Genomic DNA, 72,089 nt, shown 5'->3' on the forward strand with positions numbered 1-72,089 from the left:
AGCATTTTCACAATATACAAAAGGTGAAAAGGTCCAAATGTCATCACCAAGTGAGTAAAGAAGCAAAATGTAATATATCGCAACAACGAAATAGCATTTACCCATTAAAAGGATCAAAGTCCTAATAAATGACACAATATGATTAACCTCAATGGTACACTAAGAAAAAGAAGGTGTCAGAGACAGCATATTTTATAACACAATTTATTTGAAAAGCCCCACTAAAGAAATACTAACCCACAACACAGACTGAGAATACATAGGAATGGGAATGAGAATGGGGGTATATGAAATGAGGCAATGGATATATTCTAAAATTAGTTTGTGGTAATGACTGCATAAATCTGTAAATTGACTAACATCACTGAATTGTGTACTTTAACAAATAAACAAAGCTATCTTTTAGAACTGTGAAACCTTCTCAGCCCATTAAACCTGAGACTTTGTGCCTCAGGCCCCCATCTATTAGATGAGAAAATAGCCCTCATGACCTCCTTAGCACATTAGGTAAACAAGGCCTTATACCACCTGCTCTCCTCTGCATCCACTCACCAATTTACTAGCCTGAAAGCCAGCTTATCATTTAAAAGCCATCACGCTTCATGTGTTCACTGGCAGTGGACACACAAAACGTGTTTTTCTCGGCTTTCCCAATCTCAGTCCTCCTGGAAGAACTGATTACCTTTGCAATCACACATGCTTTTTCAGCACCGTGTATGTGCAGGCAAACAGATGAGCTGATCAAACTGTGCTTGCACACTTGGCCAAGCTCAGTGCTTCTCTACACTGGCTTTGTCCTTTTGACTTCTATAACTAAATGTCAGCAGCCTCTTTCCAATTTACTTAGTTTGTTTTTTGTTTTATTTTGCTTGAGATAGTGTCCAAGGCTGACCTCATTCATACTTACTGTGGAGCCAAGGATGAACTTGAACTTCTGATTCTCCTGCCTCCACCTCCCAACTTTTGGGATTATAAATATGCACCTCCATCTCCAGTTTATGCTGTGCAGGAGATTACAAGTAGGGTTTTCCTGCGTGATAGGCAAGCTCTCTACCAACTAAACTACGTCTCTGGACTCTCCGCTTTGAAACTTACAGTAGATTTTCCCCAGCCCTCTCTCCCTTCATCTTTCCATCTCTCCTAGTCACTATATCCTAGCTTGACAATACTTCTAATGTCTTATTGCATTTATCACAAAATTCAAGTCTTTTCCTTTCTGTCAACTAATCCTTCCTAGACTAATCTTTAGTGATGGAAATGAGAAGCTATCGCTGGGGCAGTAATCAGCAAAATAGTATTATTCCCTCTAGGTATTGATTTACTGGACTCTTTCTAGAGAAGATGTTTGGGAAATATTTCATCTCTTCTGTGATTTTGTCTTGCTTCTTAAAAAGAACGGGTACAGAATATTGAAGTTGATCTCAGGTCTGAGGTCATCCACTCTCATTGTTGATATATGTTTAATAGTACCGGGAAAAACCAATTATTGTTATGAAATACTTTAAGATTCTATCTTTTATCATAATCTCTGGCTAAAGTAAAGTTCTTTATACAACAAAAGTCTCCATTTGTTTCTTATAGATAATGTTACATCTTACTTCTCAATTCCAAGATAAACAAGCTATTGAATATAATGAAAATACAATATTAATAACACCAATTCATTGATATCTGAACAATATCTCTTATAGAAAAGATTTCTCTCTTCCTCACATACCTAAGTAGTTTTTTTTACTGCCAATATGGTGCTGCTGCTAGGCTTATTCTAAATTCCAGGCTCTGTCTGTTTCCCCAGTCACATCACCTAATCAGAATGAAAGCTCTAGCGCAGCAGAAGGCATAGGGAAGCTGGTATTAATGGAGAGTACCTGAACCGCAATATTCATTCTATTATGAGCAGCTGTACTATATAGTCTTAACGGCACAAAGTCTGTGCTACTACCAGGTATGAATCAGTTTGGGACAGTACCTAAAAACTTGAAATATGTGGTCTCTGTATTTTAGTGATGTAGTGAAGATGAGGTAGAACGTTTGAAACGGGGGTGGGGTAAGGTGGGAAAAAAAGGTCACTACAGACCTGAATGAATTATTTAAATTTTCTGATATTCAATATGTCATCTTTTTAAATGATTTATTTATTTTTATTTTATGTGCATTGGTGTATATCTGTGTGAAGGTATCAAATCCCCAGAACTGGAGTCACAGGCAGGTGTGAGCTACCTACCATGTGGGTGCTGGAAATTGAACCCAGGTCCTACTGGAAGAGCAACCACTGATCTTAACTGCTGAGCCATCTCTCCAGTCCATCAATTCTTCATCTATAAAAGACATATAAAGGTACCTACCTCACCAGATTGTTTGAATTAACTGACCTATGGTATTGGGAAGAATACAGCTTAGAGACTATAGAATAGGCTATGTTAATTAATATGTTTCTAAATTGGCATGCCTTTTACACACTCTCCAGCTCCACTCCTCAAAACCCCAATTTCTTTTCCTTCCTTTTCTCCTTCCTTCCTTCCTTTTCTTTCCCCTTTTCCTCCTTCTTCCTTTCTTCCTTCTTTCTTCCTTTCTTTCTTTTTCTTAAGACAGGGTTTCTCTGTGTAACTCTAGCTGTCCTGGAACTAGGTCTATAGACCAGGCTAGCCTTACTCAAAGCTTCTCCTGCCTTTGTCTTCGAAGTGCTGGGTTTAAAAGCATGTGCCACTACACCTGGCTTCAAACCCCCGATTGTAAACATGTTTATTCTTATTAATAAGAACCAACCAAAATGCACCACTGCCCCCAGCCTTTCCAAGCAACTTTAGGCATTGTAGCTGTTTGACTAAGAGTACAGGGCTTTGGGAGTAGGAAGAGATTCCAGATTTAAAACCTCCTCTGTCATTTACTAGCTCCATGACCTTGAACAAATTACTTGCTCTCTACGTCTCTAGATTTCCCTTGTGTGATATTTGAATCAACATGGTACACCCATCAAAGAGTTGTGGGGAAGAGTAAATGAGATATGCACACAGAGCACTTAGCACAGTCTGTGACACTTATCAAGTCCCCAAAGTACCATTCAGCAGGAGAAATTAATAGAAAGTTTCCTCTTTTGTAAAACGTTAATAAAAATGTTTGCCCTTAGGATTGAACAATCTCTTCGTAAGGGACTGACATATGTGTACCTTGAGATATTTTGGGCAAAGTCCTAAACTCGCTTTTATAGAATTTGCTTTCCCTCGACTGCCTGAATAGAGGTAAATATATCCCGCATTAATTAACAGGCACTAAAACGAGAACGTACGTCCCCTGAGTACTAGAGACTGACGTCCGAAGCGCAGTACGAAGATCACCACCCGCAGACCGGACCTCGAGAATTCCCTGGAGTTCACCTCTACCGGCCCCCTCCCCTTGGAGCCGCGCAAGCGTACACCGAATTTACTCCCTGGTCCCTCATGCCCCCGCCTCCAACCCCCGCTCTGTCTGCCCAATACGCAGGCGCGTCTCCTCAAGTGCTTTCCCTACCCCCTCCTCTTTCTCTTCAGTCAGTTCCCCCTCCTCTCCCAGCCGCTCCGCAGGTTCAAACTCTTCTCCCGGAGAGTGGCGGCAGTTGTGAGGTCACGTGATGAGCATCCTGCTGCCCAACATGGCGGAGTTCGACACCATCTCGGAACTGGAGGAGGAAGAAGAAGAAGCAGCAACGACGTCGTCGTCGCCGTCGTCGTCGTCGTCGTCGTCGGTATCTGGGCCCGATGAGGATGAGGACGATGAGGAGGAGGAAGAAGAGGAGGAGGAAGAAGAGGAGGAGGAGGAGGTGCCACCCCCGCCTCGGGTAGTGAGCGAGGAGCATCTGCGGAGATATGCCCCAGACCCTGTGTTGGTGCGCGGCGCCGGCCACATCACTGTGTAAGCTATTGGGGCCGGGGTCTTGCAGAGGTTGAGAATTGGCGGCAGACGAATGAGAAGGGCATCGAAGGGCCTGCAGAGTGGGAAGGGCTGACTAAGACATACTGTTAGCAAAGGACACCTGGTCTAAATAGAGAAGCCGCAGATTGAATAGGTGTAGTGCAAAAGAAATGGGGAGAGTGACATCGACCCTGAGAAAAGAGTGAGTGTAGGACATGGAGTTACGGGGTGGAAAGCTAGAGGCACTGGAGTAGGGGTGATCTGCTTGTACGTGTTCTGGCAAGTCAATAGTCTCTAAACTGCAGGATGTACTAGGCTTCTCTGCTGGCAAGTGAATAGCCTCTGGACTGCAGGATGTACTAGGCTTCTCTGCTGCCAAGATTGATGGCTAGTGGAAAACGGCGACTGCTGTGACATGTGACAAGGTCTGGGCTTGGATTCTTCAAAACAAAACTGTGATGCATTTTGTGAATAATATAAATATTCATCCACGCACATATTTATCCATCCATTCTTCCTATCCAACGCTTATATGAATGAATATCGTCATCCTTTCTCTGTTGAACGCACTACTCTGACGTTCTTGTAATATCACATCATTGGAGGTTCAGGTTGATAAGAATCTATGCAAAGTAGAACGAGCAATGGATAGAGGGTGAGAGATCTTGGTTGCTAATCTCAGTTTCCCTTCTTACTGGCCCTATGACCTTGGTCAGTTGATTCTTACTTCGGGTTTTGGGTTCTCCAAATGAAGGGTTTGAAGTACATGGTTTCTAAGCCCTTTGGCTCTGAAATAAATTAAGATGCCTACAGGGGATTTTGTTCCCCGAAACATTAACTATATAGGGAAATTGGCCTTTGATGAATTGAGGATGATTTCTCTAAAACTCATCCAAGGTGGCTTCTTTTAAATTGAAATTCTGTATCATATTTGAAAAAATAAAGTGTGCAAGGACTTCATATCATCTTGGTTACACAGTAAAAGAAGAAAAATTGATCTCTGGGCTTTGAAGAGTGGGTCCCAGTTTTTATTAGCTTGGATTATAAATACTTAGAATTTTGAATATGGTGTTGTGTTCATGCTCTTAACTATGGTGTCATTTACTGCATTTTCAAAATAGATTTGCCCCCTTTCATCATGTCTCACTATCTTTCATTTTGATCGTGGCTCACCTAGTCCCTTTGACTCAACTGAGTGCTTGCATGAAATCATTCAGTATGTATCAATTCCTCAGTCGTGTTATCGTTTAATTTTTAGCACATTAACTCTTTTGACTATAATGCACTCTTAAATCATTGAACGACTGTATTACCAAATATTTTTTCAGTTGTGGTGGGAGGCTTTGGGGAGACTTTTAGGCCTTATTTTTGATTAGGTCATTTTCAGACACTTTTTCTCAGCCCAGGGTTTTTGCAGATAGCCTGCAATGTTCAGGTGCCAACTTACTGCACTGCTTTACTTCCATTCCTTTTGTCACTAGGGTGACCATTATTCAAGCTAATTCTGGCACCCAGGGTTGTTTTTATGCAGATTATCTTACATGACCAAGCAGAGAAATGGTATTTTATACTGTGATCCATAATTTTATGTTCCACTTCCCCCCATTATTTTCTAAAATTAAGACAGTGCATACATAGCAAGGAAGCATAATTTAAGTTCTCTAAGACTTCCTCATGGCTCCATTCTACTCACCACACAACCAATTTCCTTTCTTCATTTAAAACAGAGCACTGAGATTTGCTGTGTCTAGCCTCTTGTACATGTAATTCCCTGCCAACACCCCCCCCCCCCACACACACAGTTTAAAAATTCTGGAATCACATGTAAAGAGATAATGCCGGTAGTATCTTGGTATTAATTGGAAAAAAGTCTGAAAAGCATAAGCCAGTACTTAAGTCCTAGAGATGAATATAGTTTGGAAAATTGTTTGGTTTTGTTGTATACATTTTCTTATTTAGAAGAACATTTGATGCTAAGTATCTAACATTTTAGAAAAAGGCTGTTTAAAAGGTCTGCTAGAAGCCAGGCATGGTGCTTTATGCCTGTGATTCCATCACTTGGGAGACTAAGAAGAGTGCCATGAGTTCAAGGCCAATCTGGGGTCATATAATGAACTCCAGACCAACTGGGCTACAGAGTGAGACCCTGTCTTTAATAAATTTTTGGTTGGGATCTGAGACATGAACCGTCCATATGTCGAGTAAAGTCTATAAGAACAATTTTAATCTAATACATCTAAAATGTCAAATTTTGTTTCCATTTTTCTGATGTAGACATGTGTAGATTGCTCTAAACTATGTTTTATTGGGGGTGCGAGTGTGGTGAACTCAAACTAGGGCACTGTGCATCGAGGCAAGTGCTGTGTCACTGAGGTACACTCCTGGCCCTATACCTATGTGAGGGAACTCTTTCTTTCCTTTGTTCTTTCTTTTTCTTTTTTTCTTCCCCTTTTTTGAGACAGTGTTTCTCTGTGTAACAACTCTGACTGTCCTGGAACTTGCTTTGTTGACTGGCCTTGAACTCAGAGATCCATCTGCCTTTGCCTTCTGAGAGTACTGAGATTAAAGGCATGTGCCGCCGCCACCCAATTGAATGAACTATTTCTTATTCTCTTGTACCCTGACTTTATGCTCTATTCGATCTTCATCTGTAGAAGATTTTGTTTCTATTGAAAGTTGAAACCTTGAGAGTTGTCACCATCAACTGGCCTTTTCTAAAAAGGGGGAGTATTTTGTAGCTTTTCACCATGAGTAAGAGATACATATTTAAGATGATAGTTATATTTAACCTGATTCTAACTCAGTATATCTTAAACTCAACATTTTCCCTCCCCAAATGGCTATTTGCCACATTTCTGTCAGTGACCCCAACATTCTACTTTCCCAGGGTAATATTTGAAATCTTTGAGCCATTTTGACTCTTCTCCTTGAATTGCCCTATGTCCGATTTTCCCAGAATTATGTCATCATGCATTTGGAAATTCGCTTAGATTTTTCATTTTCTCTATTCCTGTTTGGCACACTCTTGTTTGAGTGGCCATCATCTCCTTCTTGAGTTATAGCCATAATCTGCTGCCTCTCCTCATTTCGTTGTGCATGCCTGTGCCAAACTAATTTTCTTAAAATTCCATTCAATCGTGCCACTGTCCTGTTGTAAACCTGCATTGGATCTTTATTAGACCTTAGTGCTCCCAACATTAGAATTCAAGGAGTTCCTCTCATGTCTTCTTTTCTGCCATCCATACCCTTTTCTTCTAGTCTCCACCCAAGCAAAGTCTTTTACCATAAGGCAGCCCCTGGCTCCAATAGTGCCTCGCTTTGACCTCTCTAGATTCTAGAGTCCAGATTGCCCTGTAATATATTCAAACCCCAAACCTTCTGATATTCACATCCTCTTTAGCTGCTATCTAGTCTCTCTTCCTTCTCCACATTCCTTAAGAATACATACATACACTATATTTACTTCCTCTTATCTGTATTCTGCCACCTTAACTGTGAAGATTCTGACCTCAGTTGAGATCACCATGATCAGAGACTAGGAGTATAGTTTTGCAATAGAGTGCTTGCCTGGCATGTATTTTTTATTAGCAGTCTTCTTCCTGTCTTGTTTCTTAAATACCATTGATTGTATGCTTAGCCCTCTACTCTTACTGTCTACATATCTTAAATGGTCTCTTCTTGCTCCTTGTGGTCTCAGTTATCCAGTGTTTCTGTACCAAACTCTGCTTGGACACTTCCCTAGGCTAATTAACCCTCAAACATGCCTCTCATTGTTCTCTATTTTCCATCTCAGTTGACTGTACCTCCTTTTACTCATCACAGCATGCTATTTCATATCATCAATGTCTGTTTAACGTAGTGCTTCCATCTTAAATGCCAGCGTATACCTCCCTTTACCCTAGCTTTCCAAATGTCACCATTTCCTATAAGTCTTCTTTGCTCTTGCTAAATTGGAAGCACACCAGCAAGAACAATCTCTCATTCCCTATGAATCTTCAGTGCCTACCATAATACTTGTTTAAGTAGTCCAAAGAATTGTTCCAAGAAATTAAAATGTAGGGGCATTGAAACATTTAAAGAAAATTCAATCATTGATAACCACCAGCTTGGTCAACTTTGAACACATAATAGACTCTATATTTAATAAAGTCAATAAAATGGCTTCTGAGTAGTTCCCAAGTGCCTCTTTGTCTAATGCTGAAGAGTGCCACATCTTGGCTAATGCCTATCACTGATGAGTAATGAATAGATGCATTTGTGTAACCTCTATAGAACCATAGCTTCTTTTTGTTTGGTTGGTTTTAGTTTTTTGTTTGTTTTCGAGCTTGGAGCATCACCACTACCTGGCTGAGCCATAGTTCTTAACTTCATAGTTTGCTTATGAAACAGCAGCAGCCATTTCAGTATATTTGTGGCTACTAAGTGAAACCTTCAGGTTATTTGAAGTAAACACTCTTTTTATGTCCTCAGTGATAAAGAAAGAAAATGTGTAAGAAAGAAAACCCTGGTAGGTGAGAACAAGATAGCTATTCCTTGTTAGCCAAAATTATGAGAGTAGAGAGTCTGGTTTGCTTTTTGTGATGGATTCTCACTATATGGTTCAAGGTTGGCCTTGAGCTCACTATCCTCCTGCCTCATCCTGGGAGTGCAGGCAAATGATACCAGCTTCTTTATATTTTATAGTATAGATAAATAGTTGACCTTGAATACTCACAGATTTTCCATAAATCCAACCATTTTCAGTTCAAAAATACCTGAAAAAAAAATACCATCTATATTGAACATGTATGGAAATTCCCTTATCGTTATTCTGAATAACAATATAGTATAACAACCATTTGCATAGCAGTTGTATTAGCTATTACTGGGATGATTTAAAGAATACAAGAGCCCAGCACCCACGTGGTGGCTCCAAGCCCCCTGTAACTCTAGTCAGTTCCAGGGTATCCAGTACTCTTTTTCTGGCCTCCAAGAATACCACACACACAGGCTAGGCGGTGATGGTGCATGCCTTTAATCCCAGCACTTGGGAGGCAGAGGCAGGCGGATCTCTGAGTTCGAGGCCAGCCTGGTCTACAAGAGCTAGTTCTAGGACAGGCTCCAAAGCTACAGAGAAACCCTGCCTCAAAAAACCAAAAAACAACAACAAAAAAAAGAATACCACACATACGTAATTAAAAACTTAAAATTATGACTGCTAGCTATTTTTAGTCTCATGGGTATAGTTAGAATTCCACTTATATTTTTTATTACTTAATACATTTTTTTAATTTAGTTAACTTATTTATTGTATGTGCATTGGTATGAAGGTGGTCAGATCCTCTGAAATTGGAGTTACAGACAGTTGTGAATGCTGGGAACCCGGGTCCTCTGGAAGATTAGCTATTGCTTTTAACCACTGAGCCATCTCTCCAGCCCACTTAAAACAATTCTTAATTTAAATATATTCTGATCATATTCTTCCCCTCCCTCAAGGCTTTCCAGATTCTTTCAGCCTCCCTACCCACCTACGTTCTTTCTCAAAAAACAAACAAGAACCCAATAAAACAATTTTTAATTGCTCTCCTTAGATTTCTTTAACTACTAACTTGGACAAATAGTCAAAAAATTATTTTTCTAAGTGTGTAAAGTTTTATTTGGAACATACCCTTTCAGTTTAATGTTGTTTTAACTTACGAATTTTTTAAATCCATTACTTGGTTTTAACTGGCATATACATCATAAAGTTGTGCATATTCGGGACATGTTTTTAAATCTGAAGAGCAAAGAAAACTGCGTGGATTTATAACCTATTGGGAGAAAGGGTTAAATATGCTGAAGAGAATAGATTATGTTTTGTCTTTGTTTTTAAGGTTTGGATTAAGCAACAAATTTGATACGGAATTTCCCTCAGTTCTGACAGGGAAGGTAAGTGAGTTTGCTTTGAATTTTCCAATTCTAATGCACTGTGTTATGGCTTATTCAATGTCATGACAAATGCTTTGACTCACTGGTAATGAAGCCAAATAACAGGAGGCCTCCCTACTTGGAAGCTGTGTTCTCAGTGACTAAATGGTGTTACCATGACGACCAGCCTCTGGCCAGCTATTTTGTCTGTTGTTTCTTAATGTCAGCCATTGTTTATTTACCTGTTCAGCTTTTCCAGTGTCGCCTTTTTTGCCCAGCACAGGTAGCTGTAATTATTTTCATTTAGATCTATAATTTCCAATATTTCTCATTACCAGAATTATCTTTGTAACTGAGTCACTATTATTTTTAAAGTGTTGTGTGGCATGCATCATTTATTACAAATAAAAAGCATCACATTTTTGGTTAGTTTTTTTCCTTTAGATTGAGTTTTTAAAATTGGTCTCACAGCAATAAATAACTACCTTTCTATTTGCAGGTTTCTCTATATTCAATTGCATTCTTGTTCAAAATTCAGACTTCCCAGGATTCAAACCTATCATTATGGATTAATGTACAGCATGATGATTATTAATAATATTGTATTATATACTGAAAATTTACCAAATGAACAGATTCAGGTTCTCTAAAAGAAACGATAAATAAGTATGTAAGGAGATATGTTAATTTGCCTGACTGTAGTATTATTTCACTATATGTATGTATATTAAAATGTCGTGTTGAGCTGCTTGGTAGCACAGATCTGTAAACACAGCACTAGCATTCAAGAGGTCATGAATTCCAGGCCAATTAGAGCTTGTGTCAAAAAAGCCACCACCACTAACAACAACAACAACAAACCCACCAGCATATTGTATACTTGAAATGTTGCCCTTTTTTTTTTTTTTTTTTTTTTGATTTTTCGAGACAGGGTTTCTCTGTGTAGCTTTGGAGACTGGCCTGGAACTTGCTCTGGAGACCAGACTGGGCTCTAACTCACAGAGGAGATATGTCTGCCGCTGCCTCTGCCTCTGCCTCCTGAGTGCATGCACCACAGCCTGGCTGAACTATTGCCTTTTTTTAAAGTACTGTATTTGGGACAGTTCTCTTACAGGAATGGTAACTTTCAGTTTGGGGTAATGACTCAGTGGGCAAAAAGTCCTTGCTTTGCAAGCATGAGAACCTGAGTTCAGATCCCTAGTACCCACATAAAAGCAGGTACAATGGGGGACAATCTCCGGCCATTTAGTTTAGAAGAAATGATGAGTTCCGGGTTCAGTGGGAGATCCTGTCTCAAAATAAGGTGGAGAGTGAGAAAGCTTTAGAGACAACTCAAGTCCATCTCTGGTGTCTACACTTGCACAGGCAAGTGCATGCACGCAGGCACGAGCGCTCACACACACACACACACACACACACACACACACACACAGAGAGAGAGAGAGAGAGAGAGAGAGGAGAGAGAGAGAGAGAGAGAGAGAGAGAGAGGGATTGAGAGAGGGAGGGAGAGGGGAGGGGAGGAAAAATCTCTGGTATAAATGTTCGGCTTTGGTCTCTAGTATGTTCTACCTCCCACTCCTAATCACTCAGAATACTTCACCAAGGGCAGCAGCAGCAGCAGCTTAAACTTAGGTATGTTTTATAAACATTAGTAAGAAACATTTTCTCCAAATGTGTATAATTAAGCATGGAAATATCTCCTGAATAATAACATTGATATAAACATGATACTTTTAATATTAAAATTAAACATGTAAATCAAAACATCTCCAATAGAAAATTTCTTTACATTTCCCTTAAGGCTACTGCATGTGTTGTCTGGGAAATTACATAGAGCTTTAATACTAGCTTAATATGCTGGACAGTGACACATGCCTGTAATTCAAGCACTCAGGAGGTAGAAACAGGCAGAACTCTGTGAGTTCGAGCCCAGTCTGGTCTACATAACAAATTCTAACCAGCCAGGGATACATAATAAAACCCTGTCTCAAAAAAATTACTAGCTAAATTTTTTCTACATGTTTAAAATTAGAGACCTAGAAATTTCTAGAAAACTGTCAGTAAATATAGCTCCCAGGCATAAGCATTATCCATTTTTTAAATTAGCCAGTTTTATGTGCTGAAGTAATCTTTAGAATATCTTTTCACACCTCTTCATTCCTTTCCAAACTTTTTGGAATTAAAAATTCCATTGACCCATAAGATACCAAGATTTTTTAAATCAGAGTTGTAAGAATGGTAAGCTGCTTTTGGGATCCATTCATATAGCCTAGATAATCTGGAGGGAACTGTTCTTGAAAACATCCATTCTTTTTTTTCCAATCTGTCTTTTTCTTTTTTAGAAACAGGATTTTGTTATGTATCTCAAGCTGCCTGGAATTCATTATATAACCCAAGCTGATCTGAAGCTTGTAGCAATCCTCCTGCCTCAGCCCTCTGATGTTATGATTACAAGCATGAGCCACCATGCCTGACTAAAATAGCTATTCTTTTCAAGTGACTATTTTTATAGTACACATCATACTGATATATGGCTGTATGTTCAACTATGTGTTATTTGTATTGTTCACACTTTCCCATGTGTACATGGCTGTACATTGAGTAATGCAGAAATGTTAGTGCAGTGTTTTCTTAATGTGTGTTTGACAATGAGAAAAGCACTAAAAGTAATTCTGAAAGTCTGATGTTAGTTTCTTTCTTTGTTTGTTTGCTGAGAATCAAGCCCAGGGCCTTGCTCACACTAAGCATCCGTGCTACCACTGAGCTTCATCTCTAGTTCCTGAAGGTCTGATTTTTAAAGTTACATGTTTATGACATAAATACAAGTTTTATTTTCTTAATGAGATTTTTTTCTCCAGTAGGAACTATTTTACTTATACGGATTAGTGTGGATTATTAAACCATTTCTCTAATAAGTAGGGGAAGGACAAATAAGAATATGAAAAACTAAATTAAAAGGTCTTAATTCCCTACTTACTGCTCCTTGTGTAGATTGTCTTAAAATGGGTAAGTGTAATAATACCTGGCAGAAAAGAATTGCCCTTTAGAAAAATCAGGCTTCTGGCATGAGAAATATTCCAAGTAGCTGGCTTGAGGTCAAAAAATTGCAGCGAATTAGGAAAATCTAAAAGGCCATTTTGTAAATTCCACAACTCAGTATTAACTTTTTGCTTCTTTTGTGTTAATTCTTGTAAGTGCAGAAAAGATTGTTTTTCCCATTTCACTAAAGGTAAGTTCTCCTGTCGTGATAGGACAAGTCATGTAGGTATGTATGTGTATACACACAGAGATTCTGGTGAGAGCCTCCGGTTCTCAGCTTGAGAGGAGTGAAGGGCGTTATGGGGAGAACACTGTGCCGTGTTGGGAATGGTGAGCCATAAAAATTGCCCTTTTCTATTGTGGTCCTGTATGACAAGCGATTGCTATGCTTGTGGGCCTCACAATGAGGGAGGTGAATCAGTCCTGCTGGGCTTTGCTTGGATTTTCTTCTGAGTGTCCTACATCCTGTTATAAAATATTATGACCCTTTTCTCTACCTTCATGATGTTGTTTTCTTTTTTCTCTCCAAGCGAGTCAAAAGGAATGACATGTTTCTTTACAGCCTACTGTCCAGTTAGAAAGTCAGAGGCTCCCAGCCGACATTCAATACTAGAAATAGTTACAAGCGAATGAGTCAAACGGTACTAACTCGTAATCTGCAGTTAACTAAACATTTCTCTCCTTGTTCAAAGCTAAGAGTTAGTCAGTTCTCATTCCCTATCTCTGCTTTAGGACTTGTACTGTTACTCAAAAACAGGTTCAACCCCCCCAAAGCCAATCCTGGCATCTTTTGAAAGCCAAAATGCAGATTGTAGGTTGTTTGAGATTCTAGCATGTTTTTCTTTTCAATAGATTTGTTTTATGACCCAAAATTTGATTTCTCATCTTTAGCAAGTTGAACATTTGAGTTTTAATGTGTCTATAGTAAGAGAGTATCCTTTTGGAGAGGATTTGAAAGAAGGAAAATTGTCTAATTTAAGGAGTGTTGCTTACATTTTCAGAAACAAGTAATAATAGACAGCTTCCTAACAAACTATGCACACTGTGGCGTATAACTGATTTTATTTCCATGCTTCAAATTGAAAGCCAGCTTTCCCTTCCCTCAGCCTTCTACCACTGTTCTTCCCTGATAGAAAGAAACCTCTTTTTAGAGAGAGAGAGAGAGAGAGAGAGAGAGAGAGAGAGAGAGAGAGAGAGAGAGAGAGAGAGAATGGAAGGAAGGAAGGAAGGAAGGAAGGAAGGAATAAAGGTAAGATAGTAGGGAAAAGCTGTTCTCTAAGCCCTTCTAGGCAGTGAGGTAAGGGGTTGTGTTTTTCAGAAAATGTACAGTTGTCAGACCAGTAGCATTTAAATGCTTAAAGAACACAAATTAAGACTCCTCTTTTACCTGTAATCTCACCATGAAATATGGACAATAGCTCCATTTACTGAGTACCTAATATACGCTAGATATTGTGTTAAGTTTTACAGCTGTTACCTCATTTATTCTTAGTTTTCCTTACAGAAGGAAAAAGAATTGCAGCCTGTGCATAGGAGGAAGCAATGTTACACAGTTATAAGAGAGTAAGAATAAATGCCTAGGGGAGTGAAGGACTCTGGGATTGATTCTGTGTGTCCCTTAGCTCAGGTAGAAGGTGAAGGTGAAAACTCCTTTCAGATGGAAACTGTGTTTCTTTAACTAGTACCTGGTTACTCAGTGATTTCCTGCGCTGAGAAGGAAGTGAGATGTTGCTGTTTGGGACAGATAAATGTTTAGATAGTAACTAGTAACATCAAAGGACCACAGGTGGAGCACGTGGTAGAGCCTCTGCTTAGTGTGGGCTACCCCCCCCCCCAGTTCCCTCCCTGGTTCTGAGAAGAAGGGAGAAGAAAGAAACGGATGGGAGGAATAGCTCTGAAAAAATTCTAAAGCTGAAGAGCTTTGAAGTTTCCTTCAAAACGTGACATATTATCCTTTTATTTCTGATCGAAGGTCTAACAAATGGTGGGCTTTCTGACCAATCCCTTTGCCTTCAGAGGAGTCAGGCAACAGCTTTGCTTTCTGTATGTCTGAGACATGATTTACAGGCTTTCTTTTCAAACTACTCCGGCCAAGAAATTCTTTCTAAGGTGAAACTTGCATATCCGGTGACTCAGCAGGTAAGCGCACTGGCTGCCCTTCCAGAGCTCCTGCGGTCAATCTCCAGCAACCACATGGTGGCTCCCAACCATCCCTAATGAGATGTCTCCCTCTTCTAGCATGCAAGCATACATGCAGACAGAGCACTCACAAAATACGTAAATAAATATATTAAAAAGATAAAGCAAAGACTATCATTTTTACCTTGTACATGAGGAACCAGGATTCAGAAAAATAAAATGATTTTGTCTGTGATTTTCTCAGGCACAGCAAGAACTGGAAACCAAGTCTCCTGATTTGGCTTATTAATATTTTTTATTTCCATTATAAAGTATAATTCTGTAAATTTATTTCCATATTTGCCCTGCAGAAATGTCAGTTCATTGGGATTCTTGCTGCACAGTAGCTGTGACTGTTGTTTTTAACAGTGTAGATGGAGAATGAAGTCCATTTTTCCCGTGTAAACAAAGTTTTAAGCCCTACAATTTCAAAACTGGCCATTGTTAGCAAAAATAGCCATTTCATGGACTGAATAATTGACTTATGGGTGACACAAACAGTTCTAATAGAGCTTATCTACTCAATGTTTTAATTGTGATGGTGCTGAATTGGACCTTTATAGCATCTATCAATGTGTATGTTTGTGTGGAGTCTAAGACAACCCTGCCAAAAAAATTTAAAATGTGAAAAAGCGACTTGTCTAGTGCAGCCTCTTATGCGGAAGAGCGAAGCTTTTAGGTCTGTGATGTTACGCATTTTGTTTTACAGCAATTTATTTTTCTACCAACATTATAAGATTTGCTTTCACAACAAGATGCTGAACTCTTCCCCTTGAATTTACTGTCTGCCGACAATCTGAGTAATGCAGCATCATCTTGGGGATACAGAAACACGATTTCACCGAAAGCAGACTATTTTTAGTGTGCCTTTGACTCATGAAACTTGCAAGAGGAAATTTTGATGTAAATCTTAACTACATGGGTCGTGCTCATGCCTTTGAATTGCCTCTGTCATTGTTTACAGAGAAGCACAAGCAACTACTTGCAGGAACAGAGACTAATTAGAAATACTAAATTTGTGGAAAGACTCTTCAACCTTCAAAACTCAGAGTGGTTATGAATCTAATATGTGCTGAATACTGACAGACTGTTTTAAGCATAATTACCAGATATTATCTCTTGTTAATATATTTCACTGCAATCAGCAGCAAATTTAACTATTATAATTGCAGATTTGCCAGAAAGAAAATGTGTTAAGAATTTATTTCAAACTAATCAGGGCTCGACAGAGGTGCATACCTTTAATCCTAGCACTGGGGGGAGGCAGAGGCAGGTGGATCTCTGTAAGTTCAAGGCCAGCCTGGTCTACAGAGTGAGATCTAGAACAGCCATAGCTTCTATACAAAGAAACCCTCTCTCAAAAAAAAAATCAAAATAATTCAGGATTATTATGAATGCCTAATTTTTATTCTATCTCCTCTGGTCAGTAGTTTGGTTTTTGTTCTTGTCTTATGCTTCTAACCATAACTCAGCTTTCAGTCAGGGTGCCTGAAGACTGTGAGCACCATTGTCTTAACAAGAATGTTTGATGGGTTTCCCTTATTATCAGTTATGTTGCTTTCAGGGGATTATGGCCATTTCAGAGCATTGTAGATATTACATGAAGTTCTTCAAGCATGAAATTATATTGCTTCACTCCCTGATGCCTTCCATGAGTATATGATACAGATTTATGGCGAGAATATATTGAGACATTAAAGTATTTCTGATAAGATATTTTCTTTAGAATTGGGGGTAGTAGGAAGCTGTCCACAAACTCATAAAGTTAGTCCCCCTGTTTTAGGTGGCTCCAGAAGAATTCAAGACCAGCATTGGCCGTGTGAACTCATGTCTAAAAAAGGCTCTCCCAGTCAATGTGAAATGGCTGCTGTGTGGATGTCTCTGCTGCTGCTGCACCCTGGGGTGCAGCCTGTGGCCTGTTATTTGTCTCAACAAGAGAGTGAGTATAACCAGCCTATTGTATAACAATAAAAAGAGCTGCCATTTATTGGACACTTACTATGTGTTAGAACTGTTTCAATTTACTTTACATGATTTATTAAATTCCCATAACAATGCTGTCCTTATATTAAAACTCAAGAAACTCCAGGAAGGAAGTATAAGCCACTTGTTCAGCCTTTATCAATACTTTATCACTTAGTATGAGCTTCTACTACTTGAAATAAATGTAATCTAATTAAATGTACTCAAGTAAATGTGTATGAATTACTTTTTTAAAAAGAAAAGTCAAAGAAATGACTTAAATAATCTGAGCTAAGGTACCAGGAGAGCATCTTTGGCTTTTTGAAGCCAAACGAAAGAACCAGCAATCCTCAAAGGTTGAGAAAGCCCTTAGCTTTGAACATGTTACAGTAAAATTCCAAAATAACCTTTCTAGTTGTGTCCTGAATTTAGGATACTGCCTTAATTTTATCGTCTTTAAGATTATATTTAATGGGGCTGAAGAGATGGCTCAGTGGTTAAAAGCACTGACTGTTCTTCCAGAGAACCAGGGTTCAATTCCCAGCTCACAACTGTCAGTTCCAGGGGACTCAACACCCATGGCAAAACACCAATGCACATAAAATAAAAATAAATTTAAAATTTTTATATATTTAAAGATATAATTTTTAAATTTATTTTTATTTCAGGAATGTGGGAAGACCTCTTTGAAAAATCTGATTAATGGGCAGGGAATATAGCTCAATGGTAGAGTGCTTGTCTATCGGATGTGAGGCCCTAAGTTCAGTTCCCAGACATGGAAAAAAATGTGGTTAAAGGCCCTGGAGAGATGGTAAGAGCAAGAGTGAGGACCTGAGTTTAAATCCAGTACCCATGTCAAAAGCCAGGCATGGATGGAGGCAGAAGGCTCCTTGGGGCTTGCTGACCATCAGCCTACCTCTGGGTTAAACAAGAGGCTCTGTCTGAAGGAAATGGAAGGAGGTAGAGCAGGCCATCCTCGGGCCTCCACAAGTTCATACAGGCACATGCCTGTACATATGCACCATATGCCCGTATACACACAAATTCAATTATAATTAAATCCAAACACCCATTTTACCTAAAGTTCTTTCCCTAGTGTCTACTGATGTTTGTTTAAACTTGTAAATCACAATTGGTCCACTAAATCAGATATGGTATTATGAGTTGAAAATATTTCAAGAAATACTCATTTTATCTTGTGTTTTCTCTTAAGCTCTTTTATGATTGCTTCAAAAAGGCAGGTAATAAATAAAACGCTGTAAACTTTGACTTTTTCCCTTAACCTAGAACATTGTGCGTGGTAAGTAGGTGTTCTACCACTGAGTCAAAGCCCCAACCCTTGTTTTTATTTTGAAACATGGTCCCATTAAGTTACCCAGGCTATTTTTTTTTTTGAGACAGGATCTCAGTGTGTAGTCCTGGCTAACCTGGAACTCACTCACTATATAGTCCAGACTGATCCTGAACTCATGGAGATCTGTCTACATCTGCCTTTGCCTCCTGAGTGCTGGGATTAACGATTCACACTACCACACACCTGACCAGGGCTGATCTTAAACTCCTTCTGTAGCCCAGGCAGCCCTTGAGCTCCTGGTCTTTCTGCTTCAGCCTCCTTAGCATTATAGGCGTGTGTCACCAAATCAAGTTCCCCTATGACTTTTGGAATGGAAAAGTTAAACAGTTTACTGATTCCCTTGTGGTTATTAAAGCCACCAGTAGGTCAGAGCTTTGCTTTAAATAAATACAGTTTAAGTTGTTTGTCAAAGCAAGTATAGTATTTTCAACTGTCTATAAGTTTAAAAAAGCTGAGAGCAAAAAATTTTTAATTGTATTTTTTAGAAGTTGCAATCAATAACTTCTACCCCATTGTTTTAAAGCCTCAGTGTGAATTAATCCAAAAATTTCCTATCACATAAATATAGCCAGTCTTAATTACTAGAAACAAGGTTTTTGGTTTTAATGTTATCAAGAATGTTTTCCTCTGTGATTTATTTATGCTTTTGTCCATCTCAATACCTGTGCTGGAGGGCCTGAAACAAACATTTTTTTCCAACCATGTGTTTCTGCTATGAGTATTTCTAGTAGAATATTCAATAAAGGCTGAGATGGTACTGATTCCCTGATAATCCTTCTTTCTGCCATTGCTTTGGTTAAGTAAGAGTTTACACTGCGGCCAGCAGGATGGCTCAGCTAGTAAAGGTGACTGGTGCCAAGCCTGAGAACCTGAGTTTAATCTCTAGACCCACATGATAGAAGAGAGAACCAACTCCCACATGTTGTCTCTGACCTCCACATGCATATACTCTCTCTCTCTCTCTCTCTCTCTCACACACACACACACACACACACACACACACACACACACACACCTTACAATTTAAAAAATGATAATTTATGGGGCTTAAGAAATGGTTCAGAGTTCAGAAGAGTTTACTATTCTTCCAGATGATCCAAGTTCAAGTTTCAGACCCACATCAAGTGACTTGTAATCACCTATAATTCCAGCTCTAAGGGAAGCTTTTTTAAATATTTGTTTACTTATTTATTATGTATACAATACAATATTCTCTCTGTGTGTATGCCTGTAGGCCAGAAGAGGGCACCAGACCTCATTACATTGTGAGCCACCATGTGGTTGCTGGGAATTGAACTCAGGACCTTTGGAAGAGCAGACAATGCTCTTAACTGCTGAGCCATCTGTCCAGCCCCCTCTAAGGGGGGTTTTATTCTGGCCTGCATGGGCACCCTCGCAAATGTGGCACACATACATACACACATTTTAAAAAATACAAAATAAGTCTTTAGAAATGACAGTTTAGACTGGAGATAAAATTAGACTGCTTCCTCTGCATGCACAAAGCCCAAACGAAGTTGAATCCCCGGCACCACATAAACCAGGCATGGTAGCACATGTCTTATCCAGCACTTGAGGTGAAAACAGTAGGAGCAAGGTTCAAGGCTATTCTTGGCTGTGTAGTGCGTTTGAGGCCTACCTGGGCTATATGAGACCCTGTCTAAAGATTGTTTAGTGTAGATTTGTAAACCATTACCCCAAGAGCCAAACCACTCCTCTATATTCTTGAACATTTAGAAAAATTATCAGCATTTAAAAATACTAGGCCAGGCAGTGGTGGCTCACACCTCAGGAGGCAGAGGCAGGTAGATCTCTGAGTTTGAGGCCAATCTGGTCTGCAGAGTGAGTTCTAGGACAGCCAGGGCTATTACACAAACCCTGTCTCAAAAGAGTAAATTAGAAAACTGAAATCAGAGATACGGATCAGTGAGACAGCTCTTGCCTAGAGTTTGTCAAGTCCTGGATTCTACACCTGGCACCTCGTTCATTAATTTTTAAAAGAAAATTTGTGCTATACAGCCAGCTTCTCCTAAAAGCTGGAGATCTGAGAAGACTGGACATTACTGAGAGTTAACTGTAGCCACAAAGGTATGTAGGGCCAATGAGTTTCGACTTACCCCCTCTTACACATAGGTGTGGTGTGGGTCCAGTCAATTTCAACTTACCCCCCCTTACATGTAGGTATGTGGGTCCAGTCAGTTCTGACTTACCCCCCTCTTACACAAACTATGGAAGCAGCTACAGTTTAGTATTCAGCTTTGAGACTTGGTCATATCACCACCCCGACATGTGAAATTACTTTAAACCTTTCCCCTTTTTTACTCTGAGCCTTGACAAATTGAGAGGGCTATTTCAAAGGGAGGGTCTATTCTCATAAAACAAATATGATGGTGTTTTATGAGGTAGAACTTGTAATTACCATCATACTCGATTCTGTGTTTGTAGGGTTTTTAAAGTATTTAAATAAAGAGAGGATAAAACAAAAGCCCTACCTATACATCATGTCATATAGAAAAGGAATCAGGCTTTGTTGCAAGAGACAAATAGTTCTATCTGCAAGTTGGATTTAAGCATTTTACTTGTGTCTTTCAGAGTACATGTGTGCTCTTATGCAAAGAAGACATGAAGCTATTCTGTACAGTGCTATAACTTAGATGTACCCTGCCTTTGAACCTTTAGAGGGTGTTTTTTGTTTGTTTGTTGGGAGCACGTTGCCAATCCCAGGCTGGCCTTGAACTATGTAGGTGAGGATGGCCTTGAACTTCTGATCCTGTGTCCACCTCCTGAATGCTAAGATTATAGACTACTATAATATACTATAATATACTACTATGTAAACTAGGCCTAGTTTATATAGTGCTGGGAGTGGAACCAAGGGGTTTAAGTCCACGCCGGACAAGCACTATACCTACTAAGTTATATCCATAGCTCAAGCCACTACCTTTATCTTCTGCTGAACTTGAATCATTTGCCTATAGTCGTATATAAGAAAATAATTGTGTGGTTTTTTTGTGTGTTTTTCCTTTTTGTTTTGTTTTGCTTTTTTGAGACAGGATTTCTTTGTGTAACCCTGGCTGTCCTGGAACTCACTCTGTAGACCAGGCTGACCTCAAACAGAGGCAGCAACAGGCAGATCTCTGAGTCTGAGGCCAGCCTGGTCTACAGAGAGAGTTCCAGGACAGGCTCCAAAGCTACAGAGAAACCCTGTCTCAACCCCTCCCCCAAAAAGAAGATGATAAACTACATGGCTAGAGAGATGGCTCAGTGGTTAAGAGCACCCTGGCTGCTCTTCCAGAGGTCGAGTTCAATTCCCAGCAACCACATGGTGACTCATAACCCTCCATAATGAGATCTGGTGCCCTCTTCTGTTGTGCAGGCATACCTGCAGACAAAACACTGTGTACATAATAAATAAATACATAATAAATCTTTTTTGAAAAGATGAATCCTTTAGTTTTAGTATATTTACAAATAGTGCTTATGTAACCATACTGTACACTCTAACTTTAGAACATTTCCTTCACCTTTAAAAGGAAAGCTTGGGACCATTTGTAGTGACTTCAAATTTCTCTTCAGCCCCTTCCCCAATCCCAAGCAAGTGCAACCTACTTTGGCTCTTATATTTTCTTTATGTTACTTTACTTTTTTATATTTATATTTTCATAAATATTATTTTTTGTTTTTTTTTTAAGACAGGGTTTCTCTGTAGCTTTGGAGCCTGACCTGGAACTAGCTCTTGTAGACCAGGCTGGCCTTGAACTCACAGAGATTCACCTGCCTCTGCCTCCCAAGTGCTGGGATTAAAGGCGTGTGCCCAGCTATAAAATATAGTATAAATTTTATATTATATTGAAATTTTATATTACATATTTATATTTTACTTTATAAATTTATATATTTATATTTCTATATATTACTTCATGGCTGGCTTTGAAAGCAAGAAAAGATAATGGCTTTTATTGGGTAGAAACATATACAAAAATTGCCTGTGAAGCCACTTTCAAGGGTATAATTCAATGGCATTAAAACCATTAACACTGTCACACAGCCATCCCCATTGTGCAATTCCAGCCCTCCTTTATCATCCTGCAGGAAAACCCTATCCCCGGAAGCCACCATTCCCCATCATCTTTGCAAGTTAAGAAGCGCTCCCTCCTCTTTATCTTTCAGAACAGTTTTAAAAGGATTAATATTAATTCTTTAATATTCTTTGGAGAATGTACTAGGAAAGCCTGGGATTTACTATGTTGGCAAGGGTTTGATTTGCATGTACTCTATTGACTTGGCTTAAACAGATTTACTGAGGCTTATTCTTTTTTTATTTTATTTTTTTGCATCTCAACCAGAGTTTCCTCTCTCCTATCCTCTCAGCCCCTCACCAGATTCTGTATTTGTATTTGAGTCAATTCTAGGAATTCCTTCCCATTTTCTAGGCTCTCTAGTGTATATGCATAGCGCTCTTCTTAGCATGGGCTGCAGCTCTGCATTCCTGAAAGGTCAATTACGAAGTTTCGGGCTTAGTCCATTGAGTCTTCTTGTGCAGCTAGATGTTTAGTATATTTGTCAGTATTTTCAAAAGGAGACCTTTTGGTGCTACTGTTCTGTTCCTACTCTCTCTGTCTTTCTTCTGCTGCCTTTGGATTTACTTTGCTTCCTTGGCTGATGCCTTAAGGTGTGAACTAGGTTATTGGTTTGAGGCCAGTCTTCTCTCTTCCCACAGCTGTGTATAGTTCCTTTTCCTTCTAAGCATTGCTTTTGTTGCAGCCTCTAAGTTTAGCCTGAAGTAGTTTGTTTTCACTATTTTCTAGGTTGCTTGTGGGTTCTTTGGGCTATTCATTGTTTCAGGATATGGTGTTTGATTTCTTCCTTTGTAAATCTCTTTGTTAAGCTGCATAGTTGTGTTTTGTCCATTATGGAAAGTAGGATATCAAAGTCTCTATTGTTGTGGAATTACCTAATTCTCACCTTAGTGTAGTCAATTTTTTTAAAGATTTATTTATTTATTATGTATGCAGTATTCCTTCCATGTATGCCTGCATGTCAGAAGGGGGCACCAGATCTCATTATAGATGACTATGAGCCACCATGTGGTTGCTGGGAATTGAACTCAGGACCTCTGGTAGAGCAGTCAGTGCTCTTAACCTCTGAGCCATCTCTCCAGCCCAGTGTAGTCAATTTTTAATCATAGGTTTTAATTTGTTGTTCATTGCATGTATGTTCATAATAGTTAGGTCTTCTAGATAGATTTCTCCTCTAATTTATCAGCTTATATTATTACTGACTGAGCCTTTATGTCTTCACCAAGTTCATTATGTCGAAGTCCTAACCCTGAAGGAGAGAGTCTTTATGAGATTATTGCCTTTCTATGAAAAGACCAAAGAATTCTCTCTTCCCATCCTCCACTCACTTTGCCTCTCCTTCACCATCTCTGTCTTTCCTTGTGATGTGAAGAGACATATATAGCAAGCTCTTCAACACTCTGGCAAGAAGCCCTCACCAGGACTCAATCATGCTGGCTTCTTGATCACAGATTTCAAACCTCAAGAACTGTGAGATATAAATTTCTAGGGTTTTTTCCCTATTCAAAATAGATAATGTTGCCGGATGGTGGTGATGCACACCTTTAATCCCAGCAATCGGGAGGCAGGTGGATCTCTGTGAGTTTGATGCCAGTGTGGTCTACAAAATGAGTTCCAGGACAGCCAGGGCTACACATAGAAACCCTGTCTTGAAAGAAAGAAAGAAAGAAAGAAAGAAAGAAAAAAAGAAAAAAAAAAAGAAAGAAAAAAAAAAAGAAAAAAAGAAAGAAGAAAGAAAGAAAGAAAGAAAGAAAGAAAGAAAGAAAGAAAGAAAGAAAGAAAGAAAGAAAGAAAAGAAAAGAAAAGAAAAGAGATAATATATTCTTTTCCCACACAATATACCTTGATTATGATTAACTTGTTGATGCTTTGGTAACAAAGTACCACAGGCTAGGTGACTTAAACAACTGAAATGTATTTCCTTGCCGTTCTGGATGTCAGGAGCCCAAGATGAAGATATCTTCAACATCTGTGCATGATGGAGCGCACCTTTAATCTCAGCATTTGGGAGACTGAAGCAGGCATGTTTCTGTGAATTCAAGGCCTGCATAGAGTTTCATTGGCCAACCAGGGTTACATAGTGAATAAGACCCTATCCCTCAATCAAAAAAAAGTCTCCACGAGTATTGTTTTTCTGATTTTGGGGGGTAGTTAATTACAGTCTTGTCTCTGTATATTCACCTGTCTCTCTGTGCATGTCTGATTTTTTTTCTTGCTTCACGAATTTGTGTGTCATCCTTGCACAGGGGTCATGCTAATCTTCTCTGTATCGTTCCAATTTTAGGTGCCACAGCGAGCACCATGTCTGATTCTTTTCTTGTTGATGGTTGGTTGGTTTCAAGACAGGGTTGGCTTTGCCATCCTGGAATTCACTCTGTAGACCAGGCTGGCCTCAAATTCACAAGAGATCTGCCTGCCTCTGCCTCCTGAGTGCTGGGATTAAAGGTGTGTGCACCACCACTGCCCGGTTTGCAGGTCTGATTCTTAATATCCCCTTCCTATAAGTATTCCAATCACAACCAGGTATGGTGCCTCATGCCTGTAATCTCAGCAGTCAGGAGGTTGAAGCAGGAGGATCAGAAATTCAAGGCCAGCCTCAGCTACCTAACAAGTTTGATGTTAACCTGATACCATGTTTCAAACAACAAAAAGGCAAACCAATCATTATATTATACCATACCAATAAGACCTCATTTGAACTGAACTACCCCCTTCAATTCCCTATCTCCAAATGCACCACTTCCCAAGATACCAGGAGTTGAGACCCTAACATGAATTTTCAAGAACAGAATTCAGCTCACAAAACAGTTATCTTTTTTTTTATTTTGCTTTTTACCTGTCATACTTTTATTGTCCCTCAGTTCTTCTGTTACCTCCAGTGGTGGTTTGAATGGTAATACCACCGTCCATAAGATCAGATGTTTGAATACTTTGATCCCAGTTGGTGGCACTGTTTGGATAAATTTAGGTTGTTGAAGGAAGTATCCTATTGCGGGTGGGCTTTGAGGTTTCATTTCCAGTTCTCTTCTCAGTGCTTATGGTTCAAGATGTCCGCCCTCAGCTTCCTGCTCCTGCCACCATGCCTTCCCTTTGCCATCAGAGTCTAGCCTTCCGGAACTGGAATCCCAAATAAAGTCTTCTTTAATTTGCCTTGGTCATGGTGTTTTATTGCAGCGGTAGAGGACTAACTAATACAGCTCCTTGTCTTATATAGAAATGATTTTTGTAGTGAAGTATTGTTGGGTTTATCTTTCATGTTCTATGATAAAGGGCAGCTTAAGGAAGGGAGGATTTATTTTGGCTCATGATTTCAAGGAGAATCAAGTCAGGGATGACATGGTGTTGCAGCTCTGTCCCATGGCTCAAGAATGTGCAGCTCATTCACATCATGGCTGATCACAAAGCAGAGAACTCAGGTCAGAAGCACGACCAGCCTAGAACCTTCAAAGACCTACCTCAGTGACCCACCTCTACAAGCCATGTCTCTTTCCCCAAAGGTTCCACAACTTCTGAACACAGCACCAGTAGCTGGAGATCGAAGGTTCAAACACATGAGCCTGCTGGGTCATTTCACATTTAACAGCCATGTATTTTCTCAATTCTTTTTGTGTATATTTTTTTTTGATTTTTTTTATTGGTTTCAATTCCAACTTTCTTGGTTTTTCAAAACAGGGTTTCTCTGTGTAGCCTTAGCCATCCTGGAACTCGCTCTGTAGTCCAGGCTGGCCTCAAACTTGGCAGAGATCTGCCTGCCTCTGCCTCCCAATTGCTGGAATTAAAAGAGTCCGCCACAGTGCGCAGCTGTAATCCCAACCTTATATCACACAGTATTTGTCCTCACCTCTGTCTTTATGTTGTTATTATCCCAGGTTACATCTTGAGTATTATGTGCCCATTAATACAGATATATAATTTTCATTTTATGATTCATCTTCTAAATCAAAAGAGATGTTACCAACCATATTGCAATAGAACTGTTTTTTTTAAATGTTTATTTATTATGTATACAATATTCTGTCTGCGTGTATGCCTGAAGGCCAGAAGAGGGCACCAGACCCCATTACAGATGACTGTGAGCCACCATATGGTTGCTGGGAATTGAACTCAGGACCTGTGGAAGAGCAGTCAATGTTCTTAACTGCTGAGCCATCTCTCCAGCCCCCACTGGGTATTTTTTTAATATGTATTATATACTCTGTATTTTATTGGTGGTGCCCTTTCATTTCAACTTAAAGAACTCTCTTTAGAATCTCTTACAGGCAGCTCACATGACAATAAATTTTCTCACCCATTGTTTTTCTGGATTTTTTAAAAATTTTCTTTTGTTAGTGAAAGGATAATTTTTTAGACACAGAATTTTTGGTTGATAATTTTTCTTTCAACACTTAAATGTGTTACCCCACTGCCTCTGAGCTTCCTGGCCTCTGATGTGAAATGAGTTCTTCATCTCCTTGAGCTTCTCTTCTCTAGCTGCTTTAAGTTTATGTGTTGACTTTTAATAGTTTCATTACATGTTGTCTTGGTATGCTTGCTTTGAATTTATCTTACTTCAAATTCATTTGGCCTCTTAAGAGTTCTCTGTTTTTTCTCAGCAAATTCAAATTAATGTCCAATGTCGCTTGGTTTCATCTTTGAAAGCTTCCTTGCTAGGACTGAAGATATAGCTCAGTGGTTATGAAAATTTGCTTCTCTTGTAGAGGACACTTATTTTTTTATATTTATTTCATTTTTAATTACGTGCAGGGGCAATTAATATCCACATGAATACAGGTACCCACACAGTCCAGAGGCAGCAGATTCCCCTAGAGCTAGTTATAGGCAGTTCTGAGCTCCCTGATATGGGTGCTGGGAATCAAAATCAGGTCCTAAGGAAGAGCAGCAAGCACTCTTAACTGCTGGGTTGAGAGTTAGCATGTTTATTATATATAGTTAGAATATATATATATATATATATCCAATCCAGTTAGCATATTTCTTAAACAATATAAGGTTTACAGAATAAAATGAACAAAAATACAGAAATCCCATAAACTTGTTATCACTGGATACCAACTTTGCCTACTGTTGGCGTCTAGTGTTTGTGTGATGACATTTTCATAATTGATGAGCCAGTGTTGCTACATGGTCTCCATGAGGGTTCATTCTGTATTCTACATGCTTTGGATTTTAACAGCTACTTATCCTATCTGTCATCACAGTGTCATACTGAATAGTAATTTCACAGGCCCAAGTGTCTACTATACTGTACCTGTTCCTCCCTCTCTCACACTTCCAAATCCTGAGCGATCACTGAACTTTTTTGACTCTAATGTTTTTGTTTCTTCTAGAAACTTATGCTTAAATTTAGTTCAGATAGTCTTTTTATGCTAACTTCCTCCACTTACCAGGATATATTTAAAGTTCTTAAACTTGTTTTGGCTTGGTAGCTCATTTCAGCAGATCTAGCCTTAGTAGTCTAGTCACTGGATACTGTTGCCTCGTTTAAATAGCCTATGCTTTATTTTTTATCATCTCTTCACCTATTGAAGTTTATCTTAGTTGCTTCAAGACGTAGCAATCATAAAGATGAGTGAGCAGAACTTTAAAACTCATTTGAAGAAGTACCAAGAAGTACCAAGAAGTAGGAGTCTGCTTAGCTTTGTAGGAAACCGCCAGACTGCCTTCCATTGTGTCAGTCCATTCTGCATTCCTACAAGCAGTAACTACAACTTCTGTTTCTCCACAGCCTCAGCCCCAGCATTTGGCGTTGTCAGTGTTTTAGATTTTGGTCGTTTGAACACCTGTTCAGTGGTGTTTCCCAGCTGGTGCAACACAATCAGCGCTTCACAATTTTGATTTTCAGCTCTATGGAGTCATATGATGCTGAGTAGACTTTATTGTGTGCTTACCTGCCATTTGTGTGTCTTCTTTGAAAGTTTTCTATTCACAGTATCCCTTTGTCTGGGAATTTGGTTTTGTTGTTTTTATTTGTTGGGGGACTGTTATAGTTTGCGTTTTTTTGTTTTTGAGATATTGTCTTAGATTCAACTGTCTCTGCTTCCCAAATGCTAGGATTAAAAGCATGTGCCATGGTGCACAACCACCCCCATTTTTAATAGCCCAGGTATGGGATACTTCCAGAAGAAGAAGAAAGACTGCACACCTTCCAGAGGATGCTCACCATCCATTTTCAAAGGAGCACCATTATCTAACAAGCCAGGGGCTTGCCCAGTTTTGTTTTTCTTTGAATACTGCTCAACTTTTTAAAACAATCCAAATACTGTGCATGCCAGTAGTCTTCAAGATAAGTAGTTTGCAAATATTTTCTCCAAGTCCACTGCTTATCTTCTCATTCTCATAAGAATTAGCTATCTGTACCAGAATTTTTAAATTTTATTGATTTCAACATAACCAATTTTTTTTATTTTAGTTGTATCTTCTTCCTTTTGGTTGCGTATCTAAGAATCCATTGCCAAACCTAAAGTCACCTCAATTTTGTTTTAGGCTATAGTATAGGCATTTTATAGTTTTGCAGTTTACATTTATCTCCATGATCTTTGAATGAATTCATTTTTAATCGTGAATATCTACTTGTTCAAGAACTATATGCAAAAAGACTATACTATCCTTTCTCCAATAGAAGGCCTTTCATCATTTGTCAAAAATCAGATGGCTTTAGATTTATGTGCATTTATTTTTTACCCTTCTCATCAGGCCCATTGATACTTTTATCAATAGCACATTGCTGGATTAATGTACTTTTATGGGACTGGAGAGATGGCTCAGCGGTTAAGAGCACTGGCTGCTCTTCCAAAGGTCCTAAGTTCAATTCCCAACTACTACAGAGTGGACTCACGATCTTCTATAGTGGGATCTGATGCCCTCTTCTGGTGTGCAGATATACATGCAGACAGGGTACTCATATACATAAAATACATGAATAAATAATTTTGAAATGTACCTTTTCTACTAAGTGAAGAGAGCAGGTAGCAGTCACTCTCTGACTTTGTTTTCCGTTAGTTCTTTGTTGATTACTCTGGATGTTTGCCTTTTGTATAAGCTCTAGAATCAGTTCGTTTATATTTTCATGATGACTACCTGGGACCTTGTCTGAAAGTACTTTAAAATATAGATTAATTTGGGAAGACTGGATATTTTGACAATATTGAGTCTAGTTCACCTGTGTTCCTGGAATATCTCTCTATTTGGATAGTTGTTTTTTTTCTTTCCTCAGAGTTTGTGATTTCCTTCATAGTTTATTAAATTTCTACTTTACTATTTCTATTTGTGGATTCTCAACTAGACAGTATTGTGTTTGTAATTTCAAATTCCACTTGAGTTGATGTTGGAATGGGAACTACTGCAATGGAATGAATGCTTTCTGTGCAAGAGGACATGATGCTGAGCGCTGGTAGCGCACACCTTTAATCCCAGCACTCAGGAGGAAGGGGCAGGCAAATCTCTGTGAGTTCGAGGCCAGCCTGGTCTACAAGAACTAGTTCCAGGACAGGCTTCAAGGCTACAAAGAAACCCTGTCTTGAAAAAACAGGAAAAAAAAGGAGAGAGAGGATATATAATTGGGGACGGGGTGGGAGGGGGCAGAATGGTACAGCCTAAATGTTTACATCTTCCAAAATTGCTGTGTTAAAAGCTATTCATCATGTGATGGTATTGGGGAGTGGGACTTTGGAGAAGTGATTACATCATGAGACAGGGCCCTTATGAACAGAATGAATGCCCTTATTAAAGAAACTCTAGATAACTGTCTCACCACTCTGCCCAAAAGAATGACACGGCAAGAAGGTGACTATGAATGTGAGCCAAGAATTGGTGCCTCATGTGACACTGAGTCTTCAGGCAATATGATCTTGGGCATTCCCACTGCCATAATTCTGAGGACTAGAGCTCTGCTTTTCAAAAGCCACCTGCTCTGTGGTAAACTGTTACAGGAAAGTGAGCAGATACACACCCCATTCTTTCTGCCTTTTCTTTCTTATCCTATCTCATTAGCTATGACAACCACTGTGATTTTTTTTAATTTATTTATTTATTATGTATACAATGTTCTGTCTACATGTATGTATGCCTGCCCACCAGAAGAGGGCATCAGATCTTACAGATGGTCGTGAGCCACCATGTGGTTGCTGGGAATTGAACTCAGGACCTCTGGAAGAGCAGCCAGTGCTCTTAACCTCTGAGCCATCTCTCCAGCCCCCAAGCACTGTGATTTTGTTCTTGTTGTCGTTTTGGTTTTTGGTTTTATGAGACACGATTTCTCTGTGTGGCCCTGACTGTCCTACAACCAGCTCTGTAGACCAGGCTGGCCTCGAACTCACAGAGATTTGTCTGTCTCTGCTTCCGAAACATTGGAATTAAAGGTGTGCACCACCACCACCTGGCTCACTTTGACTTTTAATAGGAATATTGGCTGTGTACCTCAGCTGTTCCATATGTGATCTTAACTATAAACTTAGCTGTACTTTTTGTAGATATTATTCTTCAAGTTGAAGAAGTTCCTTCCTATTTTGAGTCCGCTCAGTGTTTCATTTTGTCAGAAACCTTTCCTTAATGTATTGGTACAGTCACGTGATATTTCTTCTTTACATTTGCTAATATGATGGATTGATTTTCAAATCCCACTTGGCTGTGATAAATACCTGACTGTATTTGTAATGTTTAATTGGGGATTATTGTGACATTGTTTACGAAGAAATAACCTACAGCTAACCTACAGGTATGTTTGTGTAGCATCTTTATTTGGTTTGAGTACTATGGAAATAATGGCACTATAGACAAGTTAGGAAGTATTTGTGCTCTGCCCCTGTTTTCTGGATGATATTGCTGAGAAATACTAATTTCTTCCTTAAGATTTCATAGAATTCAGCAGTGAATCCATATAGGTCAAATGATGTCTATGCGGGAGATTATCATTAATTTCTTCTTTATTTATCTATTTTTATGTGTATGGGTGTTGTGCCTTTATGTATGTATGTGCACCACTTGTGTACCTGTTGTTCCTGGACGCTAGAGGACGGCATTGCATGCCCCGAAACTAGAGTTACAGAAAATTGACAGCTGGCACTCACAGTGTGCTCAACCTGGATCCTCTGTAAGAGTAGCAAATTTGACCAGGCTTTATACATTCTTTTAATCCCAGCACTCAGGAAACAGGAGTAGGTAGGACGTTGCAACTTTAAGATCCCTGTGAGTTCAAGGCCAGCCTGATTTACACAGTGAGTTATCAGGACAGCCAGGGCTACATAGTAAGACCCTGTCTTAAAAAAAAGAAAGAAGGGGAGAGAGAGAGAGAGAGAGAGAGAGAGAGAGAGAGAGAGAGAGAGAGAGAGAGAGAGAGAGAGAGAGAGAGAGAGGGGAAAGAAAAAAGAAAGGGGGAGGGAGAAGCAAAGAGAAAAAAAGAAAAAGTGAGATCTTGAGAACTGCTGAGCCTATACAGAAACCTGGACTTAGAGCGCCACCTTGCGTCAAAGAGCAGAAGTGACTGCAGGCAAAACAAAATCAAACTCTGGAAAAGCTATATATTTATACACCTTTCTTTATAACTTTTTTGAGACAGAGTCTCACTAAGTAGAGTTTGCTGTCTTGAAACTTACTTTGTAGACCAGGCTGGGCTCAAATCACACAGATCCATCTTTCTCAGCCTCCCGAGTGGTGGGATTAAAGGCATGCACGACCATCCCGACTAAATTTCACCCTTTCCCTCCTTCTGCTCCTTCAGGATTCTGCTAGTCTCAGCAATGAAAAAGGTGGCTTCAAAGTGGTCTACCGATCATCATACTGAGAACTAGGAATTAGACAGATTTCCCTATAGGCAGACAGGTAGGGAGAGAAGCCATGACTAGGTAATGAAGGAGGCATCCTTCCAAAATGGCTGTCTTCTTCCCTACCCCCCCCCCCCCCCCCCCCCCCCCCACCTCACACCCCTGGTGAGAAATAAAAAGCAGAGTGGTTTGAACAAAAACCTAAAGACTTTTGTTTTTCCTCTTACACCAGGTGGCGCTTCTGCTAATGGACCGGTTTGGACTGGTTCTTTGCTGGTGGTTTTGTTGTTTTCTGTTCAGTTGTGGGGGTTCTTTACATGTTTTGGAGTTTGATTCAGGTGTATGACTTACTTTGTAAACCATGCTGACCTCAAATCACACAGATCCATCTACCTCAGCCTCCCGAGTGGTGGGATTAAAGGCGTGCACGACCATCCCCTCCTAAATTTCACCCTTTCCCTCCTTCTGCTCCTTCAGGATTCTGCTAGTCTCAGCAATGAAAACGGTGGCTTCAAAGTGGTCTACCGATCATCATACTGAGAACTAGGAATTAGACAGATTTCCCGATAGGCAGACAGGTAGGGAGAGAAGCCATGACTAGGTAATGAAGGAGGCATCCTTCCAAAATGGCTGGCTTCTTCCCTACCCCCACCCCACCCCATGCCCCCCCACACCTCACACCCCTGGTAAGAAATAAAAAGCAGAGTGGTTTGAACAAAAACCTAAAGACTTTTGTTTTTCCTCTTACACCAGGTGGCGCTTCTGCTAATGGACCGGTTTGGACTGGTTCTTTGCTGGTGGTTTTGTTGTTTTCTGTTCAGTTGTGGGGGTTCTTTACATGTTTTGGAGTTTGATTCAGGTGTATGACTTACTTTGTAAACCATGCTGACCTCAAATCACACAAATCCATCTACCTCAGCCTCCCGAGAGCTGGGATTAAAGGCGTGCACGACCATCCCCTACTAAATTTCACCCTATCAATCATTCTGCTCCTTCAGGATTCTGCTAGTCTCAGCAATGAAAAAGGTGGCTTCAAAGTGGTCTACCGATCATCATCTTGGAATTATACAGATTTCCCGATAGGCAGACAGGTAGGGAGAGAAGCCATGACTAGGTAATGAAGGAGGCATCCTTCAAAATGGCTGGCTGCTTCCCTACCCCCACCACATGCCATCCTCCCCCCCTCCCACTTCCCACCCCTGGTGAGAAATTCAAAGCAGAGTGGTTTGAACAAAAGCCTAAAGACTTTTGTTTTTCCTGTTTCACCAGGTGGCGCTTCTGCTAATGGACCCATTTGGACTGGTTCTTTGCTTGTTGTTTTGTTTTCTGTTCAGGTGTGGGGGTTCTTTACATGTTTTGGAGTTTGATTCAGGTGTATGACTTACTTTGTATACAATGCTGGGCTCAAATCACACAGATCCATCTATCTCAGCCTCCCGAGTGCTGGGATTAAAGGCGTGCACGACCATCCCCTACTAAATTTCACCCTTTCCCTCCTTCTGCTCCTTCAGGATTCTGCTAGTCTCAGCAATGAAAAAGGTGGCTTCAAAGTGGTCTACCGATCATCATACTGAGAACTAGGAATTAGACAGATTTCCCGATAGGCAGACAGGTAGGGAGAGAAGCCATGATTAGGTAATGAAGGAGGCATCCTTCCAAAATGGCTGGCTTCTTCCCTACCCCCACCACACTCCATCCCGCCCCCTCCCACTTCCCACCCCTGGTGAGAAATTAAAAGCAGAGTGGTTTGAACAAAAGCCTAAAGACTTTTGTTTTTCCTGTTTCACCAGGTGGCCCTTCTGCTAATGGACCGGTTTGGACTGGTTCTTTGCTGGTTGTTTTGTATTTTTCTGTTCCATTGTGGGGGTTCTTACATGTTTTGGAGTTTGATTCAGGTGTATGACTTACTTTGTATACCATTTGGGCTGAAATCACACAGATCCATCTACCTCAGCCTCCCCAGTGGTGGGATTAAAGGCGTGCACGACCATCCCCTACTAAATTTCACCCTTTCCCTCCTTCTGCTCCTTCAGGATTCTGCTAGTCTCAGCAATGAAAAAGGTGGCTTCAAAGTGGTCTACCGATCATCATCTTGGAATTATACAGATTTCCCTATAGGCAGACAGGTAGGGAGAGAAGCCATGACTAGGTAATGAAGGAGGCATCCTTCAAAATGGCTGGCTTCTTCCCTACCCCCACCACATGCCATCCCCCCCCCCCTCCCACTTCCCACCCCTGGTGAGAAATTCAAAGCAGAGTGGTTTGAACAAAAGCCTAAAGACTTTTGTTTTTCCTGTTTCACCAGGTGGCCCTTCTGCTAATGGACCGGTTTGGACTGGTTCTTTGCTGGTTGTTTTGTATTTTTCTGTTCTATTGTGGGGGTTCTTACATGTTTTGGAGTTTGATTCAGGTGTATGACTTACTTTGTATACCATGCTGGGCTGAAATCACACAGATCCATCTACCTCAGCCTCCCCAGTGGTGGGATTAAAGGCGTGCACGACCATCCCCTCCTAAATTTCACCCTGTCCATCGTTCTGCTCCTTCAGGATTCTGCTAGTCTCAGCAATGAAAAAGGTGGCTTCAAAGTGGTCTACCGATCATCATCTTGGAATTATACAGATTTCCCTATAGGCAGACAGGTAGGGAGAGAAGCCATGACTAGGTAATGAAGGAGGCATCCTTCAAAATGGCTGGCTTCTTCCCTACCCCCACCACATGCCATCCTCCCCCCATCCCACTTCCCACCCCTGGTGAGAAATTCAAAGCAGAGTGGTTGAACAAAAGCCTAAAGACTTTTGTTTTTCCTGTTTCACCAGGTGGCCCTTTTGCTAATGGACCCATTTGGACTGGTTCTTTGCTTGTTGTTTTGTTTTCTGTTCAGGTGTGCGGGTTCTTTACATGTTTTGGAGTTTGATTCAGGTGTATGACTTACTTTGTAAACCATGCTGGGCTCAAATCACACAGATCCATCTACCTCAGCCTCCCGAGTGCTGGGATTAAAGGCGTGCACGACCATCCCCTACTAAATTTCACCCTTTCCCTCCTTCTGCTCCTTCAGGATTCTGCTAGTCTCAGCAATGAAAAAGGTGGCTTCAAAGTGGTCTACCGATCATCATACTGAGAACTAGGAATTAGACAGATTTCCCGATAGGCAGACAGGTAGGGAGAGAAGCCATGACTAGGTAATGAAGGAGGCATCCTTCCAAAATGGCTGGCTTCTTCCCTACTCCCACCACACTCCATACTCCCCCCCCCCTCCCACTTCCCACCCCTGGTGAGAAATTCAAAGCAGAGTGGTTTGAACAAAAGCCTAAAGACTTTTGTTTTTCCTGTTTCACCAGGTGGCCCTTCTGGTAATGGACCGGTTTGGACTGGTTCTTTGCTTGTTGTTTTGTTTTCTGTTCAGGTGTGGGGGTTCTTTACATGTTTTGGAGTTTGATTCAGGTGTATGACTTACTTTGTAAACCATGCTGGGCTCAAATCACACAGATCCATCTGCCTCAGCTTCCGGAGTGCTGGGATTAAAGGCGTGCACGACCATCCCCTACTAAATTTCACCCTTTCCCTCCTTCTGCTCCTTCAGGATTCTGCTAGTCTCAGCAATGAAAAAGGTGGCTTCAAAGTGGTCTACCGATCATCATACTGAGAACTAGGAATTAGACAGATTTCCCGATAGGCAGACAGGTAGGGAGAGAAGCCATGATTAGGTAATGAAGGAGGCATCCTTCCAAAATGGCTGGCTTCTTCCCTACCCCCACCACATGCCATCCTCCCCCCCTCCCACTTCCCACCCCTGGTGAGAAATTCAAAGCAGAGTGGTTGAACAAAAGCCTAAAGACTTTTGTTTTTCCTGTTTCACCAGGTGGCCCTTCTGCTAATGGACCGGTTTCGACTGGTTCTTTGCTGGTTGTTTTGTATTTTTCTGTTCTATTGTGGGGGTTCTTACATGTTTTGGAGTTTGATTCAGGTGTATGACTTACTTTGTATACCATTTGGGCTGAAATCACACAGATCCATCTGCCTCAGCCTCCCCAGTGGTGGGATTAAAGGCGTGCACGACCATCCCCTCCTAAATTTCACCCTTTCCCTCCTTCTGCTCCTTCAGGATTCTGCTAGTCTCAGCAATGAAAAAGGTGGCTTCAAAGTGGTCTACCGATCATCATCTTGGAATTATACAGATTTCCCTATAGGCAGACAGGTAGGGAGAGAAGCCATGACTAGGTAATGAAGGAGGCATCCTTCAAAATGGCTGGCTTCTTCCCTACCCCCACCACATGCCATCCTCCCCCCCTCCCACTTCCCACCCCTGGTGAGAAATTCAAAGCAGAGTGGTTGAACAAAAGCCTAAAGACTTTTGTTTTTCCTGTTTCACCAGGTGGCCCTTTTGCTAATGGACCCATTTGGACTGGTTCTTTGCTTGTTGTTTTGTTTTCTGTTCAGGTGTGCGGGTTCTTTACATGTTTTGGAGTTTGATTCAGGTGTATGACTTACTTTGTAAACCATGCTGGGCTCAAATCACACAGATCCATCTACCTCAGCCTCCCGAGTGCTGGGATTAAAGGCGTGCACGACCATCCCCTCCTAAATTTCACCCTTACCCTCCTTCTGCTCCTTCAGGATTCTGCTAGTCTCAGCAATGAAAAAGGTGGCTTCAAAGTGGTCTACCGATCATCATACTGAGAACTAGGAATTAGACAGATTTCCCGATAGGCAGACAGGCAGAGAAGCCATGATTAGGTAATGAAGGAGGCATCCTTCCAAAATGGCTGGCTTCTTCCCTACCCCCACCACACTCCATCCTCCCCCCCCCCACTTCCCACCCCTGGTGAGAAATTAAAAGCAGAGTGGTTTGAACAAAAGCCTAAAGACTTTTTGTTTTTCCTGTTTCACCAGGTGGCCCTTCTGCTAATGGACCAGTTTGGACTGGTTCTATGCTGGTTGTTTTGTTGTTTTCTGTTCCATTTTGGGGGTTCTTACATGTTTTGGAGTTTGATTCAGGTGTATGACTTACTTTGTATACCATGCTGGGCTGAAATCACACAGATCCATCTACCTCAGCCTCCCGAGTGCTGGGATTAAAGGCGTGCACGACCATCCCCTACTAAATTTCACCCTTTCCCTCCTTCTGCTCCTTCAGGATTCTGCTAGTCTCAGCAATGAAAAAGGTGGCTTGAAAGTGGTCTACCGATCATCATACTGAGAACTAGGAATTAGACAGATTTCCCGATAGGCAGACAGGTAGGGAGGGAAGCCATGATTAGGTAATGAAGGAGGCATCCTTCCAAAATGGCTGGCTTCTTCCCTACCCCCACCACATGCCATCCTCCCCCCCTCCCACTTCCCACCCCTGGTGAGAAATTCAAAGCAGAGTGGTTGAACAAAAGCCTAAAGACTTTTGTTTTTCCTGTTTCACCAGGTGGCCCTTCTGCTAATGGACCGGTTTGGACTGGTTCTTTGCTGGTTGTTTTGTATTTTTCTGTTCTATTGTGGGGGTTCTTACATGTTTTGGAGTTTGATTCAGGTGTATGACTTACTTTGTATACCATGCTGGGCTGAAATCACACAGATCCATCTACCTCAGCCTCCCCAGTGGTGGGATTAAAGGCGTGCACGACCATCCCCTCCTAAATTTCACCCTGTCCATCGTTCTGCTCCTTCAGGATTCTGCTAGTCTCAGCAATGAAAAAGGTGGCTTCAAAGTGGTCTACCGATCATCATCTTGGAATTATACAGATTTCCCTATAGGCAGACAGGTAGGGAGAGAAGCCATGACTAGGTAATGAAGGAGGCATCCTTCAAAATGGCTGGCTTCTTCCCTACCCCCACCACATGCCATCCTCCCCCCATCCCACTTCCCACCCCTGGTGAGAAATTCAAAGCAGAGTGGTTGAACAAAAGCCTAAAGACTTTTGTTTTTCCTGTTTCACCAGGTGGCCCTTTTGCTAATGGACCCATTTGGACTGGTTCTTTGCTTGTTGTTTTGTTTTCTGTTCAGGTGTGCGGGTTCTTTACATGTTTTGGAGTTTGATTCAGGTGTATGACTTACTTTGTAAACCATGCTGGGCTCAAATCACACAGATCCATCTACCTCAGCCTCCCGAGTGCTGGGATTAAAGGCGTGCACGACCATCCCCTACTAAATTTCACCCTTTCCCTCCTTCTGCTCCTTCAGGATTCTGCTAGTCTCAGCAATGAAAAAGGTGGCTTCAAAGTGGTCTACCGATCATCATACTGAGAACTAGGAATTAGACAGATTTCCCGATAGGCAGACAGGTAGGGAGAGAAGCCATGACTAGGTAATGAAGGAGGCATCCTTCCAAAATGGCTGGCTTCTTCCCTACTCCCACCACACTCCATCCTCCCCCCCCTCCCACTTCCCACCCCTGGTGAGAAATTCAAAGCAGAGTGGTTTGAACAAAAGCCTAAAGACTTTTGTTTTTCCTGTTTCACCAGGTGGCCCTTCTGGTAATGGACCGGTTTGGACTGGTTCTTTGCTTGTTGTTTTGTTTTCTGTTCAGTTGTGGGGGTTCTTTACATGTTTTGGAGTTTGATTCAGGTGTATGACTTACTTTGTAAACCATGCTGGGCTCAAATCACACAGATCCATCTGCCTCAGCTTCCGGAGTGCTGGGATTAAAGGCGTGCACGACCATCCCCTACTAAATTTCACCCTTTCCCTCCTTCTGCTCCTTCAGGATTCTGCTAGTCTCAGCAATGAAAAAGGTGGCTTCAAAGTGGTCTACCGATCATCATACTGAGAACTAGGAATTAGACAGATTTCCCGATAGGCAGACAGGTAGGGAGAGAAGCCATGATTAGGTAATGAAGGAGGCATCCTTCCAAAATGGCTGGCTTCTTCCCTACCCCCACCACACTCCATCCCCCCCCTTCCCACTTCTCACCCCTGGTGAGAAATTAAAAGCAGAGTGGTTTGAACAAAAGCCTAAAGACTTTTGTTTTTCCTGTTTCACCAGGTGGCCCTTCTGCTAATGGACCGGTTTCGACTGGTTCTTTGCTGGTTGTTTTGTATTTTTCTGTTCTATTGTGGGGGTTCTTACATGTTTTGGAGTTTGATTCAGGTGTATGACTTACTTTGTATACCATTTGGGCTGAAATCACACAGATCCATCTGCCTCAGCCTCCCCAGTGGTGGGATTAAAGGCGTGCACGACCATCCCCTCCTAAATTTCACCCTTTCCCTCCTTCTGCTCCTTCAGGATTCTGCTAGTCTCAGCAATGAAAAAGGTGGCTTCAAAGTGGTCTACCGATCATCATCTTGGAATTATACAGATTTCCCTATAGGCAGACAGGTAGGGAGAGAAGCCATGACTAGGTAATGAAGGAGGCATCCTTCAAAATGGCTGGCTTCTTCCCTACCCCCACCACATGCCATCCTCCCCCCCTCCCACTTCCCACCCCTGGTGAGAAATTCAAAGCAGAGTGGTTGAACAAAAGCCTAAAGACTTTTGTTTTTCCTGTTTCACCAGGTGGCCCTTTTGCTAATGGACCCATTTGGACTGGTTCTTTGCTTGTTGTTTTGTTTTCTGTTCAGGTGTGCGGGTTCTTTACATGTTTTGGAGTTTGATTCAGGTGTATGACTTACTTTGTAAACCATGCTGGGCTCAAATCACACAGATCCATCTACCTCAGCCTCCCGAGTGCTGGGATTAAAGGCGTGCACGACCATCCCCTCCTAAATTTCACCCTTACCCTCCTTCTGCTCCTTCAGGATTCTGCTAGTCTCAGCAATGAAAAAGGTGGCTTCAAAGTGGTCTACCGATCATCATACTGAGAACTAGGAATTAGACAGATTTCCCGATAGGCAGACAGGCAGAGAAGCCATGATTAGGTAATGAAGGAGGCATCCTTCCAAAATGGCTGGCTTCTTCCCTACCCCCACCACACTCCATCCTCCCCCCCCCCCACTTCCCACCCCTGGTGAGAAATTAAAAGCAGAGTGGTTTGAACAAAAGCCTAAAGACTTTTTGTTTTTCCTGTTTCACCAGGTGGCCCTTCTGCTAATGGACCAGTTTGGACTGGTTCTATGCTGGTTGTTTTGTTGTTTTCTGTTCCATTTTGGGGGTTCTTACATGTTTTGGAGTTTGATTCAGGTGTATGACTTACTTTGTATACCATGCTGGGCTGAAATCACACAGATCCATCTACCTCAGCCTCCCGAGTGCTGGGATTAAAGGCGTGCACGACCATCCCCTACTAAATTTCACCCTTTCCCTCCTTCTGCTCCTTCAGGATTCTGCTAGTCTCAGCAATGAAAAAGGTGGCTTGAAAGTGGTCTACCGATCATCATACTGAGAACTAGGAATTAGACAGATTTCCCGATAGGCAGACAGGTAGGGAGGGAAGCCATGATTAGGTAATGAAGGAGGCATCCTTCCAAAATGGCTGGCTTCTTCCCTACTCCCACCACATGCCATCCCCCCCCCCCACCTCCCACCCCTGGTGAGAAATTAAAAGCAGAGTGGTTTGAACAAAAGCCTAAAGACTTTTGTTTTTCCTGTTACACCAGGTAGCCCGGCTGCTAATGGACCGGTTTGGACTGGTTCTTTGCTGGTTGTTTTGTTCTTTTCTGTTCCTTTGTGGGGGTTCTTTACATGTTTTGGAGTTTGATTCAGATGTAGGACTTGCAGATAATGCTCTCACATTCTGTGCGTTGCCTTTTGATTTCTTTTTTTATTTTCTCCCTGTGTGGGTTTTATGTTTTGTGGGTTTTTGGATGGGGGTTGGGAGAGGTGCTACTGTTTTCTGTTATTGTTTTATTTTTGGTGGGTGTTTTTGTTGGGTTCATAGTAAAAGAAAGCATTGCCAAAAGCAGTATTAAGGAGCTTATTGCGTATTGTCTTTTTTTTAAAAAAAAAATGAGTTTTATAGCTTCTGAGTAAATATTTAAGCTTTTAATTCATGTTAGTTAATATAAGTAAGCTATGACCAACTTCACGCTTACCCTTAGATATCCAGTTCCCAACACCATTCAGAAACTGGCCTTCCCTCCCAACATGGATGCTAGAAACTAAATCCCAGTCCTATGAAAGAGCAGCCATTTCGTCTGTCTTTTACACTAGTGTCCCATTGTTTGATTCTCCTTTCAATTAAGAGTTTTACATCAGGACACGTGATGGCTTTACCTTTGTTCTTTCTCAACATTCTTTTTGTCTCTGAAGGTCTTTGGTGGTTTCTGACAAGTCTGAGGGTTTTCTTTGTCATTTGTGTATTGCCCTGAAGCAGTGTGGACAGTTCAACAAGAGAATGCTTCATTTCATGATCAAAATACAGATCTTTCACCTTGCTACTGAATTTTCTTTTCAATTTTTTTTACAAATGACTCCTTCCTCCCTTCTTTTCTTATTTATGTATTTTGAGGCAGAATCTCACTGTGTGGCACCGACTCCTGACTGTGCAGAACTCACAGGAGTTCGCCTCCCCTCCCAAATGCTAGGGAGCATCTGGCTTTCCTTCTTTTATGTTAATCAAAAATCCTTTCTCGGTTTCCAATAAGAATATAAAATGCCTGGTAATCTTCCAGCTTTTCAAAAGCTTTAGAGACTTTTTTACACCCTCCAATATGCATGCATTTTGAATGGATTAGGATGGAGAGACTAGGCTCTATCCGGTTCCTGCCTTGCATCTGTCCTTTCCACTTCACCATCTGCTAGGAAAACCTGGGCTGAACCAGCTTAGTTTGGAATGTGAGGTGTTTACTGAAAAAGTAGTCCCGAGAAAGGTTCTCGAACATCTGTGTGAGGCCCACAACTGCTGCTACTCCATGTTAGCACTGTTGATGGCTTTCCATAGCTGTCCAGTGTATGGCACGTACCACAGAGCAATTCATATGTGTACTTCATTTGGAAAAGCATAAATTAGGGGCTGGAGAGATGGCTCAGAGGGTAAGAACACTGGTTGCTCTCCCAGAAGTCCCGAGTTCAATTCCCAGCAACCACATGGTGGCTCACAACCCATCTGTAATGGGACCTGGTGACTTTCTTGCCAGCAGTACATTTTATGCTTAATAAATAAATCTTTTTTAAAAGGCATAAATTAAAATTTGATGGATGGATAGATAGATGGATGAGGGGGTGGAGAGATCTTCTTTTATAGCTATGCAGTAGCTACTCAAAGTGTTATTTCACTTTTGGTAGTTTCTATATATGTTGCACTTTTTTCTGATTTGTAATTAAAAAAACAGAAAAATGAGTAATGCCATACAAGAAGACAAAAAACACAGATACATGTAGCTTATAATGTTCAAGTTACGTTCTCATGGAATCTTAATCCTTTTTCTTAGACCAGAAGATCAATTCAGAAGTTACTAGAATGGGAAAATAACAGATTATACCACAAGGTAAGAAATTTAAGGCAAGTGGGACACCCTATTTGTAGTTTTGAATTATCAAATTGAAAAAGTAAGTACTAAGTGAATTAATCCAACACACAAAGGAATGGATTAGCAAACCAATCCTGTTAGCCCATTCCTAGCATATGTTCTGGGTAAGGTATCTGAGGCGCTGTTTTAGGCCATGCAGCCTAGATTTTACTCTTATTCAAATGGAGTACATTGCAATTAACCAAAGATGATAGAAAAATTCTTAACCAAACTCTACCTTTTTAGCTTGCTTTGCACTGGAAGTTGACTAAAAGGAAATGTGAAACTAGCAACATGATGGAATATGTAAGTATGAAGCTGTTTTCATTATTCTTGTGATTTCACCCCAAATGCTATGCGTTGCTTACTGTGTTTGCCATCTGTTGTTCATGCCCTTTAGCTTCTCAGCCTGAACTTCTGTCTGTTGGGGCACAGAGGCCACCATTCATTTTCTTTAGATTTGTGGCCAACCTAAAGTATCTTGAAAGCCTACAGATAATGTACATCTTAAGTCTCAGCTCAAAATGTTGTACACCCTAACATACAACACTGAGAACAGCTGCTGCCTAGCTTGTCAAAAAGAAAAAAAAAACTTCCATAAGGAATTAACTTTCAATTCTGGACCCATAGCCCTGGCTTTTCTTTTTTCTTCTCTCTCTCTCTTTTTTCCCCCCATAAAGTCATCTCGTACCTGGCTTTTCTCTTTTTTTGTTGGTTTTTGTTTGTTTTGTTTTTCCTGTTTGGTTTAGTTTTTCGAGACAGGGTTTCTCTGTGTAACAGCCCTGGCTGTCTTGGAACTCACACTCGGTAGACCAGGCTGGCCTCAGACTCCCAAGAGATCCGCCTGCCTGTGCCTTCAGGTGCCACCACCACCTGGCTATCTGGTTCATCTTTAACTTGGCTGAAATTGAACTTGGAGTGAATAAACTATTGAATAAATAAAATCTATTAAAATAGATTTAAATATTGGCTAAGAATTTTTACTGAAAATATGCAGTCCTGCTGGGTGCAATGGCACACACCTCTCATCCCAGCACTTGGGTGTCAGGGGCAAGTGGATCTCTAATTTTCAGGCCAGCCAGGGCAACATAATGAGACCCTATCTCAAAACAATTTCAAAAAGAAGAGAAAACAGGCAGCTTTAATCATAAAGCATAAGAGCACTTATAAAGAGCATGATCTAGTCCACCATCGTGGATCTTCCACGCTCCCATTGTTTATCATTCAACACACCGGGTCTGAGACTATAGTGCAGTTGGTAAAGTGCTTGTCCAGCATCTAGAGCCCTGAGTTTGATCCTTAGGACTGCCTTCATCATGATGGTAATAATAGCTTAGTAATAGAAATTCCTCCTGCCTTTAATTCCATCACTTGGAAGCAGAAGCAGGTAGGTGTCTGTGAGTTTGGGGCCGGCTTGATCTATAGAGAGAGTTCCAGGCGGGCCAGGGCCACAAATTGAGGCTATTGTCTCACAAAAACAGAAATCTTGTAAACCCTTCTGCAATTCAGTTGTTTTATAGTCAGTCGTTTGGACAACTCCTATTTTGCAAACAACTTTCAAAAAATAATAATCCTCAACTAATATTAGCTTCTTTAATTGAAAAATAAAATAAAAACTGGTATTTTTTTCCTAATCTGTATAAAGTAGTTTTAATCTCTTCTACTTGGCTCTAGGATATAAAAATGGAATAGAATTTGGTTCTAAGTAAGTAACTGTTGGAAATCAGGCCATAGCAGCTGTCAGTTCTAGCGGGTAGGTTCTGATGTTCTTCTTTTGCGGCGTGGGGTGTATCGCGGAGCCGGAGGAAGGGAGACCCCAGGACGCGACCACGTGCGTGGGAGGATTGTTTATTAAGAGAAGGGGGGTGCTCCACAGTGCGGGTCAAGGGAGGGAGGAAAAAAGGGAGAAAGATAGATAGAGAGAGAAAGAGAGAGAGCAAGAGAGAGAGAGGGAGGGAGGGAGAGAGAGGGGGGGGCGTGTGCACACGCAAAAGGGGGCAGTGAGAAGAGAGAGAGAGAAGAGATTCAGGATGACTCCAAGAGACCAGAGGTCGCAGGGAGTGGGCGTGGAAAGGGGCGGGGACCAAAAGAATAACAGGTTCACCATCCTGTTCAGTTTTGAAAAACATGGCCTGTTTTGTCACATCTTGTATATTTTACTTACTTTCTGTAATTCAGAATGAAAATACAGTCCTGTGGAAATCAACTAGACTTTGCAGGTTTATGTACATTAAATGAAGACTATTTTGTCAATATATTCTTTTCTTTTTTTTTTTTTTTTTACAGGTAATCCTAATAGAATTCTTACCAAAATACCCCATATTCCGACCTGACTGAGGAGTTTTGTTTGGTCACTTCTGTGTTATCTGTCATTTCCTACCCTTAGTGCCTTGTAGATGATCTTGGAATGGAGAAGTCTCCTTTGCTGTGTTCAATTTATTCTTTATAACAGTAGAATATTCTTCTCACTCCTTTATTTGTGTTGATTTAAGAAGGCAATTTGCACATCTTTTTTGTTATTAAATGAGGCTTGTGTTTTGCACTCTCAATTTTTAAATAAATACACACAAACATATACAATTATATGTAGTTGACACTAAACATCAGTGCTGGTGTGTAAAGAAACAAACAAAACCCTTGTTCTGAGCATGCTGCCTTAGGATTTTCACACTCACCGTTTCTAAATGTGCATCATTTTCTAGGCTATTTAATGCTCTGTAGTCCCTTACTGGACACACCCAAATACGCTTTTGGTAGCTTTTAGAAATGGTTTTACTCTGCTTTTAAAGAACATGCAATTAATAGCACTGGTTTCCTCCTGCACTTTGCTAAATTGTCACTTATGTTAGTGGATAAAATATTTAAACTCCTAAAGACTTGTAAATATTGTCTCTTTGCATAATGTAAAATGTGGTATGCCATGGTTTACAGAATTATTATTATTATTAATGTATTGCCAACATTTCCACGTAGATTTTGATATGAAGTTTGCAAGCATCCTTTTGAATGTAGAGACCTTTAACATGCTGTTTTGTGGCAAAGCCAACATGAGTATGTTAAATTTCAGGTGTGGGGCAAGATTGCCCTTCCTAACAAAGTGGATTAAAATTGAAACCATTAGTTCAGACCTTGTGCATTACACCTGAGACCAAGAATCTTATTTTTTTCCATTTAATTCACTGCTCTCCATTTGTCCTCCGCTCCACCCCCCAAAATAGTTGACATCTAACTCATCTTATGGCTGCGTTAGCTCCCATTTCCTTTCCCCTGTGTATCTTTTCCCTCCTTTGAAAATACATAGAATTTCCCTTTTTAAGTGTCTTGAGAGCCAATTCATCCTGGTACAGGCCTTTAATCCCAGTACTTAGGAGGCTAAAGCAGTGGATCTCTGAGTTCAAGTCCAGCCTGATCTGTATAATAAGTTCCAGGACATCCAGGGCTACACAGAGAAACCCTGTCTCAAAAAAAATATCAAAAAAGTGTTTTGAGATTTTTAATCTTGTGAGATATCAAGGCCTCCATGAAAGCCACATTTTATCCTCCATTCTACATTGAGAAAGAGTGCTGAGAAACTTAGCTATGGACTATGCCCTCTGCTTGAGAATCTTTTCTAAACATTTGGAAATTATCAATGAGGAAAGACAAGTAAAATTTAGATAAAATTGTATTCTGTTTATAAATTGGTCACGTGTTTTGGTTGGTACATGCATCTTTCTCTCTTTTTTTTACAGTTAAATTGAGTGAGATTACCACTCTGGTTTTACTACAATTTGAAATTAAAATATAACGAAAGTTTGCTATCACATGAATTCAGTTGCAAGGGAATGCCTGTATATGGGCATTGTTTGTACTTGCAGTTACTGAATACATTCTCTTTATCCTTCTACTCTTAACTGCTTTTAAGTAAGTTCATTTCATTGAACAGAACAATCATTTCTGCATACAAGGTCAAGCCTTTTTAAGCCACTTTTAAAAGTTATGCCTAATCTGAAATCCTTAGACCTTGACCAGAGGAGGAAAGACCAGTGTGATGTTGTTCTAATGGTTTGCACAAACACTTTTGGAGACCCATCCCCCCCATGCCACCCAGCCACCCCAGATCTCTAAATTCTAGTATATTGTGTATGCCTGCAAATATGTCTGCCTGCTGCAGAATTGAAGGTGTATTTTTATAGACAAGAAGAAAGCCTCTGAAAATGCATACCCAGTGTCTTGTTTTATAGCTAAGGTCAGGGAAAATCATATCTATGTTTTATGTTGCAGCTAATGTCATCAGATTTATGCTTCATACTGTGACATTTAAATACCAAAATTGATTTCCATTCCATCATAATACAGGATCTTAATCCTCACTGGTAAGACAATTCCTTGTGAATGTCAGCCCTCGGCAATCTTACATTACGTCTTGAGCCTTAGAATTTGACCAAGTAGTGATCATTGAAACTTTTTCTGCCATGGACAAATCACACTTCATTTTGTTCCACAACACAAAAAACAAGAAGTGTAATGAATTGTTTCCATGAAACAGATATTAAAATAGGAATAGCTTGTATCTGGAGGTGACCAAGTAAAATTCAAGTTACAATAGTATTTGTCATTTAAAAAAAACAGTTTACAATATGTCAATTCGATTGGAACTACTCATTCATAAATGTATTGATTGTTCAATATAGTGATTGACTAATCATAGTTTCTCGAACTACCAGGAAAATAATCTGGCTTTTTTCTTTTCTTTCTTATGTGACTTTGTTTCACACTGCTTCCCCGCGAGAGGGGTGATTAGTTTGGTTGGGGGCGAGATTCTTTCTTCTTGAAATGACTCACAATAAATGCTAATGTGACAGAGTGCACCTTGGTCTCTAACTCCTCCCCCACCAAACTGTTTTTCCCTTAGCCTCAGGATAGAGTGTAACTTGTATTTTTCCATTGGGTTAGCCAACATTTTGTGAAAGTTATTTTTGATTGAAAAAGATTAACTTTAATTTCTTTGATACATGATATCCCTTTATTAAAACTGCCATGGTAGTTTCCAGAGGAAAAGCGTTTTAAAATAGCATGTTTTTGCCAAAGCATTTCAATCTCCCCAGACTTGGAGATTGCAAGTTAAAAGACTTTTTTTCTAAGTCACATTCTGAAAAACCTGGCGTACTGGTTTGCACTTTTAATCCCACAATTTCAGAAGCTAAAGCAAGAGATTTGCCATGAATTGGAAGACAGCCTGGGCTACAGAATGAGACCCTGACTCCAAAGAGAAGAAAGAGCATGGTTTCTGTTATGATTCTGGCTTAATAAATTGATTCAACTGGTCATTTTAAAGCTTGTCCATAAGGCAAGTAGCATCTATATTATTAATAAAAATATGGACAAATGTCATTAGCAGAATAACTCGATCTCAGACATGTCCTCTATGTTTTTCCCCTCTTACCACATGTTAATTTAGGAAAGAGATTATTGTAACTTTAGAAGTAGATGGGAAAGTGCCTTGTCTTTTTCAAAGATAGCATGGTATGTGGAAGAAAGCAGAGTGAATGAATTGATAGATTATTAGAAATGATTATTTTCAACTAGGCATGATAGCACAAGGTTATTGATTGCCTCTTATTTAAGCCCATTTACTTATCTTCCAAACATGAGATACATTAATGACAAAATATCATTGAATAAAACTATCAGTTACTTTAGATTACTGTAATTTTAATGCTAGTAAGCATAGAATTCAACATGGTTCTGGAAGGACAGTGGTCTTTGATTAAAGACCCTACTAAAACTCATATATTTCCTATACTAGCATGTTCTATAAACACTAATATCTCAGAAATTTAACTGTGTTCATGCCTACCATTGCCATTTTACTGAGAGTTATTGTTGCCTTTGATAATTTGAGTAAAGCTCAATAACATTTGTAAACATATCAAGAGTTAGGTATTTACAAATGTCTGTGACCTTTACAAGTCATTAGCACTTTGATTTTTGTTTACAGATAAGCTGCCACTTAAAAATTATAGCACTACTTGAACATGCAGACCCCAAACAAAATTTCATTTGAATTTACTATATGCCCTAGGCAAATATAGAGTATACTTACCTGTTTAATTGGAACAATTCACATAGTAGAAATATTTTTTTTTACTAAATTAACTGGAAGTGTTCAAGTTCATTGAAATTAAGTCCAAATATGCCTATAAAAATCTGCTTCTTTTTTTAAAAAAAAGAAAAGAAAAGGATCTATTTTACAACTATCAAGTCATTCAGTATCCCTTGAGTGGTGAACTGTTGGGAGATTTTTCATGGTAAAGAATAAGTTTATTAATACTTGTTCATATACTTGTGAGCTAAAAATAATTGAAGGATATCTATAAGTATATCCTTCCGTGTATGTATGTGTGAGTTTGTGTGTGTGTGTGTGTATGTATGTATGTATGTATGTATGTATGTATGTAATCCTTACCTTGTTCCAACATTTCCTTACCTGATTCTGAGCCAGCCTTTTTATTTTGATGATGGCAACCTGAGAATATGTTCCATTTTCTGTGAATTTTGTCGAAGTCAGACTTAATGAAGAAACAGTCTAATATTGTGGCCCCCAGTTTGTTGAAGTCAGACTTAATGAAGAAACAATCTCATATTGTGGCCCCTGGGCAAGTGACCTAAAGTACATGTCAGTGTTTGCATCTGTAAAAGGAGAGGGTTGAACCTTGAGCTGGACAACAAAAAAAACCATGAGAAATGATCTAACACACCATGGTTCTGAGAAGCCGTGCAAGATCTTTGCTGTGCGGACTTGGTGGAAACTCACAGTGCCTTGCGCAGTTTGAGTTCAGTTTGCTGGCTGGCTGCTAGTCGATGTGTGTTAATAAAAGCACACTCAAAGAACCAAATCTCTGGTAGACCTATCCCCTCTGTGCTGAGAAAAGTGAATGGTATTTCCCTAGGAAGCAAGGGCTGGGATCTCTGTTTGCTTGTGGGATACAACTATGCAGTTGGTATCCAGGCAAGAATTGGAGCTGTGACAACAGCAGACATGGAAAAGTGTCCCCTTAGACTATGTGAAGAGTTGCATATTCAATTTCACATCTGCTTCAGTGTCTCACCAAGTTCCCTACCCTCAACAAAATCTATTGGAATGAATTTAGAAAATTAAGTGGAAAGGAAAATGGCCTAGAGTTCAACCCCAAGTCACTTTTGGTTTAATTTTTAGCTCGGCTACTTAATCCCTCTGTACCTCATGTCCTCATTGTTGAAGTGGGGACGACAATCTGGACCTACCTCACAGGGATATTGAAGGTCTTTTCCGTGTGCTCATATGCTTAGAAACTGACTAAAAGAAATATTGGACCGAATAATTATATAATTTCTAAGGAGATGTGGCTTTCAATCCACACTGTTGTTTTCTTTCTTGGTAACACCCTACAGTTGATTGATTGTGGTTGATTTATTTTTTTCGATAGTCACTTTTGTTGCCAATACCCTATTTGTTAAACATGAATGATTGTACTCTATTAATACTTGATTTAGGGAGAACAGGTGAGTGTAAACCAGTGGTTCTAGCTTGGGGCAGATAAAGAGAGCAGTGGAAAGTATCCTGGAGCCCTTTTCAAGAATTAATTCAAAAAATAACACTAAAGGCCACACACTGACCTATCACATTGCTTCTCCACCAGCCAAACAAGACATGGAATCAGCATACATTTTGCTCATGTTCTTTCCTTTTCTGTCTTTCAACATTGCTTACCAACAGTGATCAGAAACTGTGAACAGAAGTGTGCTTGTATTTAATGGAAAATAGGAAGGCATCCTTAAGTGTACTTTAATATATACTTGAAAATGGGGAAGGAATTTAGAGATCTGTATAATGAAAAAGTTGGGAGCCACTTTTCTAATAGAATCAGGATTATTTGACCCTCTCAACATATTGCTTCCTAGTTCCTGGATGATGATGGAGAGAGAGAGAGAGAGAGAGAGAGAGAGAGAGAGAGAGAGAGAGAGAGAGAGAGAGAGAGAGAGTGAGTATTGGCTAGATCGGGCTATACGTTCGGATTATAATTTGCCTTCAGTTTTGGTTTGTTTCAGGATTCTGGAACTGTACTGATTCATTGAGGCGTGTCCATGTACACACACAGGATTGCAAATGTGCAGTGTTTTGGTGTCATGTTGGTCTAAATGACAATTTCTCAGCCTCTTAAAGTTTATGTGATGTCTGTATGATAAGCAAGGCAATAAGTTCTTGAATGTTCCTTTTACTCCTGCTTATTTGATTTGCTTTTATCTTGGCACAATTTTCCTGCTTTTCTGTTTTATTGTAAGCAAATAGTTGGAAACTGTTTTAATGCCTGGACTTTGGAACAAGTTACAAATGTTTGAAATTATATAATCTACAAGCTAGTTTGCCATCCTTGGACTAACCACATACAAGTGTGAATCTCTACTGCAAGAACAGGACATCCAGATAGCTACAGAGCTGTCATTGTTCAAAAAAATCTAGTTGAAATATAAGTGACTTCTTCATTTTGGCAGAGGATTCCTGTTTGGACAGCTTTACCAGAAGAGAATAACAGTGGATATGTCCTTCAAACCAAGAACTTTCATGCATCTTGTAGTGTTATGTAGCCTGTGGAATGAATTCCTCTTCCCCCTGGAGTCCAGGATTGACTCCCCTGGAAGAACTCAACCTCTATACAGCTGTGCCAAAACGAAGGCTCCCTGCCTCTGAAACTTTCACTGCTGCTTCTGTCCTTGTTCACTTGTCAGTTAAAATTTTATTCTCAGGATGCAAAATTCCAATAAAGTACAAATCTGTGTTAATGAATTGAAGCCTGTGGCTTTGGGGTGCACCTTCTTTATGTTTTCATTACTTGGGGGTGGGTACAAGAACTCAGCTGGTACAGAGGCACTTGTTGGCAAGCCTGGTGACCTGAGTTCAATTCCTGGGAGCTACTCGGTGAAAGGAGAGAACCAACTCCTACAAGATTTCCTCTGACCTCTTCACATGCCCTCCCCCAGAGAAAGAATATAAATAAATGAATAAAAATAAATACCTAAATGTAATTAAAAGAACTTTTTCCACTTTTCTTTTTTAATAGGAAAGGGTTTATTTGGCTTACTTCCAAGTCACATTTAATCATGTTGTATGATAAAGTTAATTTATATTAATTTATATTAACTTTACATAAGTTTAGACCTTATGAAGCAATCACCATAGTTAAGGTTAAACATGTTCACTTTAGAAAGTTTCTTCCACAGGGTGGTTGGTGGTGTACATTAGTCCCAGCACTCAGGAGGCAAAAGCAGGCGGGTCTCTGAGTTCAGGGCCAGCCCTATAGAGGGAATTGCAGAATGACACAGAAACCCTGCCTTGGAAAACTGAAAAAAAAAAAAGAAAAAAGAAAGTTCCTTCCAACCCCATTGGTAGCAATCTAACACCTAAATTCAACAAACCAGACATGGTGGCTCAGGACCTCTAATCCCAGCACTTGGGGGCCGGAAGCAGAAAGGTTATGATAAACTCAAAGCCAGCATGATCTACATAGTAAATTCCACACTAGCAGGTTCCAGACCAGCTGGGATTAGTAATGAAACTAATATTAAATAAATCTTTGTAAAGATCATTACTTGAAGCTTCCTTTAAATGACAGTATTTTGCATATTGCAAAATCCCATTGCTTAGAATTGTGTCTGATTCTATGAGTAATTTATGCCATTTATTGAATTTGGGAGCCTTCATTGTACCCAGTGTTTGCATGTGGCTAAGTAAAAAGTTGTTTTTAAATGGCCTTACTACATGTAAGTGTTTACTCAAGGAGTGCAGAAATGTGAAGCTACTTAGCCGGTTTTGACTCTTGTCACAGGTTCCTAGCATCTCCTTCGTGAGTTGGACTCATCTGCAAAACATCCAGTTGTACTAGATGTTTTAAAAAAAAAAAGTATGCCTTTTGCAAATTTCATCAAAAAATAGTAAAGCAAGGGTTAGAGAGATGGCTCAGCAGTTAAGAGCACTTACTACTCCTGCAAATGATCTATCTGGGTTCGGTTCCTAGCACCCACATGGTGAGTCACTGTCTTCAGTTCTAAGGAAATTGGACACATCTTCTGACCCCTCCCCATGGGCTCCTGTATGCATATGATGTGCATACATATACTCAGGTACACACACATTCACATAAAAATATCTTTAAATAGCAAGGGGAGCTAGAGGGATGGCCCAGCACATTAGACCCGCTGCAGCCCTTGCGAAGGATCTGGGTTTCCTAGCACTCACATGCCAGTTCCAGAAGATCCAACCTCCATTGACTCCCCACACACACAGAGTCTCAAAAGCACAAACGAGCACACACACACCACATAAAAATTAATAACAGGTTTGATTCTACTGTATGGACAGGATTTGTGGGAGCCTAGTCTGTTCGGATGCTCACCTTCTAGGACCTGGGTGGTGGGGGGAGGACCTTGGACTTCCCACAGGGCAGGGAACCCTGACTGCTCTTTGGACTGGAGGGGGAGGGGGAGGAGGTGGAAATTTTTTTAAAAAAATAAATAAATAATAACACGTCTACCTCTGTCAATGGCAGTCATTAACAATGATTGTTGTCATATGAAAATAGCAAGTTGAAAAGCCAGGAAGTGGTGGCACAGGCCTTAATCCCAGCACTCAGGGACAAGTGGATCTCTGAGCTTGAGGCTACCCTGGTCTACAGAGTTCCATAACGGAGAAACTCTGTCTCAAAAGATAAAAAAGAAAGAAAGAAAAGAATGCATGCAACGTGCTATAACACAATAGAAGCAAATGCATTCAAAAAGCCTGGAAGAATTTGCCATGAATGAATCCCAATGGCTTATCTCCATCTCACAAAAAGACAAGAACCCTAAAATAATGGAGCCCTAATAGCTAAAACTTGTCCAGGAACCCCATGCTGGTAGAGGAAAAGGTGAAGGACTAGCACAAAAGAGAAACTTGCTTTGCAGGAAGAGATTTTCCACAGTTCTAACAGCTCAACTCGTGGTCAGGTTAACATGCATATCTGCTGGCTTCTGTTTCTCTATCAAAGTTTAACACTGTTGTTAGGTAGATAGACAGGGATTGGCAGCCTTGGGGCTATGAGGATGGGCCTTTCTGGGTTGATCTGTTTTTCACCTGAACTCCAGTTCCCTGCCCCTTACAATTTACAATTACTATTCTTTGGTCTTCAATTTCCTTTCAAGAAGGCTGAGATTCCAGGACTCTGTAGAGGCCCTTTAAAGGAAAGCTAAACTTCCTCCAGGTGGAAAGGATGGAATCTGAGCTCCGACTCTGGCTCTAGGTGGAGACTGACTTTCTGGTCTGCTCCCAAGATTAGAAAATGGCATACTATTGTCTTCATCCTTAGGAGTTAACCCAGAGCTGGAGGGATTGCTCAGTGCTTAAGAGGGCTTATTGCTCTTACAAAGAACAAGACCTCACCCACAGCAAGCGGCTTGCAACTATCTGTAAGTCTAGCTCCAGGGATCCAATGCTCTCTGGCCTCCATAGGCACCGAAAGTATGTGGTACACATAAATTCACACAGGCACTAACATACACATGAGCCAATAATCCTTTTTAATATAGTTAAGCCACTTGCACTTGGAGACCATTTCACAACTACTTGTCAACCTTCATTACTGAACATGCCCCCTTGCTTTGATCCTAACTCAAAACCCAGGGCTTCCTCTCTTTCTCATTTCTCTCCATCCCAGCAGCTGCCAAGATTTACAGCTTGCATGCTCTGTAATTTTGTTTTGTTTTATTTTTCAAGACAAGGTTTCTGTGTAGCTTTGGAGCCTGTCCTGGAACTCACTCTGCAGACCAGGCTGGCCTCGAACTCACAGAGATCCACCAGCCTCTGCCTCCCGAGTGCTGGGATTAATGGCATGTGCCACCACCCGCTGGCCTTGTTTTGTTTTTCAAAGCAGGGTTTCTCTGTGCAACAGCCCTGGCTGTCCTGAAACTCACTATGTAGACCAAGCTGGCCTCAAACTCACAACCTCTGCCTCTCAAATTCTGGGATTAAAGACATGTGCTACCACACCCGGCTCAACCACTAATCTTTTCTAATGAAATGTTTTCATCAATTACTTGAGAATTTCATATAGTGTTCTTTGATCATACAATCGCCTACTCCTCTCCCAGCTCCTTCCAGATCCACATCCTCATCCCTTCCCAACTGTGAGTCCTCCTCGTAGTAAATAAACAAACAAACAAACCACAGTTCAATTTGTGCTGCCCAAATACTCCTGGGTGTGAGCCTATCCACTGGACCTACCAGGAGCCACGCTCTTCATTTTCTTATCCCAAGAACATTTAATTGAGGTATAATACCTTCACCAAGTAGCATGGACCATCAATGCATAGCTCACTGACACACACACACACACACACACACACACACACACATATATATCTTTTTTGTTTTATTGTGCTACACATTTGTCTCCACTCCTCTCCCTTTCTCCCATCTCCCCTTCTTCCCTCTCCTGTGACCCCCACGCTTCCAATTTACTCAGGAGATTTTGTCTTTTTCTGCTTCCTATTTAGATCCATGTATGTCTCTCTTAGGATCCTCTTTGTTGTCTAGGTTCTCTAGGGTTGTGGACTGTAGGATGGTTTTTCTTTGCTTTATGTCTAAAAGCCGCTTATGAGTGAATACATATTATATTTGTCTTTCTGGATATGGGTTACCTCAATATAGTTTTTTCTAACCACACTCTTAAAGAAAGCTGATGTTCCCTCTGCCATTAGCTGCTATCAGCTATCAATAACTCCTTAGTTAGAGGTAGGGTGGGGGTTCTGAGCCCTTCTCCCTGCCACCAATTGTTTAAATACCTAGCAACAGGCTTTGAACTGGTCAGGTAGCTGCTTTGCTGTTGCTTACCTGTCTCCACTTGTCCAACATCCTTGCCAGAAAACCTCTTTCTTGTTTCAGACTCTTTGGGCTCTAATACTGACATGACTGAAATTCAGCTCTGATAAGGTAAAGCTCACGTCAGTGTTTGATTGGCCATTGTTTTCAGCCTGGGAAAAACATAGAAGCAAGAGGCCCCCCCTCTCCCATAAAAAGAAGAAACTGGGGAAACTTTAGCATGTGTGTATTCAAAACTGATGTAGCAATGAGTAGACAAAGATCTTGGGTATTTTTCCATTTCTTACACAGAACCTGGGATTTGAAAGGGCTGCAAAGAATCACCAAAAGGGCTGAGATGAGAAATGGCAAAATGCAAATAATGCCATTCTGTAGTGTAGGTGAGGGGACTGTTGCTCATCGCTAGCCTGATCTGCCCTTGTTTTCCAAGCATGTGAGATGTACCATTGTAAAACAAGATCGCACAACTACAAAGAAGCAAAACAGCATAAACGTTTCTTTTAAAAAGGAGGGTACCATGACACAGGACTTTAATCTCAGCACTAGATCTGTTGAGTTTGAGGCCAGCCAGGACTACACAGTGGGATCCTGTCTCAGAAGAAGAGGAGGAGGAGGAGGAGGAGGAGGAGGAGGAGGAGGAGGAGGAGGAGGAGGAGGAGGAGGAGGAGGAGGAGGAAGAAAGAAAGAAAGAAAGAAAGAAAGAAAGAAAGAAAGAAAGAAAGAAAGAAAGAAAGAAAGAAAGAAAGGAAGGAAGGAAGGAAGGAAATGGAATTGCAATAGCAAATTGAGAGCTTTTGTGAAGCTAAGGGAAGTTGTGAGTCACATGATGGATAACAGGAGGTAAAATGGAGAGCCAATGGAAAAATAATCCACCTGTGTTCAACCTTCATCCTCAGGCTTTTTCTCTCCCTCCTCCTCCCCCTTCTTTGTGAGAAGGGTCTCATACATCCCAGGCAAGCCTTGAACTCACTATATAGCTGAATTTCTGATCCTCCTGCCTCTACCTCTGGCTGGGATTACAGTTGTATACCATCTCCAGCTGGGCAAGTTGATTTACCTAAACTTTAGTCCCCCCTCCCAACCTCCATTACCAAAGGTAAGAGTGGGCCTAGATGAGCACGCGCTCTCCCAGCTAAACTATACCCCAGCCACTTCCACAGTATCTTCTAGTCGCTAATCTGTCCCTGAAGCTTTGTGTGTGAATCTCCTTGAACATAACTTTTTTTGGTCTTTAAAACTGCTTTTCCCCAAAGGGCCAACCGATAGACTCAGAGTTCTGTGGTTTTCATTCCCAATTTGTAAGATCTAATTGAGAAATGTAATGAACTTTGGTATTTGAGCCCCATCCCCAAACAACCAGAATCTCGGGGATGTAGTGATCAGGCTACTTACTGTGTTTTTAGAATTCCCCCCAGGAATTCTGGGTTTTTTTTCCAACACCCCAATGTGCTAGGTGAGAAAAATAAATAAGGCCTAGAAAGGGGTGGGGTTCAAACATAGAATGACAGTATCTGTATGGAATGTAGTAGTATCTGAATCTTTTAGCCCATCTATGTCTTAACCTATTTTGTGCTGTTATGACTGTCAACACAAAAATACCACTCTCACCTCAAAGAAGGCAAGAGACACTTTATTCTAGAGTCAGGTATAGCCCAGGAATAAGAAAATCACTAAACAAGGCACCTTTTAAACACACTGGTAGAGATAACAGTTACAACCAAGAGGAGAAATCAGAGCTATAGGTCTTAAAGGTTATCTGATGTCAATCTTAGCCTTTCGGGTCATGGAAATTAAGGGTGCGTTACATTAATACATCCCAAATGGTTTTATCTGTTAGTTACAAGGATATTGGGTCAGAAACAGAGGTGGCTAAGAAATAGAAATTAAGGAAGCTAAATATATATCAGGCTGATAAGTTGGCTCAGCAGTTAAGAACATGGCTTTCAGAGGAACCAGGTTCAAGTCCCAGCACCCACATAGTGACTCACAGCTAACTGTAACTCCACTTCCTTCCAGGGGATGGATGTTTTCTTCTTACTACTTCCTCAAGCACCAAGCAATCACATGGTGCACAAACATACATGAAGACAAAACACTATCATAAAATAAAATGAATAAATTCGATTTAAAAAAAAACTTTTTAGGGGCTAAATATAGCCCAAGATAAACTAAATCAGGCTCTGGACCAGCAGCATTCCGACTTCTTCCACGACCTCTGAAGTTCTAATCAGTTAATCGGCCTTGAAGAGTCAATATAAGGTGCGCCTTCTTCCAAGAACTCCTGTTCACAGTTCTTCCTGTTGCTCTTCAGCGCACACGTGAGTGTGGGAGGCCAAATCCGAACATTCCGTAGATAAGGCTGAGACTCAGTTAGGAAAGCAGTCTTTGGGAGAGGAGACTAGTTGGGAAAGTCATTAAGAAAGGCACGCCTGGACCATATTATCAAACTTTGCTAACCATTAAGATCTCAGTCTGATTTTTTTATCCTCGGTACTTGACATAACGTGAAACATATAATGAGAGTAATACGTCTAAAATCAAAATAAATCAAGAACACTGTCTAGCCTAACAAAACAAAGGCAACAGATGAGAGAAATAGGCATCTATTTTATTTTTTATTTAATTAAATTTATTTATTTGTTTGTTTGTTTGTTTGTTTGTTTGTTTGTTGAGGCAGGGCCTCACTCTGTAGTCCTGGCTGGCCTGAAACTCCCCAATGCAAAGTTGACTTCCAACTCATAGAAATCCACCTGCCTCTGCCTCTTGAGTATGGAGATTGAAGGTATGTGCCATCACACCTAGTGAAAACAGGCATTTTGAACAGCCAAGATTAATGTTTTAAAAATGGGATTGTTTTGTGTGACAGTATTCCTGGAGAGATCTGAACAAACTTCTACTAACTCCAGATAGAAAACCAACCATAGACCAAAGTCTGGATAGCACCTAAATCTAACTTGGCAAACCAATGAGTTTTATTGAGATTAATTACAGGAATATGGGTAAGGAACAGTTACAGTACTGGAACTTTGAATTTTGGATATTACTGTTTGTTGGGAAGATAGATAGATAGATAGATAGATAGATAGATAGATAGATAGATAGATAGATAGATGGGAATATATATTATATATATAATATATATTGTTGGGAATATATATATACATATATATACATATACATATATATATCTTTAACCATGAAAATAAAATTTTGCACCAAGATCTTTCTCACACATTTATACATCATTGTCCCCCCCCCCACCCCCCAGAGACAGTGTTGCTCTGTGCATCCTTGGCTGTCCTAGAACTCTCTCTGTAGACCAGGCTGGTCTCATACTAAGAGATTCACCTGTCTCTGCCTCCTGAATGCTGGGATTAAAAGCACTCACCACCACTGCCTGGTGCTCACCATCATTTTTTACAAGCATTCCAGCCTTAATAACATTCCTTCCATTGGAACTGTAAGGTCTTTTCCCACTGCACAACCCAGAAGAGCAGATGCCAGTGCCTATCAGGCTGCTGAAAACAGCCCTCCTCTGAAGACCTGCTCCAGTATGAGCCTACCACACACCCACCCCTCCCCAAACAATGGCCTTTACCCGTGTCTTTTGGTGTTTATTGTGTGACCCATCCCATCCCGTAGGAGCACCCTGTGGGCTGCCCTGAAGTTCACACCACACTCAGCCTAGCCAACGTTGAAGATGATAAAGGCGAAAATTTTTTTTTTTTTAGGCATTTTTGATCTCTTGCCAGGGAACTACAGATGCATTCAACACAGAACACACTTGGTCAGTCATGATGAACTCATTTCCAAGAGTACATGTATGCTATAGCCCTACAGAAGAGTGAGTGTTTCTAACAGGACTACACAGAATTGTGGACATTTATTGTGGAAATGGAAAAACATTTTGGGCTAGAAACATGAACACTTTTTTTTAAATCAAGTTTTTATTTTTTGAAATTAAAATATAATTACATCATTTCCCCTTTTCTGTTTGCTTGACTTTTTTTGAATTGTTACAACCATGCACACACACATATATACATATATATATGTATATATATATAGTATATATATGCATATTCATAAGCCAGGTGTGATGGCACTTGCCTTTAATCCAATCAGTCAGGAGTCAGAGGCAGCCACCTGAATCTCTAAATTCAAGGCCAGCCTGGTCTACAGAGTAATTTCCAGAACAATAATAATAATATCTTCCTAAATATATAAGTATAACTTGCTTAATTCATATAATGTCACTTGTATGAATAAGATTTTAGGGCTAACCACTTGGTACTGGATAATGAATTGGGTGTGCTCTTTCCTGGGAAAGACTACTTCTGCTCTCAGAATTCCTTACTTGCCTGTAATCTTTCGTCTGGAGTTGGGGCCTCTATGAAATCTTCCCCCTTCCATATTAGGAAGTCAAAACTACAAAGAAGGCAAATTAAACACATCATCACATCATCAAGCTCAGTGGTTTAACCCTGCGCAGTGTCCATGTGAACACCATCCAACTGAACACTCAACCAAGCATTAAAGAGTGACAGAACTTGGTTTCATCCATTTAGGTTTTTTTTTTTTTCCCCGAGACAGGGCTTCTCTGTGTGACAGCCCTGACTGTCCTGGAACTAGCTAGCTCTTGTAGACCAGGCTGGCCTCGAACTCACAGAGATCTGCCTGCCTCTGCTTCCTGAGTGCTGGGATAAAAGGTGTGCACCACCTCTGCCCACTGGTTACATCCAGGGCATCCTCCTACCTTGATGCCATCTTTTATGGTGATCAGACACTCTCTCTCTCTCTCTCTCTCTCTCTCTCTCTCTCTCTCTCTCTCCTCTCTCTATCTCATATCCATGAATTGATCAATTTTTCTCTCTGTTTTAGCGTTGACTAGAAACAAGACAACAAAAGGAACAGATTCCTGATGGCATAGTAGCAGCCCACCTTAAAAAGAGGCCCAACCTGATTGAAAGTCGCCTGATGGCATCTGGTCAGGAGAGCAGTGGCATATGGGTATGAGGAGAGCCAAGAGGAATCTGCAGGGTTCATGGGTTGGGGAAAGGCCAGAGGGAGTATGGAGGGAGGAAGAAAACTGCATTATATCTAGAGATCTGCTAACTCAGGCTTGAAATAATCTACATTGTCAAAAAAAAAAAGGAAAAAACTCATGAGCGTTCTCTCGGACCACAAGTTTCTGTTCTGACATTAAATATACTAAGACAAATGAGCACAAGAGGTGGCCCTGACTCCCCTGACTCTAGCTAACAGGCCCAGAGCCTGGTACTCTGGGGCTGAGTAAGAATATTCTCTCGTAGTGGAGAAGCTAAACCCTAATGGGTTTTGAAAAGTCATCTGCCACCTTCAGTCTCTGGGCAATCCCCTTCTTTGCCTCCTAACCCATTGTAGATGAGGGGAGAAGTACAAGGTGGATTTGGCCATCAACCCAGTAAAATCAATAATTGAGGAGAGCAGGGAGCAAGGGGAGAATGCTGCCTGGGAGTTCCCTGAGAATTAACTCTGACACTTAACAGGAAAATATAAAAGTGGGATGTAAACTCCACACAGGTTCAGGTGACAGGAATTGGTTGGGTGAACTTGGATAGAGGAGGGGTATTGTAAGGAGGCTGCTTGTTCATTTCCCAGTTGCCTAGACTCCCAAAATAATCACACAGAAACCATATTATTGAAATCACTGCTTGGCCCATTGGCTTTAACTTCTTATTTGCTAACTTTTACATCTTAATTTAACCCATGTCCATTAATCTGTGCATCACCACGAGGTTGTGGCCTACCAGCAAAGTTCCAGCATGTCTGTGTCTAGCATGGCTTCTCCCTAACTTCTCCTTCTTTCTCCTAGCATTCAGTTTAGTTTTCTCCACTTAGATAAGTTCTGCCCTGCTATAGGTCCAAAGCAGTTTCTTTATTCATTAATGGTAATCACAGCATACAGAGGGGAATCCCACATCACCTCCCCTTTTCTGTTTAAATAAAAAGGAAGGTTTCAACTTAAACATAGTAAAATTATATATAACAAAACAGTTATCAAGCAAGAATTATAGCTACAATGTTTATTTCTACTTTATCTTTTATCATAACTAAGGAAAACTATAACTATTCTTCAACTCCACCAAAGACTCCAGAGATGTAATATTACCTAAGCATAGAGATAATATAATACATTATAATACTACCTAAGCATACAGAGGGGAATCTCACATCAGAGGGGGAATAGGAAGGAAAATGAAGGAAAGAAAGGCATGAAATTCTATACCTCAGCCATAGTTGCCTTCCTTTGAACTGAAGTCTAGCTGGCAGATTCATTCATTGTCTCCGTATCACTGTAAGTCATAGGGCCATGACTACCCCAGAGTACACTTCTGCCTGAGATAATGGACCCAAGCACTGATGGATAGATGGACATGAATCAAGCTTAATAGTCCAGCTTAATGTCCATAAACGCTTTGTTGGTCCTAGCTGAGTAATGCCCCAGTTCCTAAGACAATGAGATCATGTAGATAGAAGAAAGTTACGGTTTACTGGTGGATCAATATGTACCAAAGAGGTGTGATATTCCTTTATAATAAAAAATATTTCAAATATATATATTTGAAATGTTTTTTAATTTAAAATATATACGTGTGTGTGTGTGTGTGTGTGTGTGTGTGTGTATGTTTCTGTTTCTGATTCCAGGTTCTTGCTCTGACTTCCCTTATTGAGGAACTATGATCAGGACTTGTAAGCCTTTCCTTTCCAAGTTGCTTTGGTCATGGTGGGTTGTTTGTTTGGGGATTTTGGTGTTTTGGTGTTTGTTTTTGTTGTTATTTTTGTTTTGGGTTTTGATTTGGTTTGGTTTGGTTTTGGTTTTTAAAGTCAGGGTTTCTCTGTACAATAGCCCTGGTAGTCCCAGAACTGCTCTGTAGAACAGGCTGATCTCAAACTCACAGAGATCCAGCTGCTTCTGCCTCCGGTGTGCTGTGCTGGGATTAAAGATGTGTACCACCATTGCCCAGGGGTCATATTGTTTTATCATAGCAATATAAATAAAATAAACACCAATACAAACACTCTTATTTTTAATTCTATGGTTTCCCTGTATTTCTTGAAGTACATTTTAATGGAAACAGTAATCACCAATATACTTTTTAAAAAACATCTCTATCATCTGAAAATAGATGAGTCCATTCCTAATGTGTTTTGGTTCCAGAATGTGCTGCTTTGGAGAAGTAGTTCTCTCACTGTGTATGGGACTTGTCCAGCAAATTACAGGAAACACGATGGGGTTCAAGACACTGGATGACCAACCCTCCTGTACTTCCTAGGTGAGTCCAGAAAGTTCCATTCTGCCCACCATTGGAGTATAGCTGAGTCTCAGGGATTTTTGTGCTTGGTGTCAGGGAACTTATCAAACACTAAATGGATCTATGGCTATAAAAACATCAAGTGTCTAGTTTCATTCTGTTGTGACAAATATCATGACATGACCAAACAAGCAACTTGGAGGAAGAAAGGTTTTATTTGGCTTACAATTTTGAGTCGTGGTCTATGATTAAGGAACATCAGAGCAAGAATTCAAGCAGGAACTTAAAGGAGAAACCATAAAGGGATGTTTCTTGTAGCACACTCTCAGGCTTATGGTTAATTTGCTTTCTAATATAGACTAGGACCACCTGCACATGGTTGGAGCAGGCCATAATGGGCTGTGCTATCCTGCATCAGTTAATGATCAAGAAAAAAACCCATAGAAACATCCACAGACAAATCTTATCTGTTCAAGCCCTCTATTGAGAATCCCTTCTTAGTTGACTGTGTCAAGTTAACAGATAAAGATGACTAGGACACTCCATTCCTTGTCAACTTGACATGCAAACACAACTCTCTTCTGAGACAAGTTCTCTCCTGTTCTAGGCTGACCTAGAATTTGCTATGCAGACCATGCTGGACTCAGAATCACAGATAATCACCGGCCTCTGCCTCCCAAGTACGACTATTAAAGATGTGCTTGACCGTATCTGGCTCAAACACATCCCTTTTAACTTTCCATTCTTTTGGTCCCAAGATCTCATGGTTTTTATTCTTGTTGTTGCCCAGTTCCAAAATCTCATGTTAATACCATAATATAAAACACAGTCCAACTTTTTAAAATTCCCAGTCTTTAAAAATGCCGACACTTGTGGGTCGGAGCGCACACCTTTAATCCCAGCACTTAAGAGGCAGAAGCAGGTGGATTTCTGTGAGTTTGACAACAGTCTGGTCTACAAATTGAGTTTCAGGACAGCTAGAACTGTTACAGAGGGAAACCCTGTCTTGAAAAACAAAAAAAAAAAAACAAAAAAAAAACAAAACAAAACAAAAAAAAAGAGGTCTGAAGCAGCAAACTCCAAAAGAGCAGGACTGAGTCAGCGACCTGAGCTGGAGCAGACCTGAGACAGAAAACTCCACAATAGTATGTACAGGGGAGCAACTGCTGAGTAAGTGGTCCAGAGCCAGCTACCCGAGAACTTGGGATTTGGGACCTTCAAGGGAGTAGACCTGAGCCAGGCAATATACAGCAAGCCAACAGCCAGCATCAAACTAAATGGGGAGAAACTCACAGTGATTCCACTGAAATCAGGAACAAGACATGGTTGTCCACTCTCTCCGTATCTATTCAATATAGTTCTTGAGGTCCTAGCTAGAGCAATAAAACAACAAAAGGAGATCAATGGTATACAAATCATAAAAGAAGTCAAACTCTCACTGTTTGCTGATGATATGATAGTTTACATAAGCAATCCCAAAAATTTTACCAAGGAACTTATACAACTCATAAACACTTTCAATAATGTAGCAAGATACATGATTAACTCAAAAAAAAATCAGTAGCCTTCCTGTACATAGATGATAAAAAGGTTGAGAAAGAAATCAGAGAAATATCACCCTTCACAATAAACCACAAATAGCATAAAATATCTTGTAGTAACTCTAACCAAACAAGTGGAAGACTTGTATAACAAGAACTTTAAATCTTTGAAGAAAGAAATCGTAGAAGACACTAGAAAGTGGAAAGATATCCCATGTTCTTGGATAGATAGAATTAACATAGTAAAAATGTCAGTCTTACCGAAAGCAATCTACAGATTCAATGCATCAAAATCCCACCAAAATTCTTCATAGACCTTGAAAGAATCATACCCAACTTCATATAGAAAAGCAAAAAACCCGGGATAGCCAAAACAATCCTGTACAATAAAAGAACTTCTGGAGGCATCACAATCCCTGACTTCAAACTCTACTACAGAGCTACAATACTGAAAACAGCCTGGTATTGGCATAAAAACAGACAGGAGGACCAATGGAACCATATCAAAGACTCAAATATTAATCCACACACCTCAAACACCTGATATTTGACAAAGAAGCAAAAAAATATCAAATGGAAAAAAAGAACGCATATTTAACAAATGGTGCTGGCATAACTGGATATCGACATGTAGAAGAATGAAAATAGATCCATATCTATCACCATGCACAAAACTCAAGTCCAAATGGATCAAAGACCTCAACATAAAGCCAGCCACACTGAACCTCACAGAAAAGAAAGTGGGAAATACACTTGAATGCATTGGCACAGGAGACCACTTCTTAAACATATCCTCAATAGCACAGACATTGAGAGAAACAATTAATTAATAGGACCTCTTGAAACTGAAAAGTTTCTGTAAAGCAAAGGACAGGGTCAACAAGACAAAATAACAGCCTACAGAATGAGAAAAGATCTTCACCAATCCCACATCAGACAGAGGTCTGATCTCCAAAATATACAAAGAACTCAAGAAATTGGTCATCAAAAGAACAAATAATCTAGTCAGGCAGTGGTGGCACATGCCTTTAATCCCAGCACTCGGGAGGCAGAGGCAGGTGGATCTCTGTGAGTTTGAGGCCAGCCTGGTCTAAAAGAGCTAGTTCCAGGACAGGCTCCAAAGCTACAGAGAAACCCTGTATCAAAAAAAAGAACAAATAACCCAATAAAAATTGGAGTATAGACCTAAACAGAGAACTCTCAACAGAGGAATCTAAATGGCTGAAAGACACTTAAGGAAATGCTCAACATATTTCGTCATCAGAGAAATGCAAATCAAAACAACTCTGAGATTCCATCTTAAACCTATAAGAATGACCAAGATAAGAAACACTGATGACAACTTATGCTGGAGAGGTTGTGGGGAAAAGGGAACACTTCTGTATTGCTGGTGGGAATGCAAGCTGGTACAGCCCCATTGGATGTCAGTGTGGCGATTTCTCAGAAAATGAGGAAGCAACCTTCCTCAAGATCCAGTGATACACTTGAACGCATTTATATATACCACTTTTGGTGTATATCCAAGGGATGCTCAATCGTGCCACAAGGACATGTGCTTAACTATGTTCATAGTAGCATTGTTTATCATAGCCAGAACCTGGAAACAACCTAAATGTCCCTCAACTGAAGAATAGATAAGAAAAATATGGTACATTTACACAATGGAGTACTACACAGCAGAAAAAAATGACAGCTTGAATTTTTCAGGCAAATGGATAGAGCTAGAAAATATTATTTTGAGTGAGGTAACCCAGACCCAGAAAGACAGTTATCACATGTACTCAACTCACTCATAAGTGGTTTTTAAACATAAAGCAAAGAAAACCAGTCTACAAGCCACAATCCCAGAGAACCTAGACAACAATGAGGGCCCTAAGAGAGACTTACATAGATCTAATCTACATGAATAGTAGAAAGTAGAAAAAGATAAGATCTCCTGAGAAAATTGGGAACATGGGGACTTTGGGGGAGGACTGAGGGTAAGGGGAGAGACAGGGAGAGGAGCAGAGAAAAATGTAGAGCTCAATAAAAATCAATAAAATTTTTTGAAAAAGTTTAAAAAGAAGGAAAGAAATAAAGAACCAAAAAGTTTCTAACACTTGCCAGCCATGGTGGCACATGCCTTTAATCCTAGTACTTGGGAGGTAGAGCCAGGTGGATCTGAGTTTATGGCCAGCTTCATCTACAGAACAACCAAAAAAATTACAAATTCCAACACTTTAAAAATTCAGTATCTTTCAAACAAGTTATATAATTCCTTATTCAAGAGGAGAGCCAGGGCATAAAATGTCAGTCTACTTAATCTAAACCAAATGATGTACGGTATAAACCCCAATCTTGTAGCTCAATGTTTAGCATTTGAGACTCAGCCATTGTGTAGCATTTGGGACTCATTGTGTAGTCTTCTGGTTCCAAGAGGCTTGGTCAGAGCTGAGGGATTAGGAACTGAACACATCCCTGACAGGAAGATAGACTGGGAAAGAGGCCACAGATCTCTAAGAACTCCACATTCTGAGACAAAGACTTGGTAGGCTGTTTTTCCTGCCAGCAGGGGCTCCTTTCTGCTTAACCAGTCCAGACTTGTCAAATGTATTCAAAAGTCCTTAATATGTTCCCCTGATGCTCTGGGCCTACCAGCTCCCCTTTCTTTGACTAAGTTGACCAATTCAAAAATTAGGTGAGGGGGGACCTAGTCTACATCACCATAAATACATGTTTATCTGAGGCTGTGATCTATCAGTTCCCCTTTCTTATTTAAGCTAACCCAAAATTGGGAGAAGGGCTCCCATCTCAGGCCACCAAAAACACTCAAAACCCCCAGCCCCAGAAGAAAAATAGGGTTTGGCTCCCAAGTTCCTTCTCTGCTCTGTAGGGACTCTTTTTCATGTGTGTCTCCTTGCCCTCCTCTGTGTGTGTGTGTGTGTGTGTGTGTGTGTGTGTGTGTGTGTGTGTGTGTGTGTGCGCGCGCGCGCGCGCACACGTCTTCACTTTTATTTGACAAAGTATGTTAACTGTTGTTGCCTGCTGTAAGGGATTTTCTTCCTGCCTACAACCCGAAGGGACACTAGCCCACTGGAGCACGTGACTCTGGCAGGCTAAAAAACTCTGCCTTGCTAAAAAACTGTTAGATTACATTCCTAAAGTAAGCCACCAGATTCCCTTAAGCTCAGTGGGTAGCATTTGGCCATTTCCTCCACCTGAGGCTAACTACTAAAGTCCAACAATCAAAAGCCCCTTTGGTTGACCTAATAATTAACATGCCCAATTAAAATGAAACACCTCATCCTAACATGGGGTTTCCCCCTTTACCTTTCTAACCATGCCTATGTGCCATGTCTATCTCCCCTCTAAACAGAGACAGTCCTTTGTCACTCTGGGACAAATATCTCTGCCCCTTTCCCTTCTCTATCTCTTTTACCACCATACCCTGGCCCATTCTAACACAGATCTCCCCTTTTTCTCTTAAACAAGGTCATTTGATGTTGTTTTTCTGCCTGAGTCAGATAGCAACGGCTTTTTTTAACTTCCTCTCTTAATAAGGGATCTCTCTGTGAAAACAGGTATTTGGTTGTTTGTGGCTCGCACCTAACTGGGTGGGGGATGAGGGAAGAGGTCTGGAAGGAGTCCCCACTGTGCTGGCAGATGTTCCCTTCACAACTTATCTCAGGGACTTTAGGCTGGTTCCACTTTAAATCTGCCTCATCCTGGAATAAAGTAAGGGCCCATTGTGTTTCTCCACAGACTGGGCTAGAAAAAAACAAAACAAAACAAAACAAAACAAAAAACCCTAGCCACCTCATGGTGGTGCATACCTTTAACCCCAGCACTCAGGAGGCAGAAGCAGGAAGTGGATTTCCATGAGTCTGAGGCCAGCCTGGTCTACATAACAAATTCCTAACCAGCCAGGGGTACACAATGAAACCCTGCCTAACAAAAACAAAATAAAGCAAGCAAAAAATATCCATAAAAAACAAAAGACTAAAAGAAATGGGGACAGGAAGCTCCTTTCCTGAGGAAGCGGTGGCAGTGAGAGGCTGTGGGGGGGGGGGGGGGGGGGAGGGCCAACCTATCAGGATTAGAGACTTTGTTAAAGCAGTCAGAGAACTAATGGCTTGGCATTCAGGCATCAAAAAAGACTGAGGAGGGGGCACATACTGGGTAGCTTCTTGTCAACCTGACGCAGACTGGAGAGCCATCTAGGAAAGGGGTACCTCGGTTGAGAAAATACTCCATCAAATTGGCCTGTAGGCAAATCTCTGGTGCATTTTTTTTTGATTAATGTTTGATGGGGGAGGACCCAGCTCACTGTGGGTAGTGCATGCTATCCCTGCACAAGTAGGAGGTCCCCAGCTGTGTCCCCACCTGGGGAAGGCGTGCTGGGTTGAAAAAAAAAAAAAACAAGCTGGTCAAGACAGGAGGAGCAAGCTAATGAGAAACATTCCTCTATGGACTCTGCTTCAGTTCCTGCCTCCAGCCTTGAGCTCCTGTCTTGGCTTCCCTTCGCGATAGACTCTATGCTCTAAAGTGAAATAAACCTGTTCCTCCCCAAGTTAGTTTTGGTCAGCATTTTCCACAGCAACAGAAAGTGCACTAGAACAGAAACATCCCCACCAGTACAGCAATTGCTGCCACAGACTTCTCCGCGCTTTGGGAAGGATTGTGGTGGTTTGGGGAACTTCGGGCTAGAAAAGCTGTTGTGAGCCCATCGCTTAATGGGCTGTTCTGTAGGACCTTGGAAAGATAAGAATGCAGAGAAACGCTAAAAATGAAGGCCTGGCTTGTGAGCTTTCAGAGGGAAGTTTGAAAGTACCTTAAACAGATGAAATAAACCTTTATCTCCTGTGTGGCTACGTTTTAACTTGACACAGGTTAAGAGCATTTGGGAAGAGGGAACCTCAACTGAGAAAGATGCCTCCATCAGATTGCCGGTGTGCAAGTCTGATAGGGGCATTTTCTTGATTAATGGTTGAGGTGGGAGGGTCCAGCCCACTGTGGGCTGTGGGCTTCCCCTGGCCAGGTGATCCAGGGTTGCACAAGAAAGCAGGTTGAGCAGTCAGAGGGAACAAGCCGGCCAGCAACCTCCAGTTTTCTGCGTCAAGTCCTACTCTGACTTCTCTTGGTGAGGGAGAGTAACTGGAAAATTGTAAGCTGAAATAAGCCCCATCCTCCCTCAAAGTTGCTTTTAGTCACGGTGTTTTATCGCAGCAATAGAAAGGCTGAGACACTCCCCACATTGCTTTTGTTTCGTGTTTTATTGTCAATAGACAACAAACTAGAACCAGGAGACTTGCAGAAATGTCTGCGCCGGGGAAAGACCTCAGAAAGCCAGCAGTTAATGTGGATGAGTTGATTTTAAAAGTGTCACTAAGAGCACATTCTGTATGCCAGAAGGCCAAGGGAGCAAAGCAAGCCTTCTGGGCTTGGCAAGCACTAACTGGGAAAGCTAATGATCTGTCCAGTCAGTTGGGAGGAAGAGTCAGTAAGATCTCTGTTAGAACTTAAGGAGGCCCAGTACCTGAGCCAAAGGCAGTAATAGGTCACCTCTCTCCCATAGCCCGGTAAAAGGAAGAGCAAGGAACAGGCCTCTCCCCAGCAACATATGTGTGTATGTGTATATGTAGATATACATGGACTAGATAACAGATATTTTTGTAGCTTTTCATCCAAGCTGGGGAGACTAGGCACCAACATTTTTTAAGGCTTTCCAGTGATGATGGGACAGTAGGATATTCTCTGGGCCTTTAGCGTACTATGATGGTGTGACAGTCTCTCATCATACCCACCCCCTGCACCCTCTTTATCACCCCACCCTCCAACCTATCCCCACCTGCCGCCTACCTTCTTGCTCTAGGGGTAGTTGTTAAAGATCTAACAGCCTATGCAGGTCCATGGGGAAGGAAAACCAGGGTCAAAAGTGAAGTCTTGGCATCTTTAGAAGGTGTGGAGGTTTGTTATAAACCGTAGTGAATGGAAGAGCATAGAGGCGACCCTCCCCCATATTAAGAAGGTCCCATACATTCTCTTCACAGTTCCAACTTAGTTGAGAGAGAACTTAGGCACCTGTCTTTTCTAGGCTCTCCAACCACCACTAACCTTCAGGGTGTGAGAGAGATGTGACTTTTTCTATTCTCGCCACTCCAGAACCTCCATGCTACCCTCACCCCCCACTCCCAGCCACATTCCTCCTATCTCCCTCCACCGCACCCCAACCCCACTTTCTGTGTTCCTCAAGCGCTACTTCAAAGTCAAATGTTAAGATACGTTAAGGTTAGGTTAAGTGATTTCATTTGGTTTGGTTTGGAAGAAGGACTATAGAAGCCAACCTACACACACAAAAAGAAAAATAGACCATGTTTTCTTAGAGCTTCCAGTCTAGCTGAAGGAGAACTAAGTGCTGGTGTTTTCTGGGTTCTCCAATGAGTGTGAACTGTTAGGGTACCTTTAGAGGTATGACATTCTCTAGTCCTGTGGTCCCCAGCTGGCCCCATCACACACAATTGACTCCCCCACCCTACCTTCTGTGCACACAGGAAAATAACGGTCTGTGCTGTGAGTTTGCACAGAAAGTCAAGCTCCCGAGTGAAGTCTTTGCACTTTTTTTTTTTTTTTGGTTTTTCGAGACAGGGTTTCCCTGTAGTTTCTAGAGCCTGTCCTGGAACTAGCTCTTGTAGACCAGGCTGGCCTCGAACTCAGAGATCCGCCTGCCTCTGCCTCCCGAGTGCTGGGATTAAAGGCGTGCGCCACCACCGCCCGGCTTTGTACTTTTATAAGGTAAAAACTAGTACCTGACTGACCCAGTGACGGAAGACTAAAGGACCAATCCCTCTTCTCCCGAACAGTAACTAGATGATCATAGTCATTTGCTTTGTGCAGCCATTCTAGCTGAGGGAGAATCTAGGAGCCAGGACTTTCTAGGTACTCCAGTGAGGATGGGACTTAAGGAAACTGCAGAGATGTGACTTCTCTCTCCCTAAACTCCCAACCTCCCCCATACTGACCTCCCTTATACTACTACCCCCTCTCTGAAGCCGGGTGACCATGAGCCCACCTTCTGGGTTCCACAATTGTGCTGGGAAATCTAAGTCTGCGTGAGTGTCTGGGAAAGAGAGTCATGCTCCACAGTGAGATCTGGCCACCTTAACAAAGTAAGGCTTTCCTTTAATTGACCCAATACAAGAACAAGCTGAGGAGCAACTGACCCTCACAAAATAGTAACTGGAAGGTAGTGCGGTAGTGCGCCCCTTTAATGACAACACTCAGGGAGGCCAAAGGCCAGAGGATGAATTTCTGTGAGTTTGGGGCCAGTCTGATCTACAGAGCGAGTTCGAGATCAGGCAGGGGCTACATATTGAGACTTTGTCTCAAGAAAAGATTGTCTAGAGCACAGACATTTTTAGTGCTTGTAGACCTGCTGGAGGAAAAACCTCTGTGCTGGCGTTCTCTAGCATCATCCCTCAGAGGGTGGGGAAGAAGCTCTAACCTGCTACAGAGGTGTGACAGTCTCATCTTACATTAAACTGCCCTCCTCCAGCGTACCATCTCACCTTTCAGTCGGCCAGACCGGGGCCGCACTGCACCGCACCTGCACCCGCATGGCACCGCACCTGCACCACACCGCACCCGCACGGCACCGCACCTGCACCCGCACCTGCACCTGCACTGCACCTGCACCCACCGCACCGAACCCTGAAGTACATTTCCCTCCACCTCCAGACCTCCGAAAGGATTGCTTGGAAATCTGAGGCTCAGTACAGAGTGGCCAGAATAGAGTCAAATTCTGCAGTGAGGTCTTGCTGGTTTTGTAACGTAGGGGAGTTCAATATTTGATTCACTGAAAGGAAGAACACAGGACACCCC

At 41.0% G+C, this 72,089-nt stretch overlaps 1 protein-coding gene and 1 pseudogene across 1 annotated transcript; one reads left to right on the forward strand and one right to left on the reverse strand.

The window, feature by feature from the left end:
- The first annotated feature begins 3,363 nt into the window (after positions 1-3,363).
- Positions 3,364-51,331, forward strand: Chic1 (cysteine rich hydrophobic domain 1). The gene is made up of 6 exons (XM_038316295.2): positions 3,364-3,888; positions 9,741-9,795; positions 16,775-16,930; positions 42,448-42,504; positions 42,772-42,831; positions 44,812-51,331. The coding sequence occupies exons 1-6, from the start codon at positions 3,608-3,610 to the stop codon at positions 44,860-44,862; spliced, it is 660 nt and encodes a 219-aa protein (XP_038172223.1). The 5' UTR covers positions 3,364-3,607; the 3' UTR covers positions 44,863-51,331.
- Positions 24,588-24,686, reverse strand: LOC119805590 (annotated as a pseudogene).
- Positions 51,332-72,089: the final 20,758 nt, after the last annotated feature.

This window comes from Arvicola amphibius, chromosome X (genome assembly GCF_903992535.2).
Source record: "Arvicola amphibius chromosome X, mArvAmp1.2, whole genome shotgun sequence".
In the NCBI taxonomy this organism is placed as follows: Eukaryota; Metazoa; Chordata; class Mammalia; order Rodentia; family Cricetidae; genus Arvicola; species Arvicola amphibius.

Excerpts from the sequence above, each read along its gene's own strand:
- Chic1 (XM_038316295.2), top strand. The coding sequence starts at position 3,608 with ATGAGCATCCTGCTGCCCAACATGGCGGAGTTCGACACCATCTCGGAA. Across the intron at positions 3,889-9,740 it reads GGCGCCGGCCACATCACTGT|GTTTGGATTAAGCAACAAAT; the intron begins GTAAGCTATTGG and ends TTTGTTTTTAAG. Across the intron at positions 42,505-42,771 it reads ATAACAGATTATACCACAAG|CTTGCTTTGCACTGGAAGTT; the intron begins GTAAGAAATTTA and ends CTACCTTTTTAG.